Source organism: Periophthalmus magnuspinnatus, chromosome 11 (genome assembly GCF_009829125.3).
Source record: "Periophthalmus magnuspinnatus isolate fPerMag1 chromosome 11, fPerMag1.2.pri, whole genome shotgun sequence".
Classification (NCBI taxonomy): domain Eukaryota; kingdom Metazoa; phylum Chordata; class Actinopteri; order Gobiiformes; family Gobiidae; genus Periophthalmus; species Periophthalmus magnuspinnatus.
In genome coordinates, this window is record NC_047136.2 from 1,151,121 (window position 1) to 1,221,839 (window position 70,719).

The 70,719-nt window shown below is 41.8% G+C and overlaps 4 protein-coding genes across 7 annotated transcripts in view; 3 read left to right on the forward strand and 1 right to left on the reverse strand.

Annotated features, from left to right (window-relative positions):
• Positions 1–24,436: 24,436 nt before the first annotated feature.
• On the forward strand, positions 24,437–43,087 carry kpna6 (karyopherin alpha 6 (importin alpha 7)). The gene is made up of 14 exons (XM_033975034.2): positions 24,437–24,589; positions 28,617–28,750; positions 32,867–32,959; positions 33,029–33,128; positions 33,374–33,468; positions 33,548–33,679; positions 33,755–33,843; positions 35,078–35,177; positions 35,257–35,420; positions 37,252–37,330; positions 37,556–37,681; positions 38,888–39,015; positions 39,835–40,019; positions 41,081–43,087. Exons 1-14 carry the CDS (start codon positions 24,586–24,588, stop codon positions 41,266–41,268), a joined length of 1,617 nt encoding a protein of 538 aa, XP_033830925.1. The 5' UTR covers positions 24,437–24,585; the 3' UTR covers positions 41,269–43,087.
• Positions 43,088–46,748: 3,661 nt separating this feature from the next.
• On the forward strand, positions 46,749–54,982 carry txlna (taxilin alpha). Its single transcript, XM_033975728.2, has 11 exons — positions 46,749–46,848; positions 47,325–47,601; positions 48,779–48,997; positions 49,078–49,169; positions 49,593–49,763; positions 51,374–51,568; positions 51,862–51,981; positions 52,056–52,130; positions 52,860–52,952; positions 53,027–53,122; positions 54,558–54,982. Exons 2-11 carry the CDS (start codon positions 47,325–47,327, stop codon positions 54,903–54,905), a joined length of 1,686 nt encoding a protein of 561 aa, XP_033831619.2. The 5' UTR covers positions 46,749–46,848; the 3' UTR covers positions 54,906–54,982.
• A 235-nt stretch (positions 54,983–55,217) lies between these two features.
• Positions 55,218–70,719, reverse strand: part of hdac1 (histone deacetylase 1) — a 20,182-nt gene continuing 4,680 nt past the window's right edge. Inside the window, exons 6-12 of one of the 4 annotated variants that reach the window (XM_033974780.2) lie at positions 69,433–69,574; positions 68,607–68,699; positions 68,427–68,535; positions 66,803–67,186; positions 64,739–64,894; positions 64,607–64,652; positions 62,749–64,247 (exon numbers count right to left, since the gene is read on the reverse strand). In XM_033974780.2, coding sequence (XP_033830671.1) covers positions 64,220–64,247; positions 64,607–64,652; positions 64,739–64,894; positions 66,803–67,186; positions 68,427–68,535; positions 68,607–68,699; positions 69,433–69,574 — 958 coding nt within the window. In that variant the 3' untranslated portion in view covers positions 62,749–64,219. Of the gene's footprint in view, positions 55,907–62,748; positions 64,248–64,606; positions 64,653–64,733; positions 64,895–66,802; positions 67,187–68,426; positions 68,536–68,606; positions 68,700–69,432; positions 69,575–70,719 lie in introns of those variants that run through there. The other 3 variants (XM_055225142.1, XM_055225143.1, XM_055225141.1) reach the window with 3 other exon arrangements.
• On the forward strand, positions 57,709–62,341 carry eif3i (eukaryotic translation initiation factor 3, subunit I). The gene is made up of 11 exons (XM_033974777.2): positions 57,709–57,850; positions 58,365–58,457; positions 58,562–58,649; positions 58,958–59,023; positions 59,123–59,272; positions 59,448–59,575; positions 59,651–59,761; positions 60,084–60,173; positions 60,966–61,039; positions 61,764–61,856; positions 61,967–62,341. The coding sequence occupies exons 1-11, from the start codon at positions 57,848–57,850 to the stop codon at positions 62,046–62,048; spliced, it is 978 nt and encodes a 325-aa protein (XP_033830668.1). The 5' UTR covers positions 57,709–57,847; the 3' UTR covers positions 62,049–62,341.

The following is a 70,719-nucleotide window of genomic DNA, read 5'->3' on the forward strand; positions in this document are numbered from 1 at the left end:
GTACTTTCTACTCCACTACATTTGTGAACTGGACTGATTTTTTACTGTCTATATCCTATTTTATATTCATAGCAACGCTGTCAATCAAACCTGTTGCTAACGCTAACAGGAGCGACCTCGGGGAAAGAAGGACCTGATTTGTCTGTTATTAATGTTCATATCTTGATTTACAGACACAATAGTGAAATAAAAACCCCAGGATCATGTAGAGGGTTAATACGAACATTTAAGACCAGAATGAGTCTGAAGCAGCAGAGACAGAGAGAGGAGACAGTTTAAAAAATAAACTAAAAAATAAATAAATAAATAAATAAAACTAAAAATAACACAAAATAAAGAAAGTAAACTTAAAAAAAAACACCTCAACTTAATAAAAATAAATAAAAATAACAAAAAAAAAAACCCAGAACCCTCAAAATAACTTTAAAAACACCTCAAAATAACAAAAAAAAAACAACAACAAAAAACTCAAAATATCTAAAATAACAACAACTATAAACTCCAAATAATAAAAAAAAAAAAATGAAGCCCAGGATCATGTAGAGGGTTAATACGAACATTTAAGACCAAAATAACGAGTCTTGCAGCAGTTGATGGAGTCAGCTAGCGCGTTAGCTACGTCCAGTTACATATACAGTCTATTCTTTCTCACTTAAAGTTGCTCTCTGCAGTTTCCGTGCTGTCACTTCTCACAGTAAAACAAGCCGGAGGATCTGATCAGACCTGCGTCTCCGTCCATACACCATCCTCTTATTGTAAATTGCAAAATCAAACATCACATTGAAAGAGCGGCGCAGTCGCCGCGGCTCTGATGATCTTAAATAAATCCTCATACCTGGAGCTGTTTGAGGATTCGTCATGGAGGCGGCCTGTGGAATATAAGTAATAAAAGGTAAAGTGATATCGAAGCTGTGGATTCAGGGAGAGTCTGTTGTCATGGCGATCACACATCTCTGCCACAGCGACGGAGCGGGCGGCAGGGCAGGTGTATACGGTGACACGTACACGGGGCTTAGACTATATCTGATATGTCACCTTTATTGGAAAAAAATATATATCTTCTATGGAATTAAATGAAGCCGTCCACATCCACATTTCTGTCCTTCAAAATACAGAGCCAAGCTGTGGATATTTCTATATTTTACCTGGAATATAACTTTACTATAAAACATACATCAAGTACGTAACATTTACTACATGAAATCAGTCCTGTTGTGCTTGTGTCTCTATGGTTCTCATCTCTTATAATTTACACATTTTAAGTCACAAAATTAATCTAAAACGGCCTAATAAAAGAAACACGGCAGCTGAGGAAAATAAAACTGGAGAAGGAAGTGCGGACGTCACAGTGGGCGTGGCACAGTGGGCGTGGCACAGTGGGCGTGGCACAGATTAAACGGGGGCAGATCGGCAAAATGGCGTCTTGAAAATAGTCAATTAAAGATCAAACTCAAACATGAATCAGTCCAAATAAAACTTCAGAGTCTCAACGAGAAGAAACGACCAGAACATGGACAAACATCTGAACAGTTTGAAGAACACGTCTGATTTAACATGTTTTGGCTGCTGTTCCTTCTTCATAAATGTCGTTTGATCCGGTTCGCTGATTAAAAATGCTGATTTGTGCAGCGTTTTCCTACTTGGAGCTCTAGTAGTAGTAGTACGACAGCGCCATCTGCTGTCTGACATCTCCAGAACTTTTTTCCAGGTGTGAGGAAGTTGATGCTCCCCGTCATCCTTATTTACAGTCCACTCAGAACAGCTCCATATCTCCATGACTTCTTTGATGCAACTATAAGAATCTAAACATTTTAAATCATGAATATCTAATGAACCTAATTGGACAGTTTTTGTTTTGTTCAGACGAGGTAAAGTTTTGTTAAATGTTGGATCTGTTTTAGTTTAAACGGTCACATGTTTCTGTCCGACCTCCAAGACTCAAAGTGCTTTACATCAATGAACCACACACACATTCATACACCAGTGTGCACAGACACTGGAGATTCAGGAGACATCTGCGGGACGAGCGTGTCCTTGGAGCACGTGTCCTTGGAGCGCACGTCTGTGGAGCGTCTTTGTGGAGTGTGTGTCTGTGGAGCGTGTGTCTGTGGGGCGTGTGTCTGTGGAGCGTGCGTGTGTGGAAGCGCGTCTGTGGAGCGTGCGTCTGTGGAGCACGTCTGTGGAGCGTGTGTCTGTGGAGCGTGTGTCTGTGGAGCGTGTGTCTGTGGAGCGTGTGTCTGTGGAGCGTGTGTCTGTGGAGCGTGTGTCTGTGGAGCGTGTGTCTGTGGAGCATCTGTGTGGAGTGTGTGTCTGTGGAACGTGTGTCTGTGGAGTGTGTGTCTGTGGAGTGTGTGTCTGTGGAGTGTGTGTCTGTGGAGTGTGTGTCTGTGGAGTGTGTGTCTGTGGAACGTGTGTCTGTGGAGCGTGTGTCTGTGGAGCGTGTGTCTGTGGAGCATCTGTGTGGAGTGTGTGTCTGTGGAACGTGTGTCTGTGGAGTGTGTGTCTGTGGAGTGTGTGTCTGTGGAGTGTGTGTCTGTGGAACGTGTGTCTGTGGAGCGTGTGTCTGTGGAGCGTGTGTCTGTGGAGCGTGTGTCTGTGGAGCGTGTGTCTGTGGAGCGTGTGTCTGTGGAGTATCTGTGTGGAGTGTGTGTCTGTGGAGCACATCTGTGGAGTGTCTGTCCTCGTGTTTAGCTGCAGTGACTCCAGAGCTGAGTGGAGTGTATGTCTGTGGAGTGTGTGTCTGTGGAGCGTGTGTCTGTGTGGAGCGTGCGTCTGTAGGAGCGTGCGTCTGTAGGAGCGTGCGTCTGTAGGAGCGTGCGGAGGAGCGTCTGTGGAGGAGCGTCTGTGGAGCGTCTGTCCTCATTTTTAGCTGCATTGACTCCAGAGCTGAGTGGAGCATGTGTCTGTAGTAGTGTGTCTGTGGAGCGTGTGTCTGTGGAAGCGCGTCTGTGGAGCGTCTGTGGAGCGTCTGTCCTCGTGTTTAGCTGCAGTGACTCCAGAGCTGAGTGGAGTGAGTGATAGAGAGAGGTCCACAGCATCAGGACAAAACCCAGAACAAAGTCCAGAGTTTATTGGTGGAGATTGGTTGCCTCTGCGCTCCATCCATCTTGTTTCTTGTTCATCTTGTGCAGTAGTTGGACTGTAGCTCTGAGGCTCACACACAAAACAGCAAATTTAGTTTCTAGAGACTCGAGACACGGAGAAAAGTGGTTTGAAATAACTTTTGTGTGAGTCACAACGGGAGACACACTCTCAGCAAGTTTGGAAAGAGTTTAAGGTAAAGATGCAGAGTAGGAACGTCTAAAAGTGCACTGTGGAACCTGTCTGCTGCTCGTCTCCATGGAGATATCCCACAGTATCAGTCCTATTGAGCTTGAGTCTCTATGGTTCTCATCTCTTATAATTTACACATTTTAAATCACAATATTCATCTAAAACCAATTAAAAGAAACACGTCAGCTGAGTTCAAGTTCGAAAACTGCAGTGTCCAATTGGAGCTGACGTCGCCGTAAACGTCATCACAATAAAAAGGCGTGTAGCTGTAGCGCCCCCTATGGACAGATGCACGTCGCACTAGAGCAGCATGTTTTTTACATTTGTACCAAAATGACAACGCGATGCTGCCGAATCCTACGAGTATCAACGATTAAGAAAATAAAACTGGAGAAGGAAGTGCGGACGTCACAGTGGGCGTGTCACACTGAAGGTAAAATGGAGGTAGAAGACAAAATGTCGTCTTGAAAATGGTCGATTAAAGATTAAACTCAAAGATGCACAAATCACTCCAAATTACAGGTGTTTTTAATTACAAAATCAATACCTAAAAAAAAAAACATGCATTCTTACCATGAACGGGATCTCCTCTCCACAGATCTGAGCTGTAACTTGGCCTGGTGGCACCATCTGTTTGGAAATGTCCAACAGTGTGACATTAAACATACACGTCTTACATTAGCAATACAGGTTTTCATGGAGATTCTTTTTATGCCACGGTGCGGAACATTCCAGGCAAAGCAACATCATCTCCGTGGAGACAAGCAAGATGCAAACCCTCCAGCAAAAAGTTACATAGTGCACCTTTACGTGAGGAAACCAATCAAAAGGACCACGGAATTACATCAGTGATGGTTTGTAAAATGTAAAAAGACAATACATCGGTTTATTATTTATATTTTTATTCAAACTCATAGACTGTTTATATAAATGGACGTAGCTAACCTGCTAGCCACCCGCCGCTACGTTCCAAACAGGAAGTGAACATGTGTGCACTTCCTGTTTCATCGACTCTGGCTCCGATTTCACTTTAGTGTCTGTAAATCAAGATATGAACATTAATAACAGACAAATCAGGTCCTTCTTTCCTCGAGGTCGCTCCTGTTAGCGTTAGCAACAGGTTTGATTGATTGACAGCGTTGCTAAGGGAAGGGGGCGTTACCTTTAACAGCCTCGCCCCTGATTGGCTCTTTGGTTGCTATGATACTCAGGGTCAGAATTCCAGAGCCTCATGATTACAGAACAGGTTTATATCACGTTTATTTTACTTTTGACAGTTAATGTTTGTCTTTACGTTGTGCCGTGATGTGGGGGCGGAGTCTTCTGGACAAAACAAACACATCCACAGGGTTCTATTCATCATTTTAAACCTACTTTATTATAATATATAGGACGTAAGTGTCTGTAGGCGTCGTGTCCTCCCGGGCGGTCGTCTCCAGCCGTGTCAGAGTGCGTTTCAAGTGCTCTCTAAAGCGAGTACGTTTCAAAAGCTCCTCCGCCGTTTTTTTTCTTTCATCGCCGTTTCTTTGTAGTACGTTTCAGGAGCGTGTTGTTTTATTATAACACAGTTTAGACACGAGGTCATTCCATCGTCCAACATGGCATGAATCTCATTTATTTCACAAACGTAGGCTCTGTCGGCTGAAGGGCTCTTGGGTTTTTCTAGTGTTTGGAGCTGGTTATTTCCGTAGTGGAACCAGTCGCTCGGTTTATAAAGAGGTTCTTCTGCAGCACTTTTCAATCAGACGCAATAGTCAATAAACTTTACTGTTGAAACGGAGACAAAGATGAGGATGCTTTAGCAAAACGGCGCAAATGCACAGGGCAGATTTCAAGATATACTTTTTATTTACATGTTTTATTCAACGTATTTGCTTCACAGATTTAAAAAATATATACATTTCAGCTGATTTAGTAGAAAAACAAAACAACGACGACCTCGAATATTGACTATCTACAGCTGAAATTCCAAATGTTTTTACTTTTTGCCAGAAAGTTGAACAGATTTCATGGAGCGGTTACATCGTATAAAGGTGAGCCGTGTTTGCGTTTGTGCTTTGGAGCTTTACATTTATAATTGTTAAAGGTCAGGACTTTCCCTCTGAGAACCACAGCTGTGCGATACTTGCATTTTGTACTTTTTAAATGTATTCTCCCTGCAGCAGAACACTTCTGATGTTAGGCCGGAGGATTCATTTATTTTCTGGGTTTAGTGCAACAAAAATACACAGGTTTTTGTCAGGGATCAGCTGAGGCTAATGCTACGAGCTAACAGTGTTTTTGTGTTTGTAAATGTAAGTGAACGGTAAAGAGCTGGTCCTGTTCTTGTGGTAAAGCAGGTTTTTTTGTACAGCACAATTTATACATAAAGTATTTCAAAGTGTTGTTTCTGAGGAGCAGTTTTACAGACACAGAGGGAGGTCTCACTCTGCATAACGCTCCAGAACATCACACACACTTCAGTCTCAGCTCGTCTTTAGTCGTACGATTGTTTTAGTTTGATCTTTGTCCAGGTCTGACTGAGACCAAAGACCCACAGTGCTACAGCTTCAGCTACAATTTCCCCCACGTTCATAAATCTTTTGTGGACGTCCCTGCAGTGGACACGAGTTTAACCTCGGGCTCTACAGATGTGAACTTTATCTGTAAATGAATGCATTAATGATGGACGCATAAGCCGCCTCCGGTCTCAGCCTCCGGTCTCAGCCTCCGGTCTCAGCCTCCGGTCTCAGCCTCCGGTCTCAGCCTCCGGTCTCAGCCTCCGGTCTCAGCCTCCGGTCTCAGCCTCCGGTCTCAGCCTCCGGTCTCAGCCTCCGGTCTCAGCCTCCGGTCTCAGCCTCCGGTCTCAGCCTCCGGTCTCAGCCTCCGGTCTCAGCCCTGGTTCAGTCATCTCTCTTCCACTGTGTTTCTCCTCGATGTTTCTCTTTTCCTCACTGTGTTTTTGTGAGTTGTTCCTGCAGGAGGAGGGTCTGAGGACAGGGGGCGCTGTGGGACAGTGCAGGAGGAGGGTCTGAGGACAGGGGGCGCTGTGGGACACTTCTCCATTTCCTTGTTTTGTGTCTGTTAATCTGTTTTTGACCAGTGTCTGTTTCACTGTTGTATTTTCTAACTTCCTGTTGGTTAAACTCATGATCTTGTTCAGCTCCGAGAGGCGACTGCTGCTGTGACTCTGAGCTTTACAAAAATAAACTGAATTGAATAAAGATAAGATAAAATATGACTTTATTAAAGCCCAAATATCCAACTCTTTGCTCTGTCGTCTTTACATTTATTATATTTCACAAGGGAAATATTGAAGAAACAACTTTTCATTTGTAAAATCATTCACTCAGCGAGATCCAAATGAGAAAATTGAAACAAGATGTAAAGCTGTAGTGACGAGCATTTTCTTCACTTTCAAAAACTTGTTCAATAGAAACAATATTTGTTATGTTTATGAACACGAACTTATTTCACTTTGTTAAAGCTCCTACATCACAAAACTGACACAAAGGAGCAAGAGGAGGAGGGAGTGAAAGAGAGGAGAGGGAGGAGAGAAGAGAGAGAAAGGGGAGAGTGAGAGGGAGGAGAGAAGAGAGAGAAAGGGGAGAGCGAGAGGGAGGAGAGAAGAGGGGGAGAGAGGCAAAGAGGAAAGGGAGGAGAGAGAGAAAGGGGGAGAGCGAGAGGGAGGAGAGAAGAGGGGGAGAGAGGCAAAGAGGAAAGGGAGGAGAGAGAGAGAAGAGTGGGAGAGAAAAAAGAGGAAAGAGGAGAGAGGGGAGAAAAGAGAAGGGAGAGACGATGGGGAGAGAAAGAGGGGAGAGAGAAAGGGGGAGAGAAAGAGAGGAGAGGGAGGAGAGAGAGGATGGGGAGAGAAAGAGAGAAAAGAGGGAGAAGAGTGGGAGAGAAAAAAAGAGGAAAGAGGAGAGAGGGGAGAAAAGAGAGAGAAGGGAGAGACGATGGGGAGAGAAAGAGGGGGGAGAAGAAAGGGAGAAGAAAGAGAGAGAAAGGGGGAGAGCGAGAGGGAGGAGAGAGAAGAGGGGGAGAGAGACAAAGAGGAAAGAGAGGAGAGAGAGAGGAGAGAGAGAGGATGGGGAGAGAAAGAGAGGAGAGAAAGAGAAGAGTGGGAGAGAAAAAAAGAGGAAAGAGGAGAGAGGGGAGAAAAGAGAGACGATGGGGAGAGAAAGAGGGGAGAGAGAGAAGAGTGGGAGAGAAAAAAAGAGAGGAAAGAGGAGAGAGGGGAGGAAAGAGAGAGAAGAGAGAGACGATGGGGAGAGAGAGGAGAGAGAAAGGGAAGAGAGAGAGAAGACTGGCATCTCCAGAAGCTGAAATGATCCAAATGATTCAAGTGAAGGTAAAAACACAGTGGAGCACTTCCTGTATCGCCACATGATGACATCACAAGGTGGAACAGAGTGTTTTCAGTTTGAGAGAAGAACTCAGCCTAAATCTGCAGGTTTGTGTGTTAAACATGTGAGAATGAAACAAAAACACACTCCAGGTCTGTGTGTGACGAGGAAACAGAGTAATGTTTCCTTTAATATAATGTAACGTTCAAATGTCAGTTTTGGACTTTTCTTTCTCAAACTCTCAGATTTCCAAACCGTGTTTCCGTGGTTCATCTCAGACCAAACGCTGATGTTAAGCTGCTGTATCTAAGTTTTATTCCCATCGATATCTGTGCAGCCAGACGAACACCGCGCTCCGTCAGTGAAAGTGTGCGCTGTGGCTAATCTGCCTGACCGAAGACCCAAACCCTGACCGCGCTCTGTGGTCCTCCACCCGCCCCCGCCCCCACCGCCACGCTCTCCCGGAAGAGCCCAGCTGACCGACGCTCTCTCCGGGCTTCGATTACACAACACACACACAGCCCTGTCCAGCTCGGAGGAAAAGCTCTGGGCACAAAACCTGCACTGGAACCAAGACAAAATCCATTTTATCCAACGCTGGCCTGGGGTTTTCTGCCCCCGCCTCAAGGATGAATCATGAAGCAGAAAATCGTCTGGTGGAGAACTCGAGCGCAAATCTACAGCTGCGTTTTCCTGCTGAAATACAGAGGCGCTACTTCAACTACTACTGTGGAAAAGTACTTTACAGGGTCATAATAATAAATGATTAGTGACATCGGGGGAGGTGAAAGGTCAGAGGGCGTCGGGGCAGTGTCTGGAGTGTTTTTTGGGTCTGTGATGAGTGGGAGGGGATTTTCAAACCAGGTGCATGTTTGTGTCTGTCCCGTTGTGTTATGTGAAGAACAGATAAACAAATATTCCAACTTCTATTTATACTATTACCGTTTCATTGAGTCAAATAGTTTCATTACGCTAAATAACTTCTAAAAGAGAGTACACCACGTCCTTATTTGCAGGTAGGTGGACTTACAGGTCTGATCTGTGGAGCGGTGACTCTCCTCACAGTAACGAGGCAGAATGTTCCAGGCAAAGCAACAGAAACTGGCAAACAAACATGACTTTAATAACAGAATGCGACGTATTCTAACCCTAAACTTACATGGAGGTCAGTGTGTGTTTATTGTCCTCGTAGGGAGATTTGTCCTCTGCATTTGACCCATTCTTCAGTGTCATTGGGTCAAGCTCCAGAGTCTTGAGTCTCCAGATCTGGAGTTTGGCAATTTAAACTTATCTCCATGAAGAAAAGCAGGATTTATTTATTTTTCTGTTCTTACAATTTTCTGCTTTCAAAAAAAAAAAAAAGTGGCAAACTCTAATCGCAAAAGTAAAACACAACGACCTCCAAAGCCTCAAAAAGTGTCATTTATAAACTGTACACGTGTGTAAACAGAAACAAGTGCACAATATACACTCCTGTATGTAGTGTGTAAACGTTGACCATTGTGAAAAATAAAATTGAATTGAATTTTAGGTGATATCTCCAGGTTTATGTAACAGATTTGTGCATAAGCTGCTCACTGGAAGAATACACTTTTGTACCAACCTCAGCGTTTGACCCAGACTTCAGAGTTTGGGTCCAGCGCGTCGGGAGCAGCTGGTGCGGAGCCTCGAAACCTTCTCCACACGTCGAGCTGTGTGGGACCTCAGCGTGTTCTCGTCCGATTGGAGGGTCAGGCTGTTGTGCTCTAGATAAACACAGGGACATGAAGATTACGTAAGATAAAAAACAGACATTTAAACAGAAACATCAGGCTTCAGTTCATTTCTCTGACCCAGACTGAGGCTCATAAAGGCTCAGGAGGCGTATGTCGGGTTTGAGTTCATCAGCTGATTAGGACGTGACGCCGATCATCAAAGTTTCAGATAAAATAAACCCTCACTCTGAAACTCACATATTCCATAGACTCATGACACTTTCTGAAACGAGCGACAAAAACAAGAAACTCCTTCCTGACGTTCTGCTGTTTAGAGCTGTAGCCGTGTTTAAACCAATCAGATCAAAGGAGCATGACCTCACACACACGCTGGTCGAGGCTCGCCGGCGCCATACGGCCGAGGACGATCAGAGATGTTAAATTTGACTTTGGGAGTTCTCTGAGGAAACGGCAGCGAAGACGAATCCGGCCTTAAAAAGACTTAGGCTGAATCTAACTGCTCCCCAGCCTCAAGTGTTTAAGACAGAGCTGCCAGATCAAGGCCGTGTGTGTGAGTGGGGGTGTGTGTGTGTGACTGAGTGTGTGGGTGGGGGTGTGTGTGTGTGGGGGGGGGGGGGGGGGGGGGTGAGTGGGGGTGTGTGTGGGGGTGTGTGAGTGTGTGACTGAGTGTGTGGGGTGTGAGAGTGTGTGTGACTGAGTGTGTGACTGAGTGTGTGACTGAGTGTGTGACGGGGTGTGTGGGGGTGTGTGTGTGTGTGTGTGTGTGTGACGGGGTGAGTGTGTGTGACTGAGTGTGTGGGGGTGGGGGTGTGTGTGCGTGTGTGTGACTGAGTGTGTGAGTGTGTGTGACGGGGTGGGGGTGTGTGTGTGAGTGACTGAGTGTGTGCGTGTGTGTGACTGAGGGGGTGGGGGTGTGCGTGAGTGAGTGTGTGACGGTGTGTGTGTGTGAGAGTGGGGGTGTGTGTGTGTGTGTGTTCCACCTCTTCTTTCTATATATTGGTCAGTTTTTAGACGTTTGTTTAACCTGAATCTTAACCTTAACCATAGTCACTCAGTTTGTTATGTATCCGTCCTGTGAATGTGCACAGGAGTGTGTGTATGAGTGTGTGTATGAGTGTGTGTATGAGTGTGTGTATGAGTGTGTGTATGAGTGTGTGTATTTTATGGTAAAAAGTACAGTATAAATGCTTCTTCTCTTTTCATTCGCTCGTGTAACTGATTATTAAAGTGTCACTGTCTTTGGCTCCTGTGGGTAAAAGTGACAATGCCCCTTGTGTTTTTTTTTTTTTTAACAGATGTACATCCATCCATTTTCTCCTGTTTATCCGGGACTTCCAGACTTCCCTCACCCCAGACCCAAAGGCGTTCCCTCCAGTGTGGGACATGAACACCTCCCCAGAGAGACATCCTGAAAAGACGCCCGAGCTTCAGCTGCTCCTCTTGACGTGGAGGAGCAGCAGCTCTACTCCGAGCTCCTCCCATGTGACCGAGCTCCTCACATACTTAACATACATACATGTGCATTTATGTGTATGATTATGGATGCATGTGTTATGTGTATATATCTGCACGTATATGTATGTGTAACTTTTTTTTCCGCTCCTTTCTTTTTGTGTTTCTATATTTGTATTGTTGTGTGTATGTCATTCTTTATTGTGTAAACTATGAAAATAAACAGTTAAAACAAACAAAACAAATAAAAAAACTGTCACTCTTGCAAACCCTAAACCCATATTTGATCTTGAAACCACCTGATTTTTGTCCTGATGAGATTAAATTTAAAAAAAAAGAAAAAAAGAAAAGAGAAATCCTCCTGAAGTTGAACTCAGAGGCTGGAGCTTGATTCACTTCTCAGACGTTTCTGTTGTAACTTCCAAAAATCCCATTAACTGTTACAAACAAACCAATCTGTCAATCAAAAACCCAAAGTCTGCGTTGGTTTTGCTGAAGTCTGGATCCACAGACACCGGAGCGATCAGACCCAGCAGATGGTCCTCAGAATATTCCAGATGAGTCACGTGTGCGCGGCGCAGACTGAGTGGGCTCGTTCTGCTCGGCTCCAGTTTTAATTGGAAAGGCTTTTGTTTGTTTGTGTTTTGTCGATCGCACGAACAAAATGAAAATCTCTGCACTTAAGCAAAAAAGCAAGTCTCCGTTCTGCAGCTGCCAGTTCATCTGCCCGAGGACGTCAGAGCGTTCAGTTTGGAGTTTGTGAGAAAGTATCGAAAATCAGAGGCTTATTGATACTAAAACTAGTAAATACTCATTTGAGCAGGTATCAATACTTTAAATGTCCAGTGGGTTCATATTGTCTTATACAGGACACTGACCACTGTTCTTTCTCTTTTTCTTCCCCTCCTCTCTCTTTTCTCTCCCTACATTCCTTTACCCTCTTTCTTTCCTCCCCCTCTCTTCATCTTCCATCTGTTCCTCCTCTTTTCTCTCCTCTTTCTCCTCCCTCCTCTCTTTCTCCCCATTATTTTACCTCCATCCTCTCCCACTAATCCTCCTTCTCTCTCTCCCTCTCTTCTTCTCTCTCCTTCTGTCTCTCTCTTCCTCTCCTTGTCTCTTCTCTCTCCTGCTCTCTCCGTCTGTCTCTTATCCTCTTCTCATCCTCCTCTCCTCTTTCCCGCTCTCCCCTCCTTCTCTCTCCTCCTCTTTCCATCTCCTCCTTCTCTCTTCTTTCCCACTTTCCCTCCCCCTTCTCTATCTCTCTTTCTCCCCATTCTTTTACTTCCTTCCTCTCCTTCTCTCTCTCCCTCCATTATTTTACCTCCTTCCTCTCCCACTAATCCTCCCCTTTCTCTCTGTCCTCTTCCCTCTCTCTCTTATCTCCTCTCCTCTTTCCTCCTCCCTCTCTCTCTCTTACCTCCTCTCTCCTCTTCCTCTCTCTCTTCTCTCCTCACACACTCATGGACCAGTCTGAACCCACTGCACACTGAGGATCACACACACCCCCACACCCCCATCCACACACACACGGGAATAAAACACAAAGTATAAATATTTAATGAGAAAAATCACAGTATATTCTCTATATTATATTGTATTTATTATAATATATTATATTATATTTATTATATTATATTATATTATATTTATTATATTATATTATATTATATTATATTATATTTATTATATTATATTATATTATATTATATTATATTTATTATATTATATTATATTATATTATATTTATTATATTATATTATATTATATTATATTATATTTATTATATTATATTATATTTATTATATTATATTATATTATATTATATTATATTATATTATATTATATTATATTATATTTATTATATTATATCGTCTAAATGAAAAGTGTTTTTATTCTCATTGTGGAATCGGACTCAGTATCGACTATTTCCAAGTATCGAAATTGAGTTTGAAACGTTTTTCCCAGATACAAACGAGTCCAAATCAGACACTGTTTTTATGGATAACGATGTTGATTTATTCTGAATTACAAACACACGACGGTGCAGTTGTTCATTTTAACACTTTACCATTTGGTGTTTTGGTTCCATTCTCCATCAGAGCATCAAACAGACGCCACCGAGTCTGGACGCTCCTCTCAGTTTTGGGACGCCAGCTCCATCCTTCCACGTTCTTCCTCTTCTCCGGGGACGGATCACGGGGGCAGCGGTGTAAGCAGAGACTCCCAGACTTCCCTCACCCCAGACACTTCCTCCAGCTCCTCCTCCTCCAGACTGTCCTGCCTTTACAGTGGAAATAGTATTAATTGTTGTTGCCTTTGTGCTAATATTCAATTTGTACTGCGCTTCCCATCCTGAGAATATTTATATTTAACTGTAGTACGAGTGAAGTACTGCTTAACCTTCAGATCAGAGCGCACACTCATCCTTCATTACATCATTACTGTCTGTCAAAGAGGTCAAAGGTCGGCAGATCTAATCATCGTCTCCTCTGTAAACACACTGTTATTACACACTGCTCTTATTTGTGGAGTATTTAATGAATCTTGAGATTAATTGGGCAGAACCTCCAAACGCCGTTTCCTCCAGAACGACACGTCTCATAATAACGACCTCATTTGGTTTTGAAAAATGGATCAAATCTGTTACGTCTGAAAATCTAAAAAACAACATCGTCTCTGTCTGTTGTGGAGTTTAATGAGCTGTGACACGGGTAAGACGCTCGCGACGCAGGTAAGACGCTAACGACGCAGGTAAGACGCTCGCGACGCAGGTAAGACGCTCGCGACGCAGGTAAGACGCTCGCGACGCAGGTAAGACGCTCACGACGCAGGTAAGACGCTAACGACGCAGGTAAGACGCTAACGACGCAGTTACCACGCTAACGACGCAGGTAACACGCTAACGACGCAGGTAAGACGCTCGCGACGCAGGTAAGACGCTGACGACGCAGGTAAGACGCTGACGACGCAGGTAAGACGCTGACGACGCAGGTAAGATGCTCGCGACGCAGGTCAGATGCTGACGACGCAGGTGAGACGCTAAAGATACAGGTAAAAGACTAACGATAAAAGTAACACACTAATGACGCAGGTAAGACGTAAGACGCTAATGACGCAGGAAACACCCTAACGATGCAGGTAACGCGCCAACGATATAACACACTACCAATACAGGTAACATGCTAGCAATACAAGAAACACACTAACGATAAACGTAAAATGCTAACAATACAACATAGAAACGATACAACATGCTAACGATACAGTCAAAATGCTAACGATACAACACGCTAACGATACAGTTAACAAACTAACAATAAAGGTAACACGCTAACGACACAGGTAACATACAGGTTGCGATGAGGAAACATTAGAACAGATGAGAAAATAGAATCATATGGAACTTTAAAATACTGAAGATGTAACACTCAAAAGGTCAGAGGTCGTTTACAGTCGGCTGAGTAAAACGCAGGGCCGTGATTGGCTAATCTACTTTTCGTTTGTGTGTTTTTCCCATTTTTCTCTCAATCGTCTGTGGCGTCATTTATAATCCACCAGCAAAACGAGCCAAGTGGCGCCTGGAGCGGCGTGGAGTGCGCCCGGCTAAGTGACACGCTGTCAGGAAATATTTAGCCCTTGATTTTTGAAGTTAGCTTAAAAGCTATTTACGTGCTTTGACTCTAGACCAAATTGTTTTTGGGGGACATCCATTCCACGGATCACACAACAATTAATACTGTAGAGAAGATGGCGGCGCGGAGAGAGCGAGATGGTTAAATCTGGTCTTATGTCACATACGATTATACGATCACAGAGAGAAGGAGGGAAAGGGACGAGAGGAGAGGGGGAATCAGAGAGAGGGCGAGGAGGTCTCAGGGTCAGTGCTGGTGTTCATGGAGCTGTGTGTGTGTATGTGTGAGAATGTGTATATGTGTGTGTGAGTATGTATGTGTATATGTGTGTGTATATGTATGTGTGAGTATGTGTATATGTGCGTATATGTATATGCACTCTTCTCTTTTAATGTTAATTTTATGATGATTATTTGTGATTATGTTTGATTTGTGTGATTTTAATGTCTTTCTTATTCTGTAAAGCACTTTGAATTACCTTGTGTACGAATTGTGCTATACAAATAAACTTGCCTTGCCTATATGTATGTATATATGTGTGTATGTATGTGTGTATGTATGTGTGTGTATTGTACCACATTGTATGTTACACAATAGTCCCTAAACACAGTTACTACTGCAACACATCCACATATCAATAAATTGTTCATTTGATAACATTAATTTCACAAAAATCATAGAGCACCTTTATCTTAACTGAAATTTATCTAAATTCTTTAACAAATTGCGCAACAAACTAAACACGTAGCTACATTGACATTCATTAATCATTATGGAAAATTACTCACATCAAAATAACAAATTTAAACATTAAACGGATGTGATTTACTAAACCTTCAGTGTCCTTAAACTTATAAAAGTTTGGCCTTTAATTTGGTAAAAGTAGAATTATGATTTGGTCCAAATTTAAATTAATATGGCACAAAAGAGGCCGCACACACCACTCGCACTCGCGCTAGCGTTAGCACAGTTAGCACAGTTAGCACAGTTAGCACAGTTAGCACAGTTAGCACAGTTAGCACAGTTAGCACAGTTAGCCGTAGCTTTATGGGGAACAACTTAACAGTGACAAAGTGTCACTTTAAACTCAATCACAGAAGTTTAAAACAACAGACTCACTGAGCGGACGGACGGATGATGATGATGATGTTGATGATGATGTTGATGATGATGTGTCGTGTGAAAAAGGAGAATCTGATTTAGGCAAGAAACAAGGAGCACGAGCCACAGTGAGCCGCAGTGAGCCACAGCGGGAGCACCGGAAGCAGGAAGTGACAGGGACGCACCAGGTGAGACAGGACTCACCCGTGCGGTAATGGGTGGGCCAGTATAGGTCACGTGGGTTACACTAGGTTTGCGTGTATATGTGTGTGTATTTGCATATGTCTGTGTGTGTGTTTGCATATGTGTGTATACGTGTAGATGATTAGATGTGTATGTGTATATGTGTGTGTGTGTGTATGCATACGTGTATGTGTGTCTGTTCTGTTCAGAGTGATATTCATGTTGCATATATGTGTGTGTACACACACACATATACACATATATGTATGTGTATATGTGTGTGTATATTGTGTATGTGTATATTGTGTGTATATATGTATGTGTATATTGTGTGTGTATATGTATGTGTATATGTGTGTGTATATTGTGTGTATATATGTATGTGTATATTGTGTGTATATGTGTGTGTATATGTGTGTGTATATGTGTGTGTATATGTGTATATGTGCATATGTGTGTATATATTGTGTGTATATGTGTATATATGTGTGTATATGTGTGTAAATGTGTATATGTGTGTGTATATGTGTGTATATGTGTGTGTATATGTGTGTGTATATGTGTGTGTATATGTGTGTGTATATATGTGTGTATATGTGTGTGTATATGTGTGTGTAGGGGTGTGTATGTGTGTGTATATGTGTGTGTGTATATGTGTGTGTATATGTGTGTATGTCTGTTCCGTTCACAGTGATCTTCATGTTGTGTATTTGTAGTGAGTTAAATCCTGTTTCTGGCTCCAGACTCTTCTTCTTCTTCTTCTTCTTCTTCTTCTTCTTCTTGTGTCTGTTCTTCTCACGTCGATGAGGTAATGGAGCTGGTTTCATTACAGCCGCCAGTTTCTGAATGATCGTGAGAAAATAAGGTCGTTGCCGTAGCAGTTAACAATTTAAGACTAAACATTTTATCTTTTAAATGGGGGAAAAAGTTCTCGATAACAGAAAACTGAGACTCTACGTGTAAATGGTCATCGCTAAAGTGCTAGCCGGCTAACAGCTTTGATTGACAGCATTGCTAAGCGCGGGAAGGGGCGTTACCTTCAACAACCTCACTCGGAATTGGCTCTTTGGTTGCTATGACACTCGTAATCAGAAGCTGAGACTCATGAAAAAGACCGTTCATATTTATTGATCCTGCGCAACGAGGATAAACTGTACTCTACAACATGACATCACGAGGTGGAACAGAGCGTTTTTTTTTTTCAGTTTGAGAGAAGAACTCAGCCTAAATATGAAAGGTTTGTGTGTTAAACATGTGAGAATGAAACAAAACACAACTCCAGGTCTGTTTGTGATGAGGAAACGACATTAGAACAGAGAAAACAGCGTCAAACGGACCTTTAAAATAAATCTACATAACTGTACTTAACTTTATTATAAAAAATGTAAAGTTATATTCTCGTGTTTGTTGTGACGACACACTTCTCCTCTTCATGGTCCTGACCTTATTGTGGCTAAATAAAATCACTTTGTTTTAATAGTGTTTATTGAGCCGGTTCCATCGGGCAGAGATTGTCCGCAGCTCCAGAGGAAGTCGTCTCCAGCCTCGTCTTCATCAGTTACTCTCCCAATAACTGTGTCGTATTGATCTGATTCTCTCCGTGTCACACACAGCCCGACCACCAGGGTCCGGCCCCTCCCCCCCCCCACACACGCCGCACGACCACGCAGCTCACCGGGGAAATAACACACGGAAATATAACTCTGTCCACGTTCAACAGTCCCTCAGGGTGTGGCGCTAACTGTAAGCACTGCACTGTCTGAAGCTTCACTACTCATGTTAAGACTTTAATCTGACCATAACGAGCTGATTTATCTGAACGACAACAGATGAACTGATGTTGTGCTGTTAAACAAGTCCCTCTTAAATAACATTACAGTCACAAGCTAGCAAGCGTTAGCATTAGCATTAGCATTAGCATTAGCATTAGCTCCTGAACATGTGCTGTTTACATCAATTTTGTATTTCTTCTTGAGTTTTCAGACGATCTTACAACTTTCCTGACAGTATTTGCTAATGTATGCATAGTGTTAACTCCTAAACGTTCCATAGACATACATCTAGAACACCCCCAGAGTGATGTCATTGCAGAGTATTAATACACATACACAATAATAATATAAAAGGACTAAGTGACAGATGATGAATGGGCCGTAAAGATACTATCGTTTATTTGATTTTTTTCACCAGTGGAAGGCAGATGTGAAACCTGTTCCTCCTCCCTCTCACCTGGCCACTCCCCCCTTCCCTCACCTGGCCCCTCCTCCCTCGTTTCACTTGGCCCTTCCCCTCTCCCGCTTACCTGGCCCCTCCGTTTCCCACTCGCCTGGCTCCTCCTCTGTCTACGCACCTGGCCCCTTCCCCTCCCTTCACCTGGCTCCTCCCCCTCTCCTCACCTGGCCCCTCCCCTTCACCTGGCTCCTCCTCCCTCCTTTCACCTGCCCCCTCTCCTGTCCTTTGTTCAGACTCACCTGTTCAGTGTGAAAGTGTCAAACTGAACAGAGGAGGCGCTGTTCTGTATTTATTAAATGTAACTAATTATAATTACATGGATTTATTTTCATTTACAAGTCCATGTTTAAAAATGTACTAAAAAAAAATACATTTACTCAAGTAATGTGAGTATATGTAAGTACTTTCCACTTCTGCAGTACACACCCATTTACTCACAGTCATCTGGACACATGCAGCAGGGAGGGCATCTGGTGTAAAGTCTATTATAAACTCCAGTTCTATCTGTGCACTCCGTCTGCAGCAGTGAACCAGCACAGAGAAACAGTCTGTGATGGTCCAGCTGCTTACACATGGTGTAATCTAACAACGTCTCTGATTGGATAAAATGAACTGTCCTGGGCTGTTGCTTCCTTATGGTTCTCATCTGAAAAAAAAAACTTTTAAAAATGTAATGGTCATTTTTTTTAAACAAATATCTACTTTTACAATACATTTTTTCTCTGTCTTTGTTTATAGCTCCATATTATACTACTCAAACACTCTGTTCCACCTTGTGATGTCATCATGTGGTGATACAGGAAGTGCTTCACTGTGTTTTTAAACTCCACACACCTTCATTTCTAGAATCATTTGGATCATTTCAGTCCTGGAATAGCCACTTATCTCGACTGAACTGAAGGTAAAAGGAGCTGTTGAAAACTACCACTTGATGACATCACAAGGTGGAACAGAGCGTTTTGAGCTTTGGAGATATAAACAGACTAATAATAAAGTGTAACTCAGACATGTGTGAATGTTTTTTGAGGAGGAAACAGCGTTAGAACATGACGTACAGCTCACAAGACTCCGTTTTGTGTAATCTGGGACCTTTAACCACAAACGCGTCTCCGTTTTGATTTGACGGCACAAATTTGGCCTAAACTGCCCTTTAATTCAATTACATCTGATATAATAATGGAGCTCGCCCGGCTGAAATGAGACGTATCTCGCCAAACGCTGGAAGGCTGCTCTTTGTGTGGCCGTCGTAAAGAGAGCGGACGATAACGCCACAGGAGGAGGAAGAGGAGGAAGAGGAGGGAGTCGTTTCAGTGGAGATACACATTATATCGAGTAAAAATGACATTCGGCGCTGGTTATTCGTTACTTTTGTGTCGTGGGCGTGTTTCGGAGCACAGCTGCGTTCCGACAGCAGGTGGTCGGGCCGATACTGTGCTTTTCAATTCCTCCCTGGATCGTTGAGTTTGGTCATTATGTGCGAGTGGGGATTGTACAAAATATGAACATTTTGAACAAACTTATACATTTATATGCAGAATGGATTCAGAGGATTAAGTGCTTCAGTTTGGAGTTTCAAGTCAGTCGTAGAAGTATGATTATGTACTTTATAATCAGTGAAACGCTCGAGATCGAACGGGCCGAGTGTTTCCAGGAGCTGCACGTGTGTTTTTAAAGTTTTGTCTGTTGGGTGTAGCTCTTTAGTGACATCTCGTGGTGACGTTTCATATTTTGCTGCATATTTTCTCTTAATTTGTGGCTTTTTTCTGTTCTCAGGCTTTATTTAATTATTTAATCCTGTCACTTTTCACCAGGAGGTCCTTTTAGTTTAACCTGCAACGGTTTCGTTTTGTTTGGCGTCAGACCTGAACTGTGCTGTTTCATAAGAGCGTGGGTCAAGTAGTAAAAAAATGTACTCAAGTAAAGTTCTGTGCAGACAGGGGGCAGTGTGGTGGGACGTAGAGCGCAGAGCAGAGATAGACAGATGAGAAAATAGGGTCGTTGCCGTAGCGATTAACAATTTAAAACTAAATATTATCTCTTTTGAATGGGGGAAAAAAGTTGTCAATAACAGGAAACTGAGAGCCATGACATAATCACACAGACTGTACATATAAGTTTCCCCACTGTGGGACTAATAAAGGCACATTTTATCTTATCGTATCTTAAATAGACATCGCTAACCTGTTAGCTCGTTAGCAGGTTTGATTGACACTGTAATTTATATAAGACATCATGCTTTTGTCTGCTGACGCCCCCTATGGGACAGTCATAGACTTTATGTATAAATGGACATGGCTAATGCGCTAGCCACCACTTTCTTTATGCTACTGCTAGCATTAGCAACAGGTCTGATTGACAGCGTTGCTAATGCTAGCAGTAGCCTAAACCAGCGGTGCGGGCAGGAACAGCCTCGCTCCTGATTGGCTCTTTGGTTGGCATGACCCATGAAAAAGATCATTCATATATGAAGTGCATTGAAGTTTATGAACATAGAGTAGAGTTGCCACATTCATTATTATGTCCAAAAGACTGAATCCTCCTGGAGTCAGATCGTGACACTGTCTGTGCTGTTCAGTTTTGGGGAAATGGACATTTCCCGCTCTGTGATTGGAGGAGCTAAAGTGGCTCTCAGTGTGAACCACCCCACCTGAAAAAAATCCAACTGGAAACAAGCAACAGCGCCTCACAGTGGTGGAAAATCTGCACTCTCTTCAGCAGTTACACTGTAAAATGGTCATAATTTTCCACCTTCAACGTTCAAAGCGCTTTACATCAAGGAACCACACACACATTCACACACACACACACACACCCCCACACACACATTCACACACCAGTGTAACAGACACTGGGGTCGAGGGGGGTTGAGTGTCTTGCTCAAGGACACAATGACAGTATTCATCTGTGAGAGCAAACCTGTGCGTCTCAGATCTGACCACTCAACCAATGATTTGTTGCTTTGTACGTCAAGTTAAAGCCTAAGTGTCAACAGATTAGAACTAAAGCTGTGATTGGCTGATGTGATATGAGCTCATCATCATCATCATCATCATCACTGCACTGGACGAGGCTGGAGGTGAGACAGTGAAGTGTCTTGCTCAGGGGTAGAGTCATAACTGAACCTTCAACCTCAGAAACCACATCCAATTTCAGAGTGAAATAATCAATTTATATATTTATTTATTTGACCCACATTATTATTATTATTATTATTATTATTATTATTATTATTATTATTATTATTATTATTATTATTATTATTATTATTATTATCCAGAGCTTTTTTTAAATTGTAATTATTTTATTATTTTTATTTTATTTTTTTCCAAGACTTTGAATCAGCATCACTGCAAAACTTGTACTACTTATCCGAGGTAGAATTTTGTGTCTTTGTCACTGCAGCACATCTGTAACATGGACTCCTCTTTTTTTTTCTTTTTTTTTTTTTACTCCAATTATTTTAAATCCTACAATACAATATTTATTTCCAGCTGACATGACCCCAGGAGGCTGATAATGGTGGAAAAAAGGGGGCGGCTCTTATCCATTTCATTTGATCTGTACAACACTGCCCCCTGGAGCTCACTCGGTGCATGTCACGGCCTGGACCTCTTGAGGAAACGCGTCAGAGGACAATGCTCCGGTGTAATATACCAGTGTAATTTACCACCGGGGCCTGGAGAAAATGGAGCGAGGATGCACCCCTCTGTATTACTCTGTCAGGTTTCATCTGTCTGGGCTCAAACACGCAGTTCTAAGGCTGACCTACAGGGGGCGTGTACACTAACAGTCAGTGTGAATAGGCAGAATGCACAGAGTAGGATGAAGGACAAGAAACCCTTTTATTTAACACTAATGATGTGGGCTGTTTCATAAGTATTTATTTATTTATTTATTCAATGAAAGCCTCTGAGACGATCCTTTTGAATGGATTGCTGCACATTTCTGTTGTATTTTGTCATCATTATCAACATAACTCCATAACTCCACATCTTCATTAGGCTTAAACTATAGAAGAACTGTAGACTGCCCCCTACTGGCACTTTTACAGAAGACACAGAAAAAATACACGACCTGATGATTTATTTATGTGAGATTTAAGTTACAGCAGAATCGCTCATGTCTGCAGTAAAAAACAGGTCTACTACTACTAATATACTACTACTACTACTACTACTACTACTACTACTACTACTACTACTATTAAACACCTCCACACAATAAGTCACTGACGTCAGGATGAGTTTTTATACGGCAGGTGTGAAACTGTAACAAAATAATACAGTGCACGTTAGCGATCCTACAAAAAATACACAAACGACCAGTATGCTAATGCTAACCCAAATGCATGCTAGCAACACAATATAAGTTAGCATGTAAATTAGCTTGTAAATAGTTCATTTTTGTACTCTTTAACTGTTTAAACACATCTTATTTATCAATACTTTTAACTTTTTAGTTTTTGTATATTTACAGGGAACGCATTCATGAACGTATTACCCTGTTTTTTATTAAAGGGCAAACTAAAACAGAAAATATGCAGAATAGACCGATCAGAACATTATTACTACTACTACTATAACAATTACTACTAATACTACTACCAGGTGACTACTTATACATATCTCAAGCTACATTTGGCCCCACAGTGGAGACGCTCCGTTATAAACCTACAGAGTCATGTGACCTGAGTGTGTGTCGTACAGAGTCGTGTGACCTGAGTGTGTGTCGTACAGAGTCGTGAGACCTGAGTGTGTGTCGTACAGAGTCATGTGACCTGAGTGTGTGTCGTACAGAGTCGTGTGACCTGAGTGTGTGTCGTACAGAGTCGTGTGACCTGAGCGTGCGTCGTACAGAGTCATGTGACCTGAGCGTGCGTCGTACAGAGTCATGTGACCTGAGCGTGCGTCGTACAGTCATGTGACCTGAGTGTGTGTCGAACAGAGTCGTGTGACCTGAGCGTGTGTCGAACAGAGTCATGTGACCTGAGCGTGTGTCGAACAGAGTCGTGTGACCTGAGCGTGTGTCGTACAGAGTCATGTGACCTGAGCGTGTGTCGTACAGAGTCATGTGACCTGAGTGTGTGTCCTACAGAGTCATGTGACCTGAGCGTGTGTCGTACAGAGTCATGTGACCTGAGTGTGTCGTACAGAGTCATGTGACCTGAGTGTGTGTCGTACAGAGTCATGTGACCTGAGTGTGCGTCGTACAGAGTCGTGTGACCTGAGTGTGTGTCGTACAGAGTCGTGTGACCTGAGTGTGTGTCGTACAGTCATGTGACCTGAGTGTGCGTCGAACAGAGTCATGTGACCTGAGCGTGTGTCGTACAGTCATGTGACCTGAGTGTGTGTCGTACAGTCATGTGACCTGAGCGTGTGTCGTACAGAGTCATGTGACCTGAGCGTGTGTCGTACAGAGTCATGTGACCTGAGCGTGTGTCGAACAGAGTCATGTGACCTGAGCGTGTGTCGTACAGAGTCATGTGACCTGAGCGTGTGTCGAACAGAGTCATGTGACCTGAGCGTGTGTCGTACAGAGTCATGTGACCTGAGCGTGTGTCGTACAGAGTCGTGTGACCTGAGCGTGTGTCGAACAGAGTCATGTGACCTGAGCGTGTCGTACAGAGTCATGTGACCTGAGCGTGTGTCGTACAGAGTCATGTGACCTGAGCGTGTCGTACAGAGTCATGTGACCTGAGCGTGTGTCGTACAGAGTCATGTGACCTGAGTGTGTCGTACAGTCATGTGACCTGAGTGTGTGTCGTACAGAGTCATGTGACCTGAGTGTGTGTCGTACAGAGTCATGTGACCTGAGCGTGTGTCGTACAGAGTCATGTGACCTGAGCGTGTGTCGTACAGAGTCGTGTGACCTGAGCGTGTATCGTACAGAGTCATGTGACCTGAGCGTGTGTCGTACAGAGTCATGTGACCTGAGCGTGTGTCGTACAGAGTCATGTGACCTGAGTGTGTATCGTACAGAGTCATGTGACCCTCCTGTAGTGACCTGAGTGACTCTCTGTAGAGTGTGATAAAGAGTCAGGCTTGTGGGGTGAACGAGGGGTCAGGGGTCAGGGGTCAGGGGAGACATTCATTTCATTTATTTTTATACAGTTTATCTCTGAACCAGGACAAGAATCAGACACAGAGCAGGCCACTTTTTACACAGAAAAACATATTTAGTGAAGTTTGTAAATTAATTTTAGTATAGAGCAGTGATGGAACTAAATTCTTGTCTTGGATGAGCAGCCAAACGCTTTCACTCCTACAACTTTTTGTCCAGTTGACACATTTTACTTCTGCTTTTACTTTAAATGTTTACTGTTTGTACTGTCACTGTCTTTGTCTGTTTTAAATAAAGATGAATTGAATATAAACACTCCTTGGCACAGACAGATTGAAGCAGTTTGAAATAGAGGAGTCTGACAGTCCCATCAGTAACATGAGCTGGAGATGAATCACAGTTTACGCATGCGCAGTCCTCGAGCGCCCTCTGCCTGTCGTGCGTCAAATGCGTGCACTTCCTCGCGCGCCCCCTGCCATCATACGACACATGCGTACACTTCCGGCTCGCGCAGACATATTCTCACAGAACAGCCCGTGAAAGCTCCAGTCACAGCGGAGTTAAAGTCCTGTGTTTGTCCTTCAGAGACACGCTTCAGTCCCGCAGGAGATCATGGGTAAGACGTGTCCTGAGCGCGTGCGACCCCGGGCAGTGACGTCCGCGTGCTGTGGCGTCGTGAGCGCGAGGAGCGTTGCGAAATCTGTGCTGTCAGTGTTTAGCTAACGCATGCTGCTAACTTAGCTGCGATGCTAAGTGTCTTTTATAAGCTCTTAAACACCTTATATTAACCTCATATGACAAGTTTATATCGGGATTTAAGTGTATGACGCATGAATGTTTAAGAAAAATGTGTAAAGTTGAATATAACCGTTAGATTTGTGATGTTAAAGACATTTGAAGTAAACAGTTTGTTAGCATGTTCAGCCTAAATATAGTTAGCATTACTCAGTCAGCTGGATCCAAAATGATTCTCTGACCCCAGAGCTTAGACTGATATCTGTCCCCTAATTTTAACTACACTGTGGATAGTTAAGAATTATCTTTAAATAAGATATAGGCCTGTCATTATAATCACAATATCAGCAAGTCATTGAATTTATGACACTTAACAAATGTGGAACTGTGTTTTGAGGCTCTATTTTTATCATGTTCACAGTTTCTTTACAACAGCCTGAGATTTGAGCCAGTTTTATGTAATAATGTAAGATTGTTTAAATAACTCCTATGGCTAATCACTGGTTCATTCTGTTTAGGCCTGTCATATTAATAATAATAATAATAATAATAATAATAATAATATTGTTTATCGTGGTAAAAAGAGTAAACAAAAATCGTTCCTAGGACATTTTAAATTGTGATAGTCGCCAACAAAGATAATCGACATTAAATTGTTGTTTTGTTCATAACACAGAGCAGCTCTAGAACAGTTTCAATATTTTATTCTGTATTCATAGTATAAAATGATGATTATTCGTCTCCTTAACGTGTTTTCAGTAACTTTAATAATTATCATGATATTAAATTTCAGAATTGCCCCAGGTCTTATCACAATGACATATTTTAAAGTGCAATATATCACTGAAGTAAATATAAACCATAAACGGTAATGGTAAAACAGTGAAGACGTTTAGCTGCTCATCCAAGACACTTCAGTTCTGATCAGATTACTGCTGGACACGGCCTTGTCCAGTTGACAGATTTTATATTTTTCTTTTACTGTAGATCAGACCTGGACGACTGAGGGATTACACAGATAAATGATAAGATTGAAACCAAACCACAAAGCAGAATTATCCCCTAAAAAACAATAACAAATGTGCAATATTGTAAAAAAAAAAAAAACATGAGCTGAAATAAATAAACAGAAGAGTGTGACACTTAAATAATGAGTTTTTGTCTGTAAGTCAGAAGATATTTTTTCAAACTTCTACCAAAAAAAACATTGTTCCGTCATGTTTTGAACAATAATAGTGATTTTCATGACGGACCTACTTCTGTTTTTGATTTGTTGCAGTTCAAATCTTTCACTGGCATTGTGTTTATGTATTGTTGCTGTGTCAGTGATTTAAAGTCATTTCAATATTATTGTTTATCTCTATATCGATATCGTGATTTAAAATATGTTGTCGTGATAAGTCCAATGTGCTTTATTTAGATGTGTGTGTTAAGTTTATCACTAGTTGGAATGGGACGGTAAACAATAGTATCATTTATTGTGATAAAGAGTAAACAATAATCATTTGTGGATCATTTAATATAAACGTGATAATCGCCAACTAAGATAATCGTCATTACATCAACAGAATGTGCAGAGAAAAGCTACTTCTCCAACACTACTTTAGTACAATAGTGAAAAAAAGATGAATTTTGTCATTGTGTCCTTGGGCAAGACACTTATTCATAACATTAAAATGATAATTATTAATTCCATGAAATGTTTAAACTGTCAGATAGTTTAATCATTATTGTTAATCGCAATTATTTTGGCCATGACACAAAATTTCAGTATTTCCCAGTCACGATAACAAACTTTTTGAAGCTTGATTTATCGCTGAAGTAAAAATAAACGATAAACAATAACATTGAAACTAATTCATGGACCAAAACTACATGAGCAGATATAAAAACTAACAAAAACTATTCTAAATCTACAATACTGTTAAAAATCCTGAGCTGCAAAAATAAACAGCAGAATGAGACTTTAGTCGTTAGTTTAGTCTGTAATGAGTCAGGACAGTTATTAAATCAAACTTTTACAGCTCATAGAAGATTGTGTGGCCGAAAAATAACCATAAATTTTCCGGTAGTGCATAAACTGAACAACAAGTAACAAGTTCATGTAGTGATTGTGGTGACAGGTTTAGATTATCACGTCTTCTCAGTTTACGTCCTGACCACACGTGATCCTGCGCCACAGTCACGTTTACAGAGCAGTGTTTTTGATCCTGTGGAAAACGTTTCATTTCAGACCAGGGTTTAGTTTGTTTTCATACCTGTTCGTTAAATTATCATCAAACCAGATGAACCTCATTGGACCAAAACAATCTCATGTTCTGCCCCACCTCCTCCACAAACAGCAGCTCATCTGTAATTTAAGTAAACAGTTTTGTCTGTGGGGCGACTCTTTAAAACGTGAAATATATAAAACGACACTTTAGAATTTAGAACGTAGCTGAAGTTAATGATTAAAGAGCTTTTTTTTTAGACAGCAGACGGCTTTTGAGCTGAGAAAGTTTGTGATCTGAACATTTTTATTTAAATCAACACAATATTGGACCTTTGTGAACGCTGTAGTTGTCCTGTCAGTCAAACATGAGCAATCTGATTTTTTCGTTGTAGTACCGGTAAGTGGCCACTAGTCCAACTCGATAGCGCTCTAAACAGCAGAACATTCCAGTTATTTTATTTTATTTTAATAGATCCATGGTTTGAACGCACAACTTACTTCCTAAAAGCTTCATACTTGAATCATTTTGTGTTGTCATTTTAACAGGAAAACACAATCTTTCTGAAATCTCCCGTGTCTTCAGCTCACTGTGACCCTCCGTGTGCTCTGTATTGATACTTTGCGGTGACGTCACGCTCTGGGGGTGTTCTACATGTATGTCTAGGGTGGAATGTTTAGGAGTTACCGTGGTGACACAATCCACACATGAGCAATTGAACAGACAAAAAAGTTTCGATATAAAAGTGATTTAAAGAGCACATTTTGAGGAGCCTGTGATCAATCCGAGCTCACGGTCCTGTTTAAGAGTTTGATTTTACACAAATTGTGGGCTAATGCTAATGCTAATGCTAATGCTAGCTCGTGACTGTGATGTTATTCGAGAGGGACGTGTTTAGCAGCACAAATCAGCCAATCTGTTGTAGTTCAGCTGCGTCAGTTCTTTCTGGTCAGATTGTGTTAAAACAAAGCTCAGATTAAAGTCTAACAAGAGCTTCAGACAGAGCAGAGCCTACAGTTAGCATCGCACCCGCAGGGAATGTTGATGACATCAGCTGCAAAGTATCAATTGTGTTCCAGCGCCGTGACTGCACAAAAGCAGGTTCAGATTATGCCCCTGCAGCACCTTTAGTCCAGTGTGTCAGAGCGACGCGTGTGTGGACTCGGACTTAAGTGCGTTCATTTTGTCTCCACAGTCTCAGAACATGCTGGGGGGTGTTCTACGTGTGCGTCTGTGGTGGAATGTTCAGCAGTTACCGTGGAGACGCAGTGCAGACATGAGCAAACGCAGCAAAAACGCTATAAGATCGTCTGAACGTACAAAATCGATTTAAACACACATTTTCAGGAGCCTGTGATCAGTCCGAGCGTTAGTCACTCTCACCTTTTTGTTGAAGATGTAACTGAAAAACTGTTGGCTAATGCTAATGCTAATGTTGGCTAGCTTTTGACTGTAGTGTGATTTGAGAGGGACTCGTTTAACAGCACAAATCAGTTCATCTGTTGGAGTTCAGATAAGTCAGTTCTTTCCGGTCTAAGGCTCAGACTAAAGTTTTAACATGAATAACACGGCTTTAGACAGAGCAGTGCTTACAGTTAGCGTCACACCCCGAAGAGAATGTTGATGACACAAGCTGCAAAGTGTCCGTGACCGCGTTTGGTCTGATTTGTATTCACGAGCCTTTGTTTGATCCCACAGAGCCGTCAGCCAGTCCGGCCAAGGATAACTGCAGAATGAACCGCTACAAAAACAAAGCCCTGAACCCCGAAGAGATGAGGCGCCGCAGAGAAGAGGAGGGCATCCAGCTCAGGAAACAGAAACGGGAACAGCAGGTGTGCACTCGGCTAGTAAACATTCAAATAATACAAAAGAGGGCGGGGTCATATGGGGGAAAAATATTCAACATTGATTTCCAAGAATATACACCACCACCACCACCAGACAAAAATGAATGTACAGTGTTCCCTCGTTCACCGCTGGGGTCACGTTCTGAAAATAAGCAAAATCCACGAAGTATCAGCTTTATATTTGAGTTATTATACATGTTTTTGTCTGTAAAACCCCTCACCACACACTTTATACACTTTTCTCACACAGGCGTTAACATTTTCTCACATTTCTCTCTTGTTTAAACTCTCTCAAAGTTCAAACCTTCGTGGATTTTTAAAAATAAGTTCAGTTTTATGGAATGAAACCACATTATTTTCCTCCTTTTTGATATAACGAACTGAAGATTCATTTGTTCCGTAATGGCGCCCTCTACAGTCACGGAACTTCTACCGTCCTTCAGCGTGTCCAGAAATCTAACTTTTTCTACGACGGTTAGCATCTTCCTCGACTTTTTGGATGCCTTTGTCGGTGCAGAACGTTATTCTCTAATGTTTTTTGTCTGTAAAACCCCTCTCCACACACTTTATACACTTTTCTCACACAGGCGTTAACATTTTCTCACATTTCTCTCGTTTAAACTCTCTCAAAGTTCAAACCTTCGTCGGCGTCTTTGTCGGTGCAGAACGTTTCATCGACATTGTGGGTTTTGTCGGGGAGAAAACTTGCACCACTTTCTACATTTTATAAACACATGGAAGCCCTCACACGTATGAAATAAGAAATATGTAATTATGTACAGACAAATTTACTTAAATGTTCGATCGCTAGCATTTTTATTTACAGTTTAGGAAAATGTTTATATTTTCATTTCTCAAACAAATGTTTAGACTCGAAAACAGGTCTTGATCTTTGTTTTCATTGTGTAAAACTGTGCTTATTTTTTTTAATCTACGAAGGTTTGAACTTTGAGAGAGTTTAAACGAGAGAGAAACGTGAGAAAATGTTAACGCCTGTGTGAGAAAAGTGTATAAAGTGTGTGGTGAGGGGTTTTACAGACAAAAACAGAGAGAATAATGTAAAAAATAAAGATGATACTTCGTGGATTTTGTGTATTGCGGGTTATTTTTTAGAACGTGACCCCCGCGATAAACGAGGGACCAGTGTAGTAAAGAAGAAAAGCTGAGTTACAGAATTATTTTTTTCATATTTTACATTCAAATCCTCAGTGTCCAGCCGTTGCTTTGTGGACAGCTGCAAACACTTGTCCTTTTCTCAGTGAGCTTCACAGTTGAGATGAGGCCGATATTTGGACTTTTTAGCGTATGCACGATCGGTTTTACATCTCCAGCACAGGCCGATATTTTATTTTTGTGGATTTGCTGCGTAGAAAACATCCAAACAAAGATTTATACAAAGAGATAAATGTACAAAATGTGACACACTTCTCTCTTAAAGGTAGAACGGCTGTGGGTGAGTTTGCAGTAAATTTAAATGACGTCATTTGAGGAAAATAATCAAAATCGGCCTCAAAATATCAACAAAGCGTATTGTCCAGTAGTTGCTCTCTCGGTGCAAAGTAGTGATCAAAGGATAACTATTTATTTATTTATTTATTACCTAAAACAAGTACAGAGTGATTTTTAGTTTATTTTTGTTTATTCTGCGGACTGAGATTAAAAGGGATAGTGGAAATAAACTTAATCCAGTTCGTTATATCAAAGTTAAAGCTGGACGTTTGTGAGATGTGACCTGGTGTCTCAGTCCACGCTGTTGTTCTGACCCCTGCAGAAGGTCAGTTTCAGAGGTCAAGCTGCACGGGGCAGACGGGGGGCAGAGGTCAGCAGGTCTGAGCTCGAAGGAAGATTTTCACTTTTGTGGTTTTAAACACAAGGTCTGAGCAGCACGGCTCACTGAATAAGACTACGTCCAACTGAATGTGCTGATATTTAAATGTGGAAAAATCAGATCAGCTGTAGTCATTTAGATTAAAAACATAAATTTGGAAGAGAACTGGCGGTTTTAATGACTCCTGCTTGGTCACTGTCTCTTTTGTCCTGGGTCTGGTCAGAAGATTCTCCGTGTATTTCCTGTTGAAATCACTTACGTTTGAGCGCGGCGGCTAAACCAGTGCGGTGAAGTCGTGAGCTAAAGCTGAGCTGGATTTGAGAATGAGAATAATGAGGCGTTATGAAGCTTTAACACATTTTTACAGAAATTAAATGTCTTCTGTTTATTTTTCTGATCGATGTACAAACGATTCTGACAATATTCAGAACATGAACAGTTTACGCCGTTCCCATAGACTGTATTTATAAATGGACATAGCTAACCTGCTAGCCACCGAGTCCATTCTCTCTGTTATTTTTTTTAAGCTTTTTTTTTTTTATATTTATTTAGTTAGTTTGAGGATTTTTTTAAAATTTATTTATTTTCTTTATTTTTTTTTTTTTAGTTATTTTGAGGATTTTTTTTTTTTTTTTGTTATTTTTATTTATTTATTTTTTGTTATTTTTATTTAACTAAAAATATAAACACAAAAAATAAAAATTGACTCAAAATAACAAAAAAAGATAGTTTGAGGATTTTTTTGTTGTTGTTTTTTTGTTATTTTCAGTTTTTTATTTTCTTAATTTTTTTTGTTATTTTGAGGATTTTTTTTATTTTATTTTTTTTAGTTATTTTTTTTTAAGGTATTTTTATTTATCTTTTTTTGTTATTTTGAGTTAATTTTTATTTTTTTTACTGTCCCCCCTCTCTCTGTCTCTGCTGCTTCAGACTCATTCTGGTCTTAAATGTTCGTATTAACCCTCTACATGATCCTGGGGTTTTTATTTCACTATTGTGTCTGTAAATCAAGATATGAACATTAACATTAATCAGTCGCTCTGTGGATAAAGTCGTTGTCTGAGATCATTATATTGTGCAATCTTTGTGTCGTGCTCTTGGCTCAAGTTTATCTGGATTTACTTCAGTCTGAGGCTTGTTTCTGTCTTGAACGATCGTCGCTTGTTCTGTTCTTGTTGAAATGTTGTGGATCTTTCTAGTAAAGTCTAATCCCAACTGAGTGCCTCCATAAATCTTCCAGTGGAATGTAGGTCTGGGGCGATGGGGCTGGAGGCGCCAGGATGCGTCTTCCTGTTGCCTAAGAGTTTGAAACATTTCCTGCTTTGTCCGTTAACATGGAAACGGTGAAACGGTGAAGGGGTGCGTCTGTTTCGTCGGTCGATCTGTCACACTGCAGGTCCATGTGTGTCAGGTTTGACGCTTTTAGTGAGAATCTACAATAGAAATAATCATGAAAACAAAGAGGAAACGAGAAAAGTGTCCAAACTTTTGACGAAAACAAATGGCTGAATCCCAGTGTTAGTTAAAATATGGTTTACTGCACAGCCCTCATACAATTCACCAAATAAACAAAAACGTATATTGGTGTGTGGTGTTTACACTTCAGCCTCCAGTAGATTTACCTAAAATTACGCAAATTGTTTTTAAAGTTCACATTTTACTCTATACTCTGATCTGTTCTAATGTTTCCTCGTCACACACAGACCTGGAGTTGTGTTTTTGTTTCATTCACACAAGTTTAACACAAACAAACCTGCAGATTTAGGCTGAGTTCTTCTCTCAAACTGAAAACACTCTGTTCCACCTCGTGATGTCATCATGTGGTGATACAGGAAGTGCTCCGCTGTGTTATTTCTAGAATCATTTGGATCATTTCAGCATCTGGAATTGGCAATTTATACTGAGCAAAATGTTAAAAGGAGCTGTTGACTTGAAAACTACCACTTGATGACATCACAAGGTGGAACGTCGCATTTTGAGGTTTGTAGATGTGACAGACTAATAATAAAGTGCGACTCAAACATGTGAGAATGAAACAAAACACAACTCCAGGTCTGATTTTGATGCGCTAACAACGTTCTAACATGGATTGAAACTACAAGAGTCAAATTTTGTGTAATATTAAACCTTTAACATCTCTTTAAAATGTTTTTGTTTTGTTTCTTTGTCTCTTTATTTAAAGCATCTTTGAGTGTCTGGAAAAGAAATGAAATAAAACAATAAAAACTACAAATACAAAATAACAATCCTTTTTTTTACGTGTTGTTTTCTAGCTTTTCAAAAGAAGAAACGTCGACGTCGTTAATGAAGATGAAGCCATGTTCGAGAGCCCCCTGGTGGACGCGTACCTCACGTCTCCTGTGACGGTGAGCGGTGAACACATTAAACTCAGAGAACGCCACGAACGACTGGAATGACCTCACGTTTCTTTGCAGGAAGGAGTGATAACAAAAGAGATGGTCGACATGCTTTTCTCCGAGGACCCAGAGCTTCAGCTGGCCACGACGCAAAAGTTTAGGAAGCTTCTGTCCAAAGGTGTTCACTAAAAACTTCATCACAAATAAATAAAATAAACGCCTTAAATCAGAGCGTTTAAGTCGTTTTTAGTCGTTTCTTCTGGTTGAGCCTCTGAGTTTTTTTTTATTAAGTTGTTTTTCGATGAATATTGTGATTTAAAAAGTGTAAATCATAACAAAATGACCCAGAGATGAAAAACCATGGAGACACAAACACAAAAGGACTGATTTAAATTTAACCCGTGACTTCGTTCTACGTTTCAGAGCCGAATCCCCCGATCGATGAAGTCATAAACACGTCTGGAGTTGTGGAGAGATTTGTGGAGTTTCTAAAGAAAGGAGACAACAGCACATTACAGGTGCATTTACGACACAACTTTATTTTAATTTAAACTTTATGAATCCATGAATGATCTTTTAAAACGTTTTATCTTTCAGTTTGAAGCGGCGTGGGCTCTGACAAACATCGCCTCGGGCACGTCGATGCAGACCAAGACGGTGATTGAGGCTGGAGCGGTGCCCGTCTTTAAAGAGCTTTTGAACTCAGAGTTTGAGGATGTCCAGGAGCAGGTACGACCTCCGCTGTGAACTTTGAACTTTAACTTTGAATTACCTCGTCCATCGGTGCGTTGTTCTTGTTTTCAGGCTGTGTGGGCCTTGGGGAACATCGCAGGAGACAGCGCCGTGTGCAGAGACTACGTGCTCAACTGCCAAATCCTCCCACCTCTACTACTGTATGTTTATGTTTTTATTATTGGAAAAGTGTTGATTAGTTTTACAAGTCAGGTGCACATTTAGATCCCCTCAGGAGCAAAAAATTAAATGAGGAGGGAGCTTCTTTCATTACTTAAAGGAGGCGTATTTAGCTAAATTAACTTTAAACTGCTTTTAACCATATTCCAATATAATTTATCCGCTCAAAGTTGGATTTTAAGTCGTTCTTCTGTGTTTTAGTATTGTATTTTCCAGAATATACGTCGCTCTGGAGTATAAGTCGCACCAGTGAAACGATGCGTAATAATGAAGAAAAAAACATAAATAAGTCGCATTTTTGAGGAAATTTATTTTACAAAATCCGAGACCAAGAACAGACATTTTATCTTTAAAGTCAAGTTCTAATAATAATAATAAAATGTGGACCAACAGGCTGAATATCAGTACATCACGCTAACGTAACACATTTATATTTATTCAGCTCCATGAAGCACAGACAGAACTGAACACGTGTCTGGTTTAACGTAAGATATTAACAGTTAATCAGATAAATAAAGCAGAAAAAACAACAAGTTTACTCTGGATCTCACTCCAAATCAATAAATCCACTGAATTCTTCATCCTCGGTGTCACTTCTGAACAAATCCACCAACTCCAGAGGAAGATGAAGCGTTCAGTGTTTGTCTTTGTCTTTTAAATGAGTGTAATGTTGATATTTTAAATGTTGAGTGGTTCAGGAGGAGTAGATACTGGTCCAAGTCTAGAGCCCCTCGCACGACTGTCACTGTGACAAGAACCAACATGTGACTTTATAGATTTGAATCATTTCACATTTAAGTCGCACCTCTGGCCAAACTATGAAAAAAAGTGCTACTTACAGTCCGGAAAATACGATAATCTCCATTTTCCTGCAGTCACGTCATTGTTGTGAAACTTCCCATTTTCGGTCTGAGTTCCACGAGTATCATAGCAACCAAAGAGCCAATCAGGAGCGAGGCTGTTTAAGGTAACGCCCCTTTTCGCCCACACCGCTGGTTTTAGCAGGGAACTGTCGATGAGACCTGTTACTAATGCTAGCAGGAGCGACCTCGGGTAAAGAAAGAAAGCAGCAGCAGCGAGCGCATTACCCGTGTCCGTTTGTACGTTAAATCTATGACCGGCCCGTAGGTGGCGCCAGCAGACAGAACCATGATGTCTTATGTAAATGATTGCACCCTTTGAAATGATGTATCTTCTTATTTTATTATTTTCCAGGCTTTTGACCAAATCCACCAGACTGACCATGACTAGAAATGCAGTTTGGGCTTTATCCAACCTGTGTAGAGGAAAGAACCCTCCCCCTGCGTTTGAGAAGGTCCAAACACACACACACACACACACACGTTTACCTTTTCCACACTCTGGACCACACTAACCTCACTCTCTGTGCTCAGGTCTCCCCCTGCCTGCCCGTACTGTCCAGACTTTTATTCAGCAGTGACCCGGACCTTCTGGCCGACGCCTGCTGGGCCCTGTCCTACCTGTCCGACGGCCCCAACGACAAGATCCAGGCCGTGATCGACTCTGGGGTCTGCAGGAGACTCGTGGAACTGCTCATGTAAGTTTTGTTATGATCGTGTTTTTAGCTGCAGTTTAAATTTGAGCTGGACGGGTCAGATCGAGGTTATGCAGCAAGTTTTATTTGAAAAATGCCCCTCAACATCTCGACTGAAGCTCTGAGGCAGAACTATGAGCAGAACAACAGACTAAATGTGTTTCTTTTTGTTTTCTGCCTCATATTTGTCCCTGGAGCTGTTGTTTTCACCTCACAACAATTAATCTCAACACACGGACTCTTTCAGATTGTATTTTTATGTTCTGTAAGGAGAGAAAGGTTCAGTTCAACAGTGTCTGATCCATAGACTGTTGATATAAATGGACGAAGCTAACCTGCTAGCCGCCGCGTTACAAACAGGAAGTGATCATGGGCGCACTTTCTGTGTAAAAACTGTGTCCTCTCTCTGTCTCTGCTGCTTCAGACTCATTTTGGTCTTAAATGTTCATATTAACCTGCTCTACATGATCCTGGGGTTTTTATTTTGAGTTTTATTTTTTTTATTTTTTTTTAGTTATTTATTTTTTAGTTATTTTGAGGGGTTTTTTTTTTGTTTTTTTTTAGTTTGTTTCTTTTTTTGTTATTTTGAGTTTTTTTTGTTAGTTTTTTGTTATTTTGAGTTCTTTTTTGAATTTATTTATTTTTTGTTTATTTTTAAACTTTTTTGTAATTTTTGTTTTTTTGTTTTGTTTTGGGATTTTTTTTGTTTTGTTTTTTTAGTTATTTTGAGTTAATTTTTGAATTTTTTATTTTTTTTATTTTTATTTTTTGTTATTTTGAGTTAATTTTTTATTTTTTTTTATCTTTTTTGTTATTATTATTTTGAGTTTATTTTTTGTTTTTTGTGTCCTCTCTCTGTCTCTGCTGCTTCAGACTCATTCTGGTCTTAAATGTTCGTATTAACCCTCTACATGATCCTGGGGTTTTTATTTCACTTTTGTGTCTGTAAATCCAGATCTGAACATTAATCACAGACAGTGGATATGGACAGGACTTAAAAACATCGTCGTCTGGAAAACTCACTCCACTCGCAAAAATAACAATACAGTTCAACGTTCGTGGAGCAGAAGTTTGAAGCTCCCATAGTTATAAAAGCAGGGCAAGTTTATTTGTAAAGCAAAGTTCAAGTTTCAGATAGATCCTCCATCTGAGACCATGACATCATCAAATTCTTGAACATGAACGCAAACCTCCTCCTCTTCTTCCTCCTCCTCCGCCTCCTCCTCCTCCTCCTCCTCCTCCTCGTCTGAATCTTCTCGACAAAATTTGGATGCAGCCAAAATAATGACGTGGACAGTGTCAGTGTTTGTCCACTGATCTGAAGGTTCAGGTTCAGACAGAGGGACGTGACAAGTTTTCTTCTTCACTTCTTTTCGAGATGAACAGTTTGTGAGATGTGCTTTAGGTGTAACTTAACTCTAAGAAAATAAAGTAAAATAAATTATAAATAAATGATAGAAAATAATAATAAAAGAGAAAAAAATCAGTTAAATTAAACAAAAAATTAATTAAAATAAAATAAATTATAAATAAATTAAAGAAAATTAAATAATAAACAAAAACGGAAAACAATAAAATAAAGTTTTGCCACTTGAATCCCACTCTCGACATAAACATCATTTTAGCGCCGTCAGGTTTCTTCTGTGGGAATCACACTGCCAACCTGTCAGTCAGTGGATCTGTCTTTGTGTCCTTGGGCAAGACACTTAACCCTTCTCTGTCTCATTGTCTGTGTGAATGTGTGTGAATGTGTGTGAATGTGTGTGAATGTGTGTGAATGTGTGAGTGTGTGAGTGGCTCCTTTTCTAATAAAACCCTGCGTTGTCTTGTCCAGGCACACTGATTATAAAGTGGCGTCTCCGGCTTTGCGAGCTGTGGGCAACATCGTCACAGGAGATGATATTCAAACACAGGTACGTTTATATTTTATCACAATAACAACAACTAAACAACTAAACATTGTGAAAGTTCAGTCTGATGCTGTGTACTTTGAATGGGACATATTTGAAAAGGGAGATGAGGATATAAATTATACGCTCATATCCTTTTTGTAATATTTCACATAGTTTTATTTCCTCCTGCTGTACTTTTTTATGAACGTTAATACAAACTCGGGTGTGTTTTTTTTTCCTGTCCAGGTTGTGCTGAACTGCTCCGCTCTGCCCTGCCTCCTCCACCTCCTCAGCAGCGCCAAGGAATCCATCCGAAAAGAGGCGTGCTGGACCATTTCAAACATCACGGCCGGAAACAGGGCTCAGATACAAGTGAGTCCCGGCCGTACGACACAGACCGTTATGATACGACATGTTTCAGATCGATTCCGTACGATTCAGTGAAAAATAAAGGCTTTTGCGACTCTTCATGATCAGCCACGTTTTCACAAAAATAAACATCAACGGAATGTTTTGTTTACCGCATTTTACCAACAAGATAAACACATTTTAACTGTTCCATCGGTTAAAGTTATTCATCCACAGTTTATACGAGCTCCACATTTACTTTTACTCAGAAACATGTGCAGTTTAAGAGTTTAACGGCTCTGAAGGATCACGACAGATCGACTGAAACGACCGCGATACTAAACGTTTTTGTTAAACTACTACTCGTGCAAAGATGATATGAAATACACCTTTTTTAATCAACAAAATGGTCAATCAAATGTCGACAGTTCTGCATAATCAAGTTTCTTTCCTCTAAATAGACCACACAATAGAGCTGTGACACAATAATTGGTCAAATATTTTTAAAAAGTATTGATTTTTTGGGTATTTTTGCACACTTCTAGCTGTGAGACTCGTTGTTTTGGTCTTTAAATGTTCGTATTAACCCGCTCTACATGATCCTGGGGTTCATTCTTTTTTCTTTTCTTTTTTTTATTTAGAGTTTATTTTATTTTAATTTTTTTGTTTGATTTTGAGGTTGTTTTTTTTTGTAATTTCTTTTCATTTTCTTTCTTTTTTTTGTTATTTTTGAAGTTATTTATTCATTTTTTGTTATTTTTAGGTTTTTATTTGTTTATTTTAAGTTTGTTTTTTGAAAAGCTGCTGTCAGATTTATCATTTTGGTCTTAAATGTTCATATTATCCCGCTCTACATGATCCTAGGGGTTATTTGGTTAGAATCAATCAACGTTTTATTTATAGAGCACTTTACAACACTCAAGTGCTTTCCAGTAAAATCAAATTAAAAACAAGTTAAAATCATAGTAAAACAGTAAAATAGGAGAATAAAATAGAATAAAATACATTAATACAACAAAATATAAATAATGATAATGATAGAAATCCAAATAATATGTAACTCGGCTTCAAAACTACGACTCGCTGTGGTGACGTCACACTCACTTAATCCACTTCAGAAAACAGTTTATGGTCTGAACACGACGCTACGACACAAACACACACACACACACACACACTCTGAGCTGCGTCCTGGTCTGACCTCGTTTTCTTTTGTCCCAAACTTTGCAGAAAGTAATAGATGCCAACATTTTCCCCGTGCTCATTGACATTCTACAGAAGGCAGAGTTCAGAACCAGGAAAGAGGCGGCGTGGGCCATCACCAACGCCACGTCTGGAGGAACGCCGGAGCAAATCAGGTCTGTTTACTCTCACTGCTGCGTTTAAGGATTCTGATGAGTTTAAAGGCGAGAGACGCACTGATTTATTCTACGGTATTTTCTGGAATATAAGTCGCACTTTTTTCACAGTTTGGCCGAGGATGTGATGCAATTTATGTGTTTTTCTGTTTGCCAAACTGGAAAAAAAAGAAAAATAATAATGGCTGACTAGTGAAATCATCTTTAGTAGCAGCTGTCGTCCTCCTTTGCAGCTGTCGTCCACATTCCCCGGGTGTGTGATGCTAACTGTAGGCACTGCTCTGTGTGAAGCTCTGATACTCAACTTAGACTTTAACACAATCTAACCATAAACAAATGACTTGAACTCCAATACGTGAGCTGATTTGTGCTGTCAAACAAATCTCTTTCACATAAACATTACAGTCACAAGCTAGCGTTAGCATTAGCATTAGCATTAGCAAATAGATTTTTCAGTTTGTCGCGCTCACCTTTTTGCTGAATATTAAACTCCTAATCACTTTTTTTTTTTTTTTTTTTGTCAGTTTTTGCTCATGTTTGCATTGTGTCACCATGGTAACTACTGAACATTCTGCCATAGACTTACATGTAGAACACCCCCAGCATAATTTGAGTATCAATATTGGGGATTTATGTTAAAAATAATGTTGATTTATTTTATTTTTTTGGACAGAGTTGAATAAGTTTTTGATGAAAATAAAAAATAATTGTAAAATGTTTATCTCATGGCGTCTGCTGCGTGTTTGGTCTAAACTCGTGTTGTTTGATGTCGGGGGGTGTGGTCTCTTTCTCAGTGGACTTTACGTTCTTCTCCTGCAGATACTTGGTGAACCTGGGCTGTATAAAGCCTCTGTGCGACCTGCTCACGGTCATGGACTCAAAGATCGTGCAGGTGGCTCTGAATGGACTGGAGAACATCTTGAGACTGGGCGAACAGGAGGCCAAACAGGAGAACAACGGCACAGGAGTCAACCCCTACTGCGCCCACATCGAAGAAGCCTACGGTACTGGAACTGTCCTACAGCGCGTTTACCTCCTGCTTTAAGGTTCAGACATGTTCTACAGATAAACGTGGAGGCTTCTTTTAGTCCTCTGAGTCGTTTAGTCAGTCTCCTCTCCGTCAGAAATCCAAATGTGGAACTTAACTCTTTAGTTTCTGAATATTTTTCTTGTATTTTTCCAGAGCGTTTAGAATGGATCTTCCCACATTAATCTGAGCAAATCCAGCACCGAGGAACGAACCCTCATTTGACATTTTAATCCCAGAGATGCCACGAGCGTAAACCACCGCCATTAAAGGAATAATAAGTGTTTTTCACAGACAGGGGGCAGTATCTCCACAGACCTGACTCGTCCTGATTTCTTCCTGTGGGTCGATCTTAAAGAAAAGGTGTTTGTGAATAAACCTCAGACGATAAACGACTTAAAACGAGGATCGAATAAGAGCCATAAGTTAAATGCTTTAAATGTGATGCAAAGTGTGTTGGATCGGGCTGTTCAGGGTGAAAACAAAATGGTGGACACTTAAAAAACACTTTTATTTCTTCTAATTTAAGTCGTGATAAGTTCAAGTGTAAGTGAACAATTATAACTGTATATATCACCAAAAATCTCAGAAGGTTCAGTTTATCTACGGCTAAAATCTGATGAGTATAACTTAAGAATTATAGGAACTACTGAAGATTTAAAAGTGTCAGTGACTTTTGGGTACAATCTGACCACTGGGGGCAGCAGTGAACACAGCTGGACAGTGGAAGCTAAAGTTTTAAAAAGTGACTAGAACAAAGCGCAAAACAAATAAATGCTCCCACGTACATTTTCCTGGCTCTTTTTCAACAAATACTTTTTAAAAACTGCCTTCTGCGCCTCCACATTTGTTTGTTTGTTGCTCTATTTTGTCTGTTTTGGTCATTTCTCAAACTGCGCCCTCTGGTGGACGTTTAACAGCCTTGACGTTGAAAACATCTGAAAGTATAAACGTAGCGACGGTTACCACGCTTAAAAATCCGGAGCCTTTAAACTCCCAGATGTGTTTAAACTGATCACACTCTGCTTTTATTTTCAGGTTTGGACAAGATCGAGTTTCTTCAAAGCCACGACAACCAGGAGATCTACCAGAAGGCGTTTGAGCTGATCGAGCACTACTTCGGAGGAGAGGACGTGGACAGTGAACTGGCTCCACAAGTGGACCAGGCCAATCAGCAGTACCTGTTTCCCCAGCAGGAGGCCCCGATGGAGGGTTTCCAGCTATAGACCCCCCGCCTCTTCAAAAACCCTCCACAAGCCCCGACTCTAGACTCCCAGTCCCCGTTACCTGTAGCGCCAACATCTTACCGGAGAATCCCTCTGTCGATTCCCAAGCCTCTAACCCTCTGTGACCCCCGCTGTCCCCCCGGCCATCGTCCTGTCACTGTCACGGGGCAGACTGTGGCGGTTTGGTCTGACGCTTTGAAACGAGCCCCGGCTTCAGCGCACATACAGTTCCCTTCTGCCATGTGACGGCTTCTATTCCCTCTGTGGTGGATTCGCTCCCTACGGTTTCTTGTTTCTTTTATTGGACATTCCATATAGAAAAATGCAGAGGCAGATTCCTAATGGGATGCTGTGGGTTATTCCCCGTTTTCTTTGTCAATCTGACGCAGTGCAATCCAAACAGTCGTGTTCCCTTATCCCTGTTTTTTCGATTTATTTAACCCCGACCCTAAGTTATCTTTTTGTGTTTTTTTTCCCCCTTTTATTTCAGATGATGAAAAGTGGTACTGGGAGACTCTTTTAGTCTAGTGCCACGCTCAACATATCTACAAATGAAACTAGTCTGCGCAAACGGAGCGGAGAGGCTGCGATATAAACGAGTAAAGTCAGACCTCTTCCCTCTGTTAAATCTATGGTGGGGGTAAAACAAAACTATAAAAAGGGCTGAGATTTATATATTTGATAGGTTCGGGTTTTGATGACATTAAAAAAAAAAAAAAAAATGTGGGTGGTATAGCTAGAGATCCAATGTTCGTCGTGTGCCGTGTAATTAACGATTTGAATTATGAAGTGATCTAACCTTTGACGTAATGGCAGAGCTGTGGGGATCGGAGAGACGGCGGAGGAGAGTTATGTTTAGGGAAACGTACGCAGAGGCTAAAATGTTACTAAAAACATGACATTTTTAGCATTTGCTTTTCAGTCTTTTTCTTAAGCTTCCCGCAAGTGGCCGCTCTGTCCCCCAGTAGTCGCAGTAGGTGTTTTGCATGGCGCGCAATGCCCCGCCTACAGTCACACGATATCCCTGGTCAAACGCGGCGTTGGAGGTCGCAGGAAGTGACGAGATGCTACTAATCGCGTTTGGACTAAACGGTAAATGCGTTTATTGTTGAGCAGTGATCGTGAAGTATCTTTGGTGATGTATTTTCTAGTGGTAGAGCTGATATGTAATGACCTGTATCACTGCGGTCGGCGCCGCAGCGGCGCAGAGGTTTGGGTTTGTCGTCGTGGAGAAGTCGAGCCTCAAAGTGACTCGAGAGCAGCCGGAGGATTTGTCCAGGGATATGACTCCGTGACGAGCCGATTCAAGATTCAAGTAGAAACGTGAACTTGGATTTACTCTAATGATTCTATTGCACACAGGTCACGCACACACACACCAGCCTACACTGTAAACACACAACACCTCACACAGATCAGTGACCGCAGACACACAGCAGTTTCCACGCGACAGTTTGAGTTTTGTTTAAAGAAGCTGGAGGAGCTTCTGTGCTTTGAGCACTGAGTCTTTATTATTATTTAAGTGCTGTTTTTGGTTATTTTAATGAAGAATAATTTGAGTTTTATTAATTTTGAAAAAGATTCAACGTCTGTGGAAACTGCTGGGCGGCTGCTGGACACATGACGTATGATTTGGTCGAAGTCTTGTGGCGCCTGAGGATTCAGAGGTTAGCGTAGCGCCGTGGGAGGGTCGTCGTACGCGGCGTCGTCGCACGCGGCGTCCTGGATCAGTGCTTGGTTTTGTGGAGAAGCTGAACTGTGATGTGTGATGTTTGACTGACGGCGCTGTGTGAGGAAGAGCTGTGACTCTGACTGTCCCCATCTGAGCGAACGAGCTCCTGTTCTGTGGATTTCACCACTAAATTATTACATTACCTGAAACTGAAGCTGTTGAAGCTGAGGTTTGAGAAAAAGCAGGAGCTTTAAAGCACATACTTTAAGGATCTGTCTTTATATTTCCAAACGATATCCACTGAGCTCAGCTCTTCTGGCATAAAAGGTCAAATACAGTGTAATATTCAGTAGTAATTTGCCCCTACACAGGGGTCAAAGGTCAGGGGTCAGGGGTCTGTACTGGGCCCTTCTGTCTGGACACCACTATTGCCAGAAGAGATGTTCAAATGTTTCTAAAGTGAAAACGCCTATTCACTGAAGTGCCAATCCGACCATCAGAGACTGAGGTTCTGTCTTTAGATTCTTTTCTTTGGATCTTTATTTACTTGAATGTGCACACGTTTTGTGCAGAATATTGCTGCTCTATTTTCTTCTATAAAGTTACATTAATTTGCCACTGTTTAGTCGAGGGTGGCACACTGTGGCACCTGTAAAAGGAGTAAAAGACATAAAAACATTGGCTCAGATAGTTCCTGATTTTGGTGAAGGCTCTGACTGCACAGCTGTAGTTCTGTTTGTTTGACTCTTGCAGGTACTTGCCTTGTTTTCAGAGGTGGTTTACCAAAGTTGATCACCTTAAACGCTGATCGTAAAATACTTGACTATTTCCCTTCTGAATAGTACAGAGCTAACGTGCTTGTTCTGACCCGTTTGGTTCAGCTGTGACGTAGAATTGGGTCTTTTTGAAGTTGCTTCTTTACATTTGAAGCTGGATTGGATCATTTTCTCGTCACAGTTGTTTCTGTGAATCTTACAAAGTTTTGCAATAACTAAACTCTAAATCGGACCCAACTCTCCACGATCTGCTGTCACGGGCGACGCTCCACACACTGGGTGCAGCTGCAGAAATTACTTGACATTTTCTATCATAATCTGGGACTCAGAAATTGTGCCGTGATTTACATTAAAAGTATTTAAGTTAAATTATATGTATGTTCTGATACATTGACAGGGATTCAAATGCAATTCTGATCACTTCTGAGAAGTGGAAACGCCTCAGTAGAACATGTTCCACAGGGATGATGTTAAGGTTCAAGTTAAAGCCTTTTGTCCTGATCAGGTTTATTCTGTGGATCATTTTCTTTAGACTAAGTTTGTTCTAGTCGCTCTACACGATCAGGAACACAAGGAATCAAAAAGGCAATTCAAATATCTCCAATCGGTCTTCCGTCCTAGAGCTGTCTGAAACCTATAGTCATGAGTAATGTCGACACTACAAATGTTTACAATCCCACCTGTTTGTAAAGTACTTTTCATACGCCATTACTGACTATGGTCCTGATGTAAAGTCTCCTCTGGTCCTTGCATTTCTTTTTACATGTATTTATTTTCTCTTTTCCTGTTTTTGACTTTTGCTTTGCTCAAAAATGACCCATGATACTGTGACTCGACTGGACCGACGGTATGAATGAGTGACACCAAACAAAAACACACTTCACACGACACACAAACATGAACACGGAAATACATTCTGCTACAATATGAAACTGTAAAAAAAGTAAAAAAATATATATATTGAAATTGATCAGTGCAGATACTGTTCAAATAAAGTTATGTTGCAAACTTAAGATGGTTTGTGTGTTTTTCATAGACTCAAAAATAAATGGACAAACCAAACACTCCACACTATGTTCATTTAAAACATTAAAACAGGAGCAGGTTGATTATAAATTATTTCACATTATTAAACTGCTGCAGTGGCTCCAGTTTGTTCTTCAAATGTGTCACAATTTTGGGAAGAAAAAATAAACAAAAGCTTTTATCCCGTTTCAGTTCTAGAGCCACAGTTTTAGACGGAAAAAGATCTGGGATTAAGAGATTTTATCCATCTCTTTTCTTACTCGTCTCCCCAGTGCTTCTCTCACTCTCCTCCTCTCTTCCCTTTTCCTTCCTCCTCTCTTCCCTCTCTCCTCTTCTCCCTTTCTCCTCTCTCAATCAATCAGATTTCATTTCTATAGCACCTTCCAACAACCAAAGCCGACCAAAGTGCTGTACAACATAAACAAGATGAAAAACAACAATCAATCACACAAACGTCACACAAACGTCACACAGACACATCACACATTAAAATAAAGAAAGTGTCACAGGGCGAAGTGTTAAAGGTCGTTCTAAATAAATAGGTTTTAAGTTTGTCTTTGAACAGAGGCAGATCAGAGATGGAACGAAACTCAATGGGCAAAGAGAACCAGAGTCTTGGACCGGCCCCTGCAAAAGAACGATCGCCCCAGTGTTTGTCCCGGGACAGGACGACCAAAATGTCACAGATAAGAAGGAGCAAGACCAATGAGGGCGTTAAAAACAAACATCAACATTTTAAAATGAATTCTGAACAGGACAGGGGGGGTGTGGTCATGTGACAGGACAGGACGGGGGTGTGGTCATGTGACAGGACAGGACGGGGGGGGGGGTCATGTGACAGGACAGGGGGGTGTGGTCATGTGACAGGACGGGGGGGGGGACAGTTTTCTCCAGGTCACCACGGCTCAAGAAGGTTTAACCTTTGCCAGGAGGCGGAGCTAAAAGGAGCTCGCTCTGACCACAGAATCTATTTGTTTATCAAATTTTAGACCGCTGTCCGCTGTGGTTAAAGTGGAGGCCCAAAGCAACAAGACCAGGAGCTGAGACACTGGGCAGGTTGGATGTTCCAAACACAAAACTCTTCCGTCCCCCTTTTTCTCTCCCACCTCTCTCCTCCCTCTCTCCTCCCTCTCTCCTCCCTCTCTCCTCCCTCTCTCCTCCCTCTCTCCTCCCTCTCTCCCTCCATCATGAGTTCTTGTATTAAAAGTTCTTGTATCAAAGTTGAACAAACAGGTGAGAGTCAGTGTCACGTATAAACACATTTAATAAACACATTTAATAAACACATTTAATAAACACATTTAATAAACTCATTTAATAAACTCATTTAATAAACACATTTAATAAACACATTTAATAAACACATTTAATAAACTCATTTAATAAACACATTTAATAAACACATTTAATAAACTCATTTAATAAACTCATTTAATAAACACATTTAATAAACACATTTAATAAACACATTTAATAAACACATTTAATAAACACATTTAATAAACACATTTAATAAACTCATTTAATAAACTCATTTAATAAACACATTTAATAAACACATTTAATAAACTCATTTAATAAACTCATTTAATAAACTCATTTAATAAACACATTTTATAAACACATTTAATAAACACATTTTATAAACACATTTTATAAACACATTTAATAAACACATTTAATAAACACATTTTATAAACACATTTAATAAACACATTTTATAAACACATTTTATACACTGCTGATCTTTTCAGTCTAAATTAGTTTCATTTGTTAAATTTATCTTAATCCTAAAGATAAAACGAGGTTTGGAGTCTAAGTTTAAAAATAATAAACTCATAAATAAACATAAATATGCGGGGGGCGCGTCTCCTCCTGCAGGGGGCGCGTCTCCTCCTGCAGGGGGCGCGTCTCCTCCTGCAGGGGGCGCGTCTCCTCCTGCAGGGGGCGCGTCTCCTCCTGCAGGGGGCGCGTCTCCTCCTGCAGGGGGCGCTCGGCCTCAGCGGCGCCGCAGAAGAAGAAGAACTAAAGTTATGTCCGGAAGTGTTTTTCTCACGCTGTGAAGCTGCTCCTCCGCATCAAGCTCCTTTTACCTCAGATTAAACGGTACAGACGTGACTTTTATGTAGAAATCATCCACGTGTGAAGAGATTTGTTCAGATTTATTCGTAGTTTTAACGATCACGACATAAATGATGTGAACAGACAGATATTTGTGGCTAATGTGGCTAAAGCTGCTCAGGTTCACGTTAGCCTGAAGAGCTAAAGTGAATCCAGCCAAAACAGACGCAGTTTTCTGTCATATCTGAGCTTTTATATTGTGTTTGTGTTTGATCTGAGCATGCGCAACAAATACTCCAGTTCTTTGTGGTTTTATAACATTTTATTGCTTTATCTTTCCTCAGTGGCTTAGACCAGTTTTCTATTTTTATATTTTTTATGCTAACTGTTGACAGATCACACACACACTGACTCTAAATGGCACAGAATCCTGTATTGTATATTTAAGTTTCTGTAAAATACTGGAGAAGCTGATTCTTAAGGCAATAAACATGTTTCTCTGTGTTTTTATTCTCCTGTAGATGAAGAAACAGGACACAGAGGAGGCTGCGTCTGCACAGACTGAGGACTGTCCAGCCTCAGCAGCAGAGACTGAGACGCCTGCGGTGGACGGTGTGGACGGTGTGGACGGCACCAGCCCCAAGGATTCTGAAGAACCGACCCCACAGACGGACAGCCCCGCGCAGACGGACAGCCCCGCGCAGACGGACAGCCCCGCGCAGACGGACAGCCCCGCGCAGACGGACAGCCCCGCGCAGACGGACAGCCCCGCGCAGGCAGAGGACACTCCTGCAGAAGGTAACTACAGTTGAATGCTGTTGTTAAATGAACCTGTGCAGGTGTTTGGTTTGTTTTTGTTTGTTTTGTTCTGTGTTTGAACAGAGCTCATGAGAAAGTCCAGTTCTCTCAATGAGCTCTCCCTGTGGAAATAAAAGAGACATGAAAATAACGCTCACATTTCCAGCGTTGAACTCACAGACTGTGTAAAGACGCGGACTAACCCACAGCCTTCAGCTCCAAATGAAGCTCATCGAGGCTAGAGCAGGTACAGCGGCTAATTTGAAGCCGAGTTCCATATTGGGAATTCTGACCACAAGTATCATAGCAACCAAAGAGCCAATCAGGAGCAAGACGACCCACACTGCTAGTTTAGGAGGGAGCGGGCCCTTAGCAACGCTGTCAATCAAACCTGCTGCTAACGCTAACAGGAGCGACCTCGGGGAAAGAAGGACCTGATTTGTCTGTTATTAATGTTCAGATCTTGATTTACAGACACAATAGTGAAATAAAAACCCCAGGATCATGTAGAGGGTTAATACGAACATTTAAGACCAGAATGAGTCTGAAGCAGCAGAGACAGAGAGAGGGGACAGTAAAAAAAAAAAAAATAAAATAAAAAATAAAAATAAACTAAAAAATTCAAAAATTAACTCAAAATAACTAAAAAAAAAAAAAAAAAAAAAAGTTTAAAAATAACCTAAAATAAATAAATTAATAAAAAAAACTCAAAATAACAAAAAAAAAATCAAAAAATTTACTCAAAATAATTAAAAAAAAACTCAAAAATACAAAAAGGTTTAAAAATAACCTAAAATAAATAAATTCAAAAAAAGAACTCAAAATAACAAAAAAAAAAAAAAAAACTCAAAATAACAAAAAAAAAGAAAACATAAACTAAAAAACAAAGAAAAAACCCCTCAAAATAACAAAAAGAAAAAAGAAAAAAAAAAGTGGAAAAAGAAAGTGGAAAATAAACTCAAAATAAAAACCCCAGGATCATGTAGAGGGTTAATACGAACATTTAAGACCAGAATGAGTCTGAAGCAGCAGAGACAGACAGAGGAGACACAGTTTTTCAATGTGAAGTGAGTCGATGGAGCCAGAAGTGCGCTCATGTTTGGAACGTGGCAGCTAGCAGGTTAGCTATGTCCATTTATATATACCGGCTGTTTGAACATGTGTTTGCGCCCCCTAGTGGCAGACGGCGCCTTGTCCCAGTGCGACATGGCCGAGGAGCTGAGTCGGCAGCTGGAGGACATCCTCAGCACCTACTGCAGAGAGTCCGACGACAGGCACAGCCCCCAGTTCAACGGGGTTAACGACGACAAGACGGACAAGCCGAGCGGGAAAGGAAACCGCGACGGAGACAAAGACCAGAAGAAGTCCCAGGACAAGAGAAAGGTCAAAGGTCTGGGTAAGGGTCTCACATCTGTAGGAGCTAAACGGACGCTCGCTTTTTTCCACTAATGACATGTTTTTATTTCATTTTTGAAGGTAAAGAAATCACTCTCCTAATGCAGACGCTGAACACGCTGAGCACGCCTGAGGAGAAGCTCGCGGGACTCTGTAAGAAGTACGCAGAACTAGTAAGTCCTGGTTTTATTAAGTTTAAATGTTTGATCTATTAAAGGTAAAAGCTCCAGTGCACTTTATAACACTGAGACACATTTTGGGTCAATGGAAGCTGGGTTTAGTTGTAATATCTGACAACTGAAAGTGACGTAATGCTTCTTTCTGATTGGAGAAGTGTTTTAAGAACTAGAAACAAATGTTGACGTGTAAAATGCTTTTGTAATTGTGAATAAATTAACTTAAAACTATAAAAAAGTCGACATTAATGGGTCAAGTTTATGAAATACTGAACTAAACTCCCAGATCCACCACCTTTTAATGATGAGTTTATGTAGTTTTCAGGTTTATATAGTGTTTCTTCTTAATAATATCCAGACCTGATGTGTGTGTAAACGTGTGTGTGTGTTATAAATGTGTGTGTGAATGTTGTGTTTTAGTTGGAGGAGCATCGTAACACGGAGAAACAGATGAAGGCGGTGCAGAAGAAGCAAACGCAGCTGGTGCAGGAGAAGGACCATCTGAGGAACGAGCACAGTAAAGCCATCCTCGCCCGGAGCAAACTGGAGAGTCTGTGTCGAGAGCTGCAGAGGCACAACCGATCACTCAAGGTACGAGCGGCGACGGGAAGAAACGCGGCACGTGTAACGCCGAGATGACACGTTTGTAATCGCGGCGTGTTGGTCTGAAAGGTTAAGAAAACTGTCTCACTGTTGATTCACTTTTATTCTCACGGTGTTTCAGTCGCTCTGACCTTCCTCACGTCTGAGCACAGCCTCTTCTTCTCCTCTTCTTCTCCTCTTACACGAGTTAAAGGACCGCCCCCTTCAAGCGAATCAACCAATCACAACAGAGAAAAAAACACATTTACAATTAGACCCCGATGAACCTGCAAAACTGTGCATAATTCACTTTACATCAGAGTTTTGTGAGTTAAAACACAGACAAGGACTAGAAAAATATAAAGATTATTATCACACTAAAAGTTAACAGTTCTATCCCAGAAATGTGACTTTTTTAACAAAATAAGTGTCAACATAAACCTCAGAGAAACCTCATTTACATGTTTTTTTTGTAATGTTGATTAATGTGCACTGTCCCTTTTTTAAATAAATAAATAAAATAAGAGCTCAGAGGACAAACGAACAGTGCTCTTCATTACAGCAGCTTTTTAACATCATAACTTTACACGTTTAAACCTTTTGGACGAAGAGTTTGTGAGGTAAAAATCCAAAACGCCCGTCACGTTTAAACTGATTCAAATGAAGGAATCACGGCGCGTTGCTTAAGAGAAATACCACGATAAATGTTAATATTGAAAGAACTTTACGCCTCGTACACAAAGAATAGTCCCAATAAACACATTTCAAAATCTACAGTCTCATGAAAAGACCTGAGCTGCAATAAATAGAAGAATGAAGCAATAATAAGATATAAAAGTTTAAAGTGTTGAATTATAACAAAAAAAATCTCCCCGTTATCGCAGAGAAAAAGTCCCATGATAAAACACATACTGTTCCATCTAAAATAAACAAAGTCGGTTTTTCTTCATGTAATTTTGTCTTTGACCTGCAGAGAATTAGTAAAAAATAAAATGAACATGTACATAAACTACGACACAACAAACACGGCAACAAAATTAAAGCTGTTTGTGATTCTATGTTGTATTTTTTTTCACTATAATATAATGCAACTCAGAGTAAAAGTACTCAGAACACAGTACTCTGATCGGCCCGTGTGTCAGAATACTTCACAAAATACATTTTACTTTGCAGGTGTTAAGTATTCTGTAACTGAAGTAACTCTTGTTTACTAGAGATTGACAATTCCAGACACTGAAATGATCCAAATGATTCTAGAAATGAAGGTGTGTGGAGTTTAAAAACACAGCGGAGCACTTCCTGTATCACCACATGATGACATCACGAGGTGGAACAGAGTGTTTTCAGTGCAGGGTTTGTGTGAATGAAACAAAACACAAACTCCAGGTCTGTTTGTGACGAGGAAACGACATTAGATCAGAGAAAATAGAGGAATATGGAGCTTTAAATGCAGTTCAGCCTTAGTGATTCATTTTTGTAAATATCACAAAACCTCTGTGTTTTTGTTGATTTTCAGACGACGTCGCTCACAGACAAACTGAGACTTTTCTAATTCAGTGGATACAGCTCAAGAGCGAACCCCGAGTGTCCGTTTTGAATGTCTTTGCTGTTTTGTGCAGGAGGAGGGGATAAAGAGAACACGTCTGGAGGAGGAGAAGAGGAAAGAGGTGACGTCACATTTCCAGGTGACTCTGTACGACATCCAGGCCCAGATGGAACAACACGACGAACGCAACGCCAGCCTGAGACAAGAGAACGGCGAACTGGCCGAGAAGCTCAAGAAACTCTATGAGCAGTACAAACTCAGAGAGGAGGTGAGTCAGAGTTTAGACCAGACTGTTGTGTTTGTGTCTCTGTGGATCATTCTGTTATAATTTACACATTTAAATCACAATATTCACCTGAAACCACTTAATAAAAGAAACACGTTCACTGACTTCCACGTTAGAAACCTGTGAATGAACGAATCACCCGAAAAACAACTTCAGACGCTCAAGAAGAAAAGAAATGACTAGAACATGGACAAACATCTGACCACAACAGTTCACAGATTTAAAAATAAACCAGTTAAAACATAAAGTCCTTCTAAATGAGCTGGTCTCTGCAGCACATCGAGAAGGTGGTGAAGCACAAGGACCTTCAGCAGCAGCTCGTAGACGCCAAACTCCACCGAGCCCAGCAGCTCCTCACAGAGTCTGAGGAGAGACACGAGCGAGAGAAAGAGTTTGTACGTGAGGAAACGGCACAGACACGAGTGAGCGTCAGAGTTTAGGGCCTGTGTAACGTGTTTGTTCTGTGCAGCTGCTGAAAGAAGCGATGGAGTCTCAGAGGATGTGTGAACTGATGAAGCAGCAGGAAGTGCACCTCAAACAACAGGTCTGTGACACAACGAGGGGTCAAAGGATGTGTTCTCCTCTTCTTCCTCTGCTTCTCCTGCTTTTTCCTTTTCTCTCCTCTCCTTTTTCTTCCTCTGCTTTTGCTTCTTTCTCTGCTTTGTCTTCGTCTTCTTCTTTCTCTTTTCTCTTCTTCCTTTTTCCCCTGCTTCTTCCCCTCCTTCTTTTTCCTCTTCTTCCCCTGGTTTTGCTTCTTCCTCTTTTTCCCCTGCTGCTTCTGCTTCTTCCTCTGCTTCTTCCTCTGCTTCTTCCTCTTCATCCTCTGATTCTTCTTTTTCCTCTTCTTCCTCCTGCAGCTGTCACTTTACACAGAGAAGTTTCAGGAGTTTCCTCTTCCTCCTCCTCCTCTTCTTCCTCTGGTTTTGCTTCTACCTCTGCTTCCTCTTTCTCTTTTCTCTGCTTCCTTTTTCCCCTGCTTCTTCCTCTCCTTCTTTTTCCTCTTCTTCCTCTGGTTTTGCTTCTTCCTCTTTTTCCCCTGCTGCTTCTGCCTCTTCCTCTGCTTTTTCTTCCTCTTCATCCTCTGATTCTTCTTCTTTTTCTGTCACTTTACACAGAGATGTTTGAGGAGTTTCCTCTTCCTCCTCCTCTTCTTCCTCTGATTTTGCTTCTTCTTCTGCTTCTTCCTTTTCTCTTCTTCCCCTGCTTCTTCTACCTCTTCCTCCTCTTCTTCCTCTTCCTCCTCTTCTAACCGTCTCTCTTCTTCCTCCTGCAGCTGTCACTTTACACAGAGAAGTTTGAGGAGTTTCAGACGACGTTGTCCAAAAGTAACGAGGTTTTTACGACGTTTAAACAGGAGATGGAGAAGGTGAGCTGCTGTTTACTCTAAAAACTCTGTGGACGAACATCTCAGTCTAAACGTGCGACTTTAATCTTGTGCAGATGACCAAAAAAATCAAGAAACTGGAGAAGGAGACGGCCATGTACAGGTCCAGGTGGGAGAGCAGCAACAAGGCTCTGCTGGAAATGGCCGAGGAGGTAAAGTTTATAAAGTTTTGTGTTTGTTTTTATTACATTTTTCTAAGTTAAAGAGACGGGTGTTTTTAATCAAATCAGTGGAATTGAAGCTTGACTTTGCAGGAAATAAGAAGAAGCTCAAGTTTTTCAGATTCTTGACTGTGATGTTATTCTCCCAAAGACAGTTTTTTCTATTTATCACATTGAACTTTACCATAAAATATCCAAAAGGTGATGTCACAGATGTTCAACCTGATCAATTCTATCAGAAACTAGAGCCAAAACCTCAGTGTTAAAACTTAAACCTGAATTAAAACAATATTCATTTTTTTCTGCTGATGTGATCGACCTTTAGAAAGTTATGATCATCTGGAACCACAGACTTTATGTAAATGGACAGAGCTAACGCGCTCACTCCAAACAGGAAGTGATCATGTGTGCACTTCCTGCTCCATCGACTCTGGCTCCAATTCACTTTACATTGAAAAACTGTCCCCCCCCCCTCTCTGTCTCTGCTGCTTCAGACTCATTCTGGTCTTAAATGTTCGTATTAACCCTCTACATGATCCTGGGGTTTTTATTTCACTATTGTGTCTGTAAATCAAGATCTGAACATTAATAACAGACAAATCAGGTGCCCTCTTCTTCTTCATCTTTCTCTTTTTTCCTCTTCCTCTTCTACCTCTTCTCCTTCTTCTTCCTCTGCTTTTGATTCTTCCTCTCCTTCTCCTTTCAATTATTTTCTCTTCTCCTTCCTCAGCTTCTTTTTTTCTCTTCTTCTCTTTTCTCTTCTCCTTCCTCTTCTTCCTCTGCTTCTTTCTCTTTTCTCTTATTTCCTCTTCTACTTCTTCTCCTTCTTCCTCTCCTCCTTTCAATTTTTTCTCTTTTCTCTTCTCCTTCCTCAGCTTCTTCTTTTCTCTTCTTCCTCTTTTATCTCATCTCCTTCCTCTTTCTCCTTTCTCTCCTTCCTCTTCTTCCTCTGCTTTTGCTTCATCCTCTGCTTCTTTCTTTTCTCTTCTTCCTCTTCTTCTTCTTCCTCTTCTTCCTCTCCTCCTTTCAATTGTTTTCTCTTTTCTCTTCTCCTTCCTCAGCTTCTTTTTTTCTCTTCTTCCTCTTATCTCTTCATCTCCTTCCTCTTCTTCCTCTGCTTTTGCTTCTTCCTCTGCTTCTTTCTCTTTTCTCTTCTTCCTCTTCTTCAGGCTCCTTCTTTTCTTAAGTTCGTTCTCATTAGCAGCAGGTTTGATTGACAGCGTTGCTAAGCGCCGCTCCCTGATAAACCGGTGCGGCGGGAAAAGGCTTTACCTTCATTGTTCTGGCTCCTGATTGGCTCTTTAGTTGCTATGATACTTGCAGAATTCCAAATACTCTGTCACTTCTTTACACAGTCGATGTCTGAATTTTCTTCACAGTTTCACACAAATATCGTCAAATGATTTTTCTTTTATGATTCTTTCAGAAATCGGTGCAAGATCGTGACTTTGAGGCTCTTCAGGGCAAAGTGCAGCGACTGGAGAAGCTGAGAAAGGCTCTGAAAATCGAACGCAACGACCTGAACAAGAAGGTCCAGAGTCTGAGCGGAGAGCCGTGCGGAGAGGCGGAGCCCGACTCCCCGTCTCCTCCGCCCTCAGACTGTCTGCTGGAGGAGCCGGGTCTGGAGGAGCCGAGTCTCTGCTCACACTCCTGTCAATGTGAACACGCCACCGGGACGCCACACGCCACCGGGACGCCACACGCCACCGGGACGCCACACGCCACCGGGACGCCGCCCGACACGAGCAACGAGCCGCTCACTCCACATGAATAACAAGAAGAAGAAGAAGAAGACGAGCTCGCACACTCTGTACATCACCCACCAGCCGACAGCGCACGAGAGAGCCGCGATACTGGGCTTTTCATGACCGATACCGATACCGTTTTGGTTTAGAATCAGAGACGACCACGACCGATATTTCTGTGATGATTTTTATCATTTTCCCCCAAAAAATATATGATTTGACAAGAAAAATACGATAAAAACTCTGTGGTTGTAGGAGTGAAGACGTCCTCCTCTTCCTCCTCCTCTTCTTCTTCCTCTTCTTCCTCCACACTCAAACGTAACAATCTGCCTTGTTCTTCATCTTCCCGCTCCTCTTCCTCCACATTCAGCCCAAACAGTCTCCCTCTCCCTCCTCTTCCTCCTCTTCTTCCTCCACATTCAAACGTGACAGTTTCTCTTGTTGCTTCTGTAGCTGTCACTTTACACAGAAGTCTGAGGAGTTTCTTCTTCCTCTTCCTCCTCTTCTTCCTCTCCCTCTCCTTCCTCTTCCTCTCCCTCCTCTTCCTCCACACTCAAACGTAACAATCTGCCTTGTTCTTCATCTTCCCGCTCCTCTTCCTCCTCCTCTTCTTCTCCCTCCTCCTCTTCCTCCTCCTCCTCTTCCTCCTCCTCCTCTTCCTCCTCCTCTTCTTCTTCTTCCTCCTCCTCCTCTCCCTCCTCTTCTTCCTCCTCTTCCTCCTCCTCTTCTTCTTCCTCCTCCTCTCCCTCCTCTTCCTCCACATTCAGCCCTAACAGTCTCTCCTCTTCCTCTCCCTCCTCTTCTTCCTTTTCTTCCTCCTCCTCCTCCTCCTCTTCTCCCTCCTCTTCTTCCTCCTCCTCTTCCTCCTCCTCCTCTTCCTCCTCCTCTTCTTCTTCCTCCTCCTCTTCTTCTTCCTCCTCCTCTCCCTCCTCTTCTTCCTCCTCCTCTTCCTCCTCCTCTTCTTCTTCCTCCTCCTCCTCTCCCTCCTCTTCTTCCTCCTCCTCTTCCTCCTCTTCTTCTTCCTCCTCCTCTCCCTCCTCTTCTTCCTCCTCCTCCTCTTCTTCTTCCTCCTCCTCTCCCTCCTCTTCCTCCACATTCAGCCCTAACAGTCTCTCCTCTCCCTCTCCCTCCTCCTCCTCCTCTTCTTCCTCTCCCTCCTCTTCCTCCTCTTGTTGTGCAGCCAAACGTCTTCACTCCTTCAGCTTTTTGTTCCTGTGGATCAAACCTGGTCGACTTTGTTCACACACATGTCTTTTTACACTTCTGCATAATTTAACTCTAATAAGACACTTTTTTTTTCAATATCCGTCGTTTTTAGACGTCCACAGCTCAGTTTTTCCTACAAACTCATATTAGACTGTGTAATCTCACGCCGTCATCTCAATAAAGTGCAAAAATTAAGCTTTACGCAGGAATAAGTGAGTCCAAACCCAATATCGGCTAAGACAGGAGACGTAAAGTCGATATCCCATACATTAAACAGTGCAAATATCGGTCCTGTGTATCGGTCTGTCTCGTGCAGGTTTCACTCTTTGCTGTTAAATACGTTGCCTATAAAACTTTGCGCTGAGAATAAGCTCATGTGACACTGATGTGGAGGGACTCGACTTCCTCCAGCACAGTTTGTTTTTTGTTCTTTTATATTGAAATTTCGCTTCATTTAAATCTTTGTACGGCTCATTATGTTTGTTCTGTTCGATCCAAATGGACAGAAATGGTTCCTGACATTCCTGGTCTTTCACACGGAGCGTAACGCGACGTGGAAGACGCTCTAAAGATTGTCTCTGTCACAAAAACACTCACCACGCTGTAATTTCACTGCAGAAGAATGTGAACAGGTCTATGCAAAATAATGCCTTTGTTTTTATTTGGCCGTAACAGACGAGCACTTCACCTGAATGTACCGTGTGTGTGTACATGTGTGTATCATGTGTGTGTACATGTGTGTGTATCATGTGTACTCGTGTACTTATATGTGCATGGATCATCACACGTCCTTCACTGAGCTCCTCTTGGAATTATGGGTAATTTGAATGTGATTAAAATGTAGAATGACTCATTCCATAACATTTAACGTTCTGTCAGTTTGTGTCTAATGAAAAGCTCGTGTCCGTACGGCAGGGCATCTGGCTCTTTAGGACTGTGGAGCTGCGGGTCGTGAAAAGGAACCAAAGACGTGTCCTGTTTTTGATATTTGTTTGACTTTTCTCTGACTCTGTATATTTTGTTGATAATAAAGAGTTCAGCTGTGTCTGTGTCTCTGTGTGTTTGTGTCTCTGTGTGTGTGTGTCTCTGTGTGTGTTTGTGTGTCTCTGTGGGTGCTTGTGTGTGTGTGTCTGTGTGTCTCTGTGTTGTGTCTCTTTATATGTGTCTGTGTGTGTGTTTGTGTGTCTCTGTGGGTGCTTGTGTGTGTGTGTCTGTGTGTCTCTGTGTTGTGTCTCTTTATATGTGTCTGTGTGTGTGTTTGTTTGTTTGTGTTTATATGTGTGTCTGTGTGTTGTGTCTGTTTGTCTCTGTGTGTCTGTTTGTCTCTGTGTGTGTCTGTCTCCGTGTTGTGTCTGTGTGTGTTTGTGAGTCTGTGTGTCTCTGTGTTGTGTCTGTGTGTGTGTTTGTGAGTCTGTGTGTCTCTGTGTTTATGTGTCTTTGTGTGTGTGTGTCTGTTTGTGTGTGTTTATATGTGTCTTTGTGTGTGTTTGTTTGTTTGTTTGTTTGTGTGTCTCTCTGTGTTGTCTCTGTGTGTGTTTATACGTGTCTCTGTGTGTATTTATATACGTCTTTGTGTTTGTGTGTATTGATGTGTAATACCTCCTCTGGCCGCTGGAGGCCGCTGTCGCGCTTGTTCAAACCGGAAGTCCTCTCTCTCCTTTTCCGCTCAGACCCGGCGCCAGAGACACGAGTCTTTTCGCGTCTTTTCTGTTTTTCTGGAGGATTTTCGCAGCTCGAGGAGCCGAGAGGAGAATTTAACCTCAGGATGGTTCGTATCTGACGCAGAGGCTCATGGGAGATTTAATCAGACCCTGAGTTTATTAAACAGAGACAAAGACAGAGCTAATCTCACATATGCTAACGCTAAGTGCACATGCTAATGTCCCTCAGACATGGAGGACACGTGTCTTTTTCTGTGGATCAGAGCTGGACAGAGGGACAAAAGTCAAATCTGTCAAATGTCTTTTCAGATTTAGTTTAACTCAGAACCACAAACTAAACAAACTGCTGTTAGCTTCACACTGGTGTTAGCTTCACACTGGTGTTAGCTCCTCCCTCAGACGGATATGAGGCCGTGTCCAGCAGAAATCTGACCACAACTAAAGAAGAGGACAAACGTCTTCACTCTAAAAGTCTTTGTCCAGTGACAGATTTAATTTGGTCTTTTTCTCTGAGCTGGAGAAAAGCGTCATGTTGATTTCAGCTCTGTCCAACACAAACATCTGACCCCGTGAAACACTGAGTCTTTGTCCATCTGACCACCTGCTGCTTTGTGTCCACAGAAGCCCATCCTGCTGCAGGGACATGAGCGCTCCATCACCCAGATCAAGTACAACCGAGAGGGAGACCTGCTGTTCTCTGTGGCTAAAGACACAGTGAGTGTCTCCTCTGGGCCTAAAGCTGCAGATCAGGGGCAGTGGGTTTGTGTCTTTGGTTTGTGACTGTCTTTGTGTCTTGTCTTTGGTTTGTGTCTTTGTAGGTGGCCAATGTGTGGTACTCGGTGAACGGCGAACGACTCGGGACTTACAACGGACACACAGGAGCCGTGTGGTGTGTGGACTGTGACTGTATCCTTCACATTAGGCCTGGTCAAATTTACTGTCACTAATAATAAACCATTATATCAGGATAATTACTCCTGTTGAACATGTACAAATAATTATAATTTGAATATTATGAAGAGGTTCCATATTTAAACAGCTGTTCTGGAGCTGGAGTTTGTTTTAAGTGAAAACAACAATGATCTTCATCAGGGAGAAGTTTGTTCTGCACATTGTGTGACATAAAGGACATTATCTTTGTTGATTATTGTCTCATCCCTCGTGTTCTTCTCATTTTCTTCTCGCACTTGTTCCTTAACTTGGTCTTTTCAAAGGGGACACAAAAAGTGTGTTGACGGGCTCCGCAGACAACAGCTGCAGACTGTGGGACTGTGAGACTGGTGAGTTCAGCCATTTTCATCCAGCCCCGTTAATGATCAGATGAAACTGTTAAACGGTTTATTGTGTTTGTGCGAGTTCACGTGTCTCTGTTCTCTCAGGGAAACAGATGGCTCTGCTCAACACCAACTCCGCCGTCAGGACGTGCGGCTTCGACTTCAGTGGAAACATCATCATGTTCTCCACAGACAAGCAGATGGGCTACCAGTGTTTCCTCAACTTCTACGACCTGAGGGACCCGCAGCAGATCGGTCCTGGACATTTATTTATACATTTTGTTTAGATAAAATGATTCACTTTTAAAAAATATTCAGATTTCAGTTCACTTCCAGTCGCTAAATACATTTGTTTTATATGTTAAAGGTAGTTTGATTCTTGAAAACTTCAGATCTTTGTCTCATTCTCCTTCTGTGCTGCTCTGTTCAGACGACAACCAGCCGTACCTGAGCCTCCCCTGTAACGACACAAAGGTCACGAGCGCGGCGTGGGGCCCCCTGGGGGAGTTTGTGATCGCAGGCCACGAGAACGGAGAGATCAGCCAGTACAGTTCAAAGGTCAGAGGTGGAACACTCGGGGTGGAGAAGGTGTAGATATCTGCCTCATATTTAAACTGATGTCTGTGTGAACAGTCGGGGGAGGTCCTGAAGAAGGCCAAGGAGCACAGCCGACACATCAACGACCTTCAGCTCTCTGTGGACCTCACCATGTTCATCAGTGCCTCCAAAGACTGCACGGCGAAGGTGAGGCGCGTCAGTGTGTTTGTTGTTGTTTACTGCTGTTACCACGGCTACAAACGGAGCTGCGTCACCTGTTAAATGTGGAAACCCTGTCCAGTGTCTGTAAATGTCTCTAATACGAGTTATTCCAGTGTTTTAAATGAAGCTCGTCCCTACATTCTGCTCATTTTGCGTTTGTTTACCTGGTGCTATGGTGATGTTGCGGCGCAGAGCAGTGATATTCTGTGATTTAACCGTTGCTGGAACTACTAGCATGTGTTAAACAGCATTAATTGGCTTTTGGAAGTGACCGTGTTATAACATAAAGTCAAATCTTTTCTTGTAGCTGTTTGACTCCATGTCTCTGGAGCACATAAAGACCTTCAAGACGGAGAGACCCGTGAACTCGGCCGCAATTTCCCCCATCATGGATCACGTAAGGCTCCCTCTGTCCTTCCTCTGTCCTTCCTCTGTCCGTCCTCTGTCAGACTCTATTCTGCCCGTTTTGTCTCAGTTTTGCCTGTTTGGTCTCTGTTCTGCCCCTGTTTTGATGCTGTTCTTGTCTCTATTCGTCTGTCTCTGTTACGTCTATTCTTGTGTCTCTGTTCTGTCTGTTCTTCTGCCTGTTTTGTCTGTTCTGTCTGTTCTTCTGCCTCTGTTTTGTCTGTTCTGTCTGTTCTTCTGCCTCTGTTTTGTCTCTGTTCTGTCTGTTCTTCTGCCTCTGTTTTGTCTCTGTTCCGTCTGTTCTTCTGCCTCTGTTTTGTCTCTGTTCCGTCTGTTCTTCTGCCTCTGTTTTGTCTCTGTTCTGTCTGTTCTTCTGCCTCTGTTTTGTCTCTGTTCTTCTGCCTGTTTTGTCTGTTCTGTCTGTTCTTCTGCCTCTGTTTTGTCTCTGTTCTGTCTGTTCTTCTGCCTCTGTTTTGTCTCTGTTCTGTCTGTTCTTCTGCCTCTGTTTTGTCTCTGTTCCGTCTGTTCTTCTGCCTGTTTTGTCTCTGTTCCGTCTGTTCTTCTGCCTCTGTTTTGTCTCTGTTCTGTCTGTTCTTCTGCCTCTGTTTTGTCTCTGTTCTTCTGCCTGTTTTGTCTCTGTTCTGTCTGTTCCTCTGTCTGTTTTGTCTGTTCTTCTGTTTTGTCTCTGTTCTGTCTGTTCTTCTGCCTCTGTTCTGTCTCTGTTCTTTTGTTCTTCTGTTGGACTCACACATTTGTCCTCACGTTGTTCTTTTTGCCGATGCAGGTGGTGATGGGCGGTGGTCAAGAAGCCATGGACGTCACAACAACATCCACCAGGATTGGAAAGTTCGAGGCCAGGTAAGACCACGCAAAAATAAATATATGCAGATGGATTTGGGCTTCAAAATTCTGTTTCAGCCCATATCTTGTAGAGTTTCTGAAAAAAATGAATATTAAAAGTCTGAAACCTTACTCCCAGATAATCAGCTTTGTGGAACTAATGACACAAGATCTATCATTTTAATTTAAATGTTTGATTTACTAAAACATTTCACCAGGTCTTGTGTTTTAAATGTGCTTTTTGAACTTAAAAGAACCGTGTTATGGATATTAGTGCGTAGCTGGCTAGACTTTGCGATGCCTTTTGAGCTTTTAATATTTTATTTTTTCAGAAAGTCTAGAGGAAAAATGAATGGAAAAAAATCTGGAACCGGAGCGTCACAGTTGAGCTCCAGAAACTGACAGAATAAAACAACTTTCTTGTCATAATTGTCCCAGAAACTCTCAGAATGTTTGAATTTTTTTATACAAAGCTTGTTCTGTTGTTACTTGAGAGAGAAATAAGTTACATAACACATTTTGATCAGTTTTGTCTTATTTTCTTTTAGTTTAAATTAAATAAATGCTGTTTCAGTCTCTGCTCTGGTGTCAGTATCAGGCATCATGAGACACTTACAGCCGTAGGATCGAAATCAGTATCGGAGCTGAAAAGGCTGAATCGGTGGCTCCAGACTGAAACGTTTGCGCCCGTACACAGCCTTGGCTCGCAGGTTCAGAGCTGAAACTTTCCCTTTCCCTCCAGGTTCTTCCACGCGGCTTATGAGGAGGAGTTCGGCCGAGTGAAGGGTCATTTTGGTCCCATTAACTGTGTGGCCTTTCACCCAGATGGAAAGAGGTAACGAAAACCTTCAACTTCATCTGTTTGTTGTAAAGAACTGACCCTTTAGTTTCATATTACTGATAAGAAACATAAAATAATCCTTATACTTTGTGTTTTGTCGACAGTTACAGCAGCGGTGGAGAGGATGGTTACGTCAGAATTCATTACTTTGACCCACAGTACTTCGACTTTGAGCTGGAAGCGTAAAAACACAGAACGATCCCACAGAACGATCCCACAGAACGATCCCACAGAACCCTTCAGCTTCAGCCAAAACTGGACTTTAAACATCTGCAGAGGGGCGTTTTTACATGTGGACACTTAGGGGAGCTGTAGCGCTTCTTCAAATTAAAGTTTCACATTTATTTTCTTGTCCTGGATTCTTCTTCAGTTTGATTTTAATCCCACTCCCCGTTTGATTATTTAATACAAAATCATGAAAACACCGATGCTGTTTTCTGATGTCATTCCATTGCTACTCACGATAAAGTTGTTTATCCAAATAACAGTTTCCATGGCATTTTTTTTTTAATTTTTTAACTAAAGTAGCACTGGTAAATGGAAAAGGATTTGTGAACAGCGGCTCTACTCCGAGCTCCTCATCCTCTAAAGAAGAGGGAGAGATCGAAACCAGGTCTAAATCGGGTCTAAACCAGGACTGAACCAGGACTAAACCAGGACTGAACCAGGGACTAAACCAGGACTAAACCAGGACTAAACCAGGACTGAACCAGGACTGAACCAGGACTGAACCAGGACTGAACCAGGACTAAACCAGGACTAAACCAGGACTGAACCAGGTCTAAACCAGGCCCACAGACTGACCTGTAAATCCAGAGCGTTTCCTTTGGACTCCGCTCCGTCGTCACTTCAGATCCTCCACATCCATCAAACACAAATCACAACCGACTGATTTTAAATTTTATTACAAATTTAGAATCCACATTTCACAAAGACGACACACGGAGGCTTAAGCGGCGCCCACCAGGTTTAAACGGTACAAAATCTCTAAAATAACTCGACGCCCAGCAGGGGGCAGACCGCGCGCAGGAAGACTCCACGCTCACACTCTGATCCTGAAATAAGTTAGAAGAAAGAGCCGAGATCTGCCTCTGCGAAGGAAAACACCATATGTACATGCTGGAGGTAACGCCCGGAGACGAGTACACGAGCGGAACACGAGAGGCGGAGTCCAAAACTACTGCACTGCACTTACACGCAGGGAGGGGGGAATACTTCGAAAGTGGATTTAGGTACAGAACAGTGAACACCTGGTCCAATCAGAGTACTGCATTCTGAACACCTGGAATACTTTTAAGATGGAGTCGAGTTTAAATAATAAGGTGAAGAAGCCTGTCACGATATCACATTTTGAAGAGCGACATACAGAATATAAAGTAAATATAAAGGAGAATATTCAAACCAAATCAAGTATTGTTGAGCTGTGGAAATGAACAGCAGAATCAAACACTTACGCAACGAGTTTGTGTCATTTTAGTTCAGTTTAGGTTTAGTATCGTCCGTCCAGCAGGTCCCAGGGAAGGACTGCGTCTCTCAGCTGGACTGGGAACGCCTTGGGGTCCCACCGGAGGACGTGTCTGGGGTGAGGGAAGTCTGTGTTTAGACTGCTGCCCCCGCCGACCCAAATGGACGTATGGAATTTTAGTTCATAATTCAACTTCTCGAGCTCAAATTTGATCAAACTGCAGGAAAAATAATAAAAAAACTCCCTCTACTACAAAGAAAAAGCCCCAAAAACGATTGTTCCGGATTATAAATCACACTTTTTTCATAGTTTGACCAGAGATGCGACTTATTTCACATATAAATCACATCCGAGTATGTTTTTTTTCTTCATTATTACGCATTTTATGGCTGGTGCGACTTATACTCCGGAAAATACGATATAATAAACTGAACAAAACGTGGATTTAGTGATTATTGTGACAGGGCGATGGTAAAGACGCAGCGTAGCGTTAAAAGCAGATTTATGTTCGTTTCAGTTTGTTCTGTGTTTCTTTTCACAAATTAGAGACGGAAAAATCCCACCTGCCTCACCACAAGAGCACAGTTTGATATATTTGTCACTAATATGATCCAGTTTGACGTCTACGTAACTAATCTGGTTCTAAAGTTCCTCAAAGTCAGTATTTTGTTTTGTTGGTCCATGTTTTCAGTTGTTTGGTGGCGCTGTGTGTGGAGCTGATCGGGGGGAAACTGTCTTTAAGAACGTTCAACATTTTTCAAATATTTTTAAGGTTATTTTTTCCCACTCGCCCAAATAAAACCAAATAAAACCCAGTCCATGTTTGCCACTAAGAACATGATGTAACAGAATTAATAAAAGGATCACGGGACAGAACACGATGGGGTCGGGTTCAAGTCGACTTCACCTCCTCTTTTGGTCTGAAACAGAAACGCGCAAGAAATATGATCATTAAGTTAGAATTTACACATTTTAAATCACAATATTCACCTAAAACAGCACTTTTTTAAACATTTTTTGACGACGCGACGCTGCTGAAACGTACGAGTTTCACCGATTACGAAAATAAAACTGGAAAAATTAGTAAAATGGCGTCTTGAAAATACTGGATTAAAGGTTAAACTCAAACATGAATCAGTCCAAATAAAACTTCAGAGACTCAACGAGAAGAAACGACGAGAACATGGAGGAACATCTGAACAGACGTTTGTAGAACAGGTTTGATTTAAGCTTTTCTTTTTCTTTTTAAAAACTGGGATACGATCACGTGGTCACTTACCCAGACGTGTCCATCTTTTCTTCCTCCTTCTCTTCCTCTTTTACCTCTATAAGACACAGAAAAACACGTGAGCCTCTTTCACAGGACTTTACAGACGAACACCTCCGTCACAGTTTACAGACGAGGCCTCACCTTTCTTCTCCTCTCCTTCCTTCTCCTCCTCTTTCTTCACTCGTTTGGCCTTCTTGTGATTGGCTGCGTTCCTGCGGCCTCCTCCCTGACCCTCCGCCTCGTCCTCAGAGTCGGAGAACTCCTCTTCACAGGCGATCCGCTTATCGTGAGCTCGGACTGAAACACAAACGTAGAACTAGAACTTTCAGAAAAACACGGATGTAAAAGTGTAAATGTGTGGAGAACGACACCAGACTGTGACATAACTGATGCGTTTTGGCTTTGCAGTATTTGTATTTATTATATTTATATTTCATTAGACTTTACAGCAGTTTACCAGTCCACAGTGAGGCCTTCCCCCGAGTCCACAGACGGGACAATTATTTTTGAGGATCAGTATTTATCACGGGACTTTTTCTTTGCACTAATGGGGAAGTGTTGGTCATTTTTCTGTTCTACAATGAGATTTGAGCCGTAGAAGTTCAAATTATGGACGTTTATGCCTCATTATGGAGACAAATTGCTGTGTTCTGTTTTGTTTTTTTATTGCTGTTGACATTTTTTAACAATTTTGTAGATTTAGAATAGTTTTTAGAGATAATTCTGTGTCATGTTTTGGTTTTAATATTGTTTTTTATGGTCTATATTTACTTTGGTCATGTGCATCACTGTTATGTTCACGTGTTTTCTTTTTCTTATACACGTGTTTTTCTTTTTTGTATACACTGGGTTTTGTTGTAAAAAAGACAAATAGATGTTGTTGTGTTGAAGTGGAGTCAGATGGAGAACATCTGGACAGAGGCGTCTGAATGAAGCCGTGTCTGTGGCTGCTCTTATGAAACACAAAATCAAGAACTTTTGTGCAGACGAGGTGTAATTTCCTGCATTATCGTGAGGTTCACAGGTTTAGAGGCTTTTTAAAATCCTTTCCTGTGATGAAACGGCCTCTCACTGATCCAATAACATGGCAAAAAAAGGGGGTAATTAATGTCCAGGTTTTCCAGGACGTGTTTAAACCCTGTGAGATCATGACCCACTTTAATACAAAGACGTATCTGCACAAAACATGGACTACAGCGCTCTCTTGTGGTTAAAAAAGCATTTCAGGAGGAGTTTGTAGTAAATTTAAATGACATAATTTGGGGAAAATAATCCAAATCTGCCCAAAAACGTCAGCAGATCTTATCACCGATCAGTTGGTCTGAATTTTAAACGATTGGTATCGGCATCGTCCATGAAAAACCTTAATCTGTGTCCAGCTCTGTTATAAACGTCGACTCTACACTAAGGCTGGACGAGACGCGATATCCACAAGACCATCTCTATATCTGTTCATTTTTTATCTCAAGACTCTTTTTACTCGAATGAGACAAGGTTCCTGCACTTTGAACTCTTTTTCCAGGACTTTTTACATTATGTCATGCCAAAATGCAGTTTAATTTTACCCAAAATCCGCAGTGATGCAAATGAATCATCTCTTATAGTTCGGAAAATACTGTATTTTATCCATGGCTGATAAGTCACACTTTTTTTCCTTTTCATAGTTTGTCTTATCACCCCCAGAATATAAATCACATCTGAGGATATAATTTCACATCTTCGTTACGGTGACACTGACAACCGCGTTTTTTCCTTCATTATTCTGCATTTTTTGACTTGTACTCCAGAGCGACTTTTAGTCCGGAAAATACAGTACTCAGTTTTATTACTCAAGTATCTCAAGTACAGATACAGAGGTAAAAAGTTACTCAAGAAAAAGTAAAAGTATCATGAAAAAATCTACTTCAGTAAAATATTAAGTAAAGTAAAGTAAAGTAAAAGTATTTCACACAGAGTTTAATTCATTTGTTGAAGTGTTAAATGCAGTGATATTGATTCAAATATTCTTCAAAACTTTAGTCCGGATGTTTCCACGAACATGGTCAATAAAACCCCTCAAAAGTTCAGGTCTGAGGAGGTTAAACTGTCACCAGCTTCCATCATTTTAATAAAACCGTTAATCACAATTATTTCGACCATTATAATCGTCACAGCTCGCTTCAAAACCGTCCCCACATCACCTCAGTCCTACCGTGTTCTACTTACTGGAAACTCGTTTGTCGGGATCTTCCTCCTCCTCCTCGTCTCCGCTATCCGGGTGCACTGCGTCCTCTGGGATGGCCTGCATCTGGACTCCGGGGGCGTGCGGGAGCATGCGCAGGTTTTCAAACAGGCGCTGTTTGATCTTCTCCAGGTACTCGTTGGTGTTCTGGTTGGTCATGTTGGAGGGGCTGATGTGCAGTTTGAAGTCCGGGCCGAAGTACTCGAAGTAGTCGTTGTAGGGGAGCTCGTTGGGGATGGAGGAGTCCAGAGCGACGGCGGTCTCGTACGTCCAGCAGCGAGCCACGTTTCGGATGGTGTAGCCGCCTCCGCCCAGCATCAGCAGAGGGAGGTTGAAACTTTTGATGTACTCCACGCACTTGGCATGACCTAAAAACAGAAATCAAACACATTTAGAAAACACTGAGGAAACTGACACAACAGAGGAGGAACGTAACGAAGTACAAGGAGTAAAGTACCTAAAAATTCTACTTAAGTACATTTTACGGCGGTCCTTTTTACTTTTCCTTCACTACATTTGAGAGCAGTATCTGTACTTTCTACTCCACTACATTTTTGAACTGGACTGAAAAGTAAAAAGTACTTTTCATATGATTTGAGGAGTTCAGCTTTGAGCAAAATAAAAATAAATACAATTGTCCCTCACTATATCACGGTTCAACTTTTGTGATCTTTCATGTTTTTTCCAGAGTATGAACGTGCATTGTGTCCTGCGTCCTGATTGGCTGTTGGACTGTAGACCATTGTCCCTCAGTCTCCTCTGTCCCGTGTCTCCAAATTTACATAAACGTTGGATCTCAGTGTGACTCTGAAGTGCTGTACGTTTGCAATTTGTTTTCTCCCCGACAAAACCCACAATGTCGATGAAACGTTCTGCACCGACAAAGACGCCGACGAAGGTTTGAACTTTGAGAGAGTTTAAACGAGAGAGAAATGTGACAAAATGTTAACGCCTGTGTGAGAAAAGTGTATAAAGTGTGTGGTGAGGGGTTTTACAGACAAAAACAGAGAATAATGTAAAAATAAAGCTGATACTTCGCGGATTTCGTTTATTGCGGGTTATTTTTAGAACGTAACTCCTCCATTGATTCGTATTGTCTCATTATGAATCAATATCGCAACATTTACACTTTTACATTTACACTTTTACATTTCACAAAAGTGTTGTTCATTTGTTACTTTTTACTCTTAAAGGACATTTATAAACAGGTACTTAAATACTTTTACTTAAGTAGATTTTTCATATGATACTTTTAATTTTACCTGAGTACTTTTTGCCTCTGTATTTGTACTTTTACTTAACAAAATTGCACCTTCGACAGGATAATATTTAACATAGATGGAGCAGCTGAAGTGAGTCTTGTTTAAATGCAGGTTTGTGTTGTAATACTGTGAGTTTTTGGGTCTAATCACTAATAGAAATGATCAGGTTCAACATCTGTGAATTTACGTTTTGGATATTTCATGGTACAGTGGAATCAACAGGGAAAACAGGCTCTTATTGATTAGACTGTGACAAAGAACTCACAGTATTACAACACAAACCTGCATTTAAACAGGATTCACTTCAGCTGCTCCATAGATATAGCTCGTAGAATAATCATCTCACCTTTGATGGTCAGATTGAAACAGCCCAGTCTGTCTCCAGAGAGAGAGTCTGCTCCGCACTGAAGGACGACGGCGCTCGGCTGGTACATCTCCATCACTTTGGCCATGATCTGGTCACACAGTGCGGTTAATGGAGGAGCGTGAGTGAGGCCATAAAAATATAAATAAATATGTTTTTTACCGGTTTGAAGATGGCTTCATACGACTCGTCATCGATGCCGTCCCGGAGAGGGTAGTTCACGGCGTAGTACTTCCCTTTTCCCGCTCCGATGTCCTGGAAAGTTTTAAGAACAGAAAGTAAAAATAAATTACAAAAGCAGCTAATGCAAGTATGTAGAAGTGTCACAATAACACATTTAAAGTGCGACATACGGGTGCAGACAAAGACGATAAACGATGATAATCAAACTAAAATATAACGCAAAATTAACAAAAAGTATTTTAAATGAGCAATATTTCTGAGCTGTGTAAATGAACAGCAGATGCAACACGTATGTCATGAGTTTGTGTAAATTTAGTTCAGTTTAGCACAGTCCCAGGACACGCTCGCTCTCGGCTGGGAACGCCTTTGGGTCCCACCGGAGGAGCTGGAGGACGTGTCTGGGGTGAGGGAAGTCTGGGAGTCCCTGCTTAGACTGATGCCCCCGTGTCCTGGCGCATGGATGGATGGATGGAATTTTAGTTCATAGTTCGAATTCTACAGCTCAAATCTGATCAAACTGCAGAAAAAATAATCCAACTTTTCTCACTACTGCAAAGAAAAAGTCCCATAATAAATATTTACCCCCAAAAAAGATAGTTTCATTTATAATAAACTGAACGATATGTCAACAGAGTGATTATTGTGACAGGACGATTTGTAACTGGTACACAAAGTAATTTAAAGTGTTTTACAGAATAAGAAAGACATGAAAATCACAATACAACAAAACAAAACATAAATAATCACAGAATTATCGTTAAAACAGACGAGTCAGAGTAAAACCGTCTCCGTCTCATTGACTGACCCTCAAGTCTCCGGTTCCAGGGAAATACTCTCCGTATTTGTGGAAGGACACGGTCATGACCCGGTCTGTGGTGTAGAACGCCTCCTCCACCCCATCACCGTGATGAATGTCTATGTCTATGTAGAGCACTCTCTGATGATACCTGCAGAGGACACGCTCGTGAGGACAGGCTCAGGAGGACACACTCAGGAGGACACACTAACAAAGACATGCTCAGGAGGGCGCGCTCAGGAGGGCGCGCTCAGGAGGACGCGCTCAGGAGGACGCGCTCAGGAGGACGCGCTCAGGAGGACGCGCTCAGGAGGACGCGCTCACGAAGACGCGCTCACGAGGACGCGCTCACGAGGACACGCTCAGGAGGACACGCTCAGGAGGACACGCTCAGGAGGACACGCTCAGGAGGACACGCTAACAAAGACATGCTCAGGAGGACGCGCTCAGGAGGACGCGCTCAGGAGGACGCGCGCTCAGGAGGACGCGCGCTCAGGAGGACGCGCGCTCAGGAGGACGCGCGCTCAGGAGGACGCGCGCTCAGGAGGACGCGCGCTCAGGAGGGCGCGCTCAGGAGGGCGCGCTCAGGAGGGCGCGCTCAGGAGGACGCGCTCAGGAGGACGCGCGCTCAGGAGGGCGCGCTCAGGAGGGCGCGCTCAGGAGGACGCGCTCAGGAGGACGCGCTCAGGAGGACGCGCTCAGGAGGACGCGCGCTCAGGAGGACGCGCGCTCAGGAGGACGCGCGCTCAGGAGGACGCGCGCTCAGGAGGGCGCGCTCAGGAGGGCGCGCTCAGGAGGGCGCGCTCAGGAGGACGCGCTCAGGAGGACGCGCTCAGGAGGACGCGCTCAGGAGGACGCGCTCATTAGTCCCTCCGCTCTGACCCAGGCCAGTTTAAGACCAGAACATTATTAAATCAGTCCTATTGAGCTTGTGTCTCTATAGTTTCATCTCTGTGGATCATTCTGTTATAATTTACACATTTAACTCACAATATTCACCTAAAACGACTTAATAAAAGAAACAAATCGCCGTAAAGGTCATCACAACAAAGCGCCGCACGCTGTGGATATGGATTTATGCTAAGGACAGATGCACGTCGCACGAGAGCAGCGCGTTTAAAGAGATTTGTACCAAAATGACGACGCGACGCTGCCAAATCCTACGAGTATCAACGATTAAGAAAATAAAACTGGAGAAGGAAGTGCAGACGTCACAGTGGGCGTGGCACAGTGGAGGTTAAACAGCGGTAGATCGACAAAATGTAAAATAGTGGATTAAAGATTAAACTCAAACAT

What these genes read in the sequence shown, in the direction of transcription:
- kpna6 (XM_033975034.2), top strand. An exon ending in ACCTCACGTCTCCTGTGACG is followed by an intron (nt 32,960 to 33,028) that starts GTGAGCGGTGAA and finishes GTTTCTTTGCAG; the next exon opens with GAAGGAGTGATAACAAAAGA. An exon ending in GAAACAGGGCTCAGATACAA is followed by an intron (nt 37,682 to 38,887) that starts GTGAGTCCCGGC and finishes CAAACTTTGCAG; the next exon opens with AAAGTAATAGATGCCAACAT.
- txlna (XM_033975728.2), top strand. Translation starts at nt 47,325, where the DNA reads ATGAAGAAACAGGACACAGAGGAGGCTGCGTCTGCACAGACTGAGGAC. An exon ending in AGAGGACACTCCTGCAGAAG is followed by an intron (nt 47,602 to 48,778) that starts GTAACTACAGTT and finishes TGCGCCCCCTAG; the next exon opens with TGGCAGACGGCGCCTTGTCC. An exon ending in ACGAGCGAGAGAAAGAGTTT is followed by an intron (nt 51,982 to 52,055) that starts GTACGTGAGGAA and finishes TGTTCTGTGCAG; the next exon opens with CTGCTGAAAGAAGCGATGGA.
- eif3i (XM_033974777.2), top strand. An exon ending in TCTCTGTGGCTAAAGACACA is followed by an intron (nt 58,458 to 58,561) that starts GTGAGTGTCTCC and finishes GTGTCTTTGTAG; the next exon opens with GTGGCCAATGTGTGGTACTC. An exon ending in CCAAAGACTGCACGGCGAAG is followed by an intron (nt 59,762 to 60,083) that starts GTGAGGCGCGTC and finishes CTTTTCTTGTAG; the next exon opens with CTGTTTGACTCCATGTCTCT.